Genomic DNA, 60948 nt, shown 5'->3' with positions numbered 1-60948 from the left:
CGAGGCGCAAATGTGGCCAGGACCGGCGCTGCCCACAGGTTAATAACTTGTGCACAATAGATAATAACTTGTTCCCACAAGATTATAAAATAAATATGTCTATTTATCTAGATAAATGATTTTGGTTTACACATTTCTCCACATAGTCACCAATTAAGAAGAGTTTTTTTTATTTTATTTAATATAAACTTTATTTATACTCATCAGGGCATAAACATGAGAACATGCCACAGGGGAAGACAAACACGAGACAAAAGACATAATATAATTATATAAATAAACAAAACACAATAAATTAAAAAATAGACATCAGATGTAAGAAGGAAATGGGCGAGAAAATGTATAGAAAAGGATCTGTTAACTACTCCAACAGCCTTTTTGTTTAAAGAGGAGAAAATGATTTAATTATGTTTAACACTGTTTATGAAAACAGACAATGATGGTTTGCTTCTAATAAAATTTGACTCATGGATGTAATATTTAGTTGTGTCTGTGTAACCAAAGATAACATTTTTGGGGATGTACAGGAAATAATGTTCATAATTTGCTGCAATCACAACATCTTCAATATGAAGGTCATAGAAGGAGCAGTTCGCTTCGACTTCAGGAGAAAGAGAAAGCTCAGGATGGAACATTTTGGGTCATGATACATAATGAGGGAGAGAAATATTTTAAAAAAGAACATTTTATCATGAAAATATTTGCCTTCTTTACAGGTCACGATTATTTTACATACATTTACAGCATGTCTCGTAGATTTTTTTTTTTACAACAAAGCAACATGATGCCCTTTTTAAAATTTGGTAAAACGTTATGCTACAGTAAAAATTATTGTGATAGAGTGCACAATCTGGTGTTATTTACAGTGCAGATATACTCAAAGTTAATTAAGTTTTTACAGTGCAATTTTGTGTTTCCACCCTGCAAACAAGCAACTGCTTACTCACTCTTGTGCTTTTACTTTTAATACTGTTTTTCAAAGTGCTTTTAAATAGTTTTTGGTCCTCTTCATGTATGGCCTCCTTGCTGGTGTTATTTTTGGTCTTCTTGAAACCAAGTGTTCCTGATTTTTGTCATCACATATTTCCCATTTATGTTTTTGACTGCCGCACGTCTGTCCACTCCATTTTGGTGTTTAGCAGCGCCTGAGTCTTCTTCTCATCCACCTGCACATAATCCACTTTGTGGTCATCGGACAGGAAGGGCTTCTGCTAAACATAGAGAGGGAGGGATGAGGAGAAGAAAGCAACATCTAAAATTAACAATCATGTTGCACTGAATGTATTTAAAAGATTTGTGGTCCTTAGTGTAGAAATCACTGGGTTCAGTAACAGTAAAGTTTTGCATCAACTCTTTAAGATATCACAACATATAACAAGTCTTTTTATATCGGCACATGTTTTTTACTCCTGGAGTGAGCACTGATTTGGTCATTTGAATAGGAATAATAAGGGTCAGTAGGTAGTGATTGTACTGATATACTGCTGAGTGTGGGCTGGCTGAACTGAGGGCTGAAGTAAAAAAAAATTCCTTGATTTGACTTGTTTCCCAGAATACTATTGCAACATCCAAAGCTTCTTTAGATTCCACAGCTGTAAAACAGTGCAGTCTGAATTTTGATCTGAAGACTGTGTCATTTATCCATTTGACCAAAACATACCTTCTGCACAGGAGACTGTGATGCCGAATTGAAATCCAGTGACAAATAATCAAGATTTGATCTCCTCGCCCAGGTTTGAACCGCTCCATCGAGGGTGAGACAGACCTGCCTTGACTCCTGCCAGAGAAAGAAATAGATTCTGAGTGATTACTGTTTCAAGTTGAAATGATACTTACTTTCTGCACTATTAATAAATAACTGATAAAATAAGAAGGTGGTTTTAAGCTCTTCATTTCCATAGGAAGCCACTCTGTTTAGAGTGCAGCACACTTGATGCCTGTCAGCATTTATTTCTAGAGCAGCTGACCGGTAGATGACTAATATGCTTTTCTTCAAACTGTATTCCAGGAAAAACAATTAATAAAATGCGATGTTTCCTGGAACAGCTCTCGACAACATCACACCCTGGAAGGTCCCCACTGGGATTACAATTTGCTGAGCAGAATATTTTTGAAAGGCGCCGTCACACCCACATTCTTAGTGGTGTGGCGATAAGAACACATTTTTACACTCACATATGACCACTTCATAAAACAAAAAACTAGTAGACTGACCGAAAATGTTTTGGCTACGTACAGTTGAGATTAAAGTCACAAGTAAGTTAAGAATTTCTGTCCACATGATGGAAATTGCACAGTGGATTTGTCCAAACACTGCAATATAATCACAATCACAATATGATCACACATGAATTTACATTGTGTGTGTGTCCCATTAGAGCTATTTCCACTGATCAGTTATTATCAGTAATGTCTTGATCTTTAACTAAAGAGAGAGGAAATTAAATCTCAGTTCTCTTTATGTCATCAAATCCTAGTTGATGAATTGATGTTTCAGTTTTCTGAAAAACTGAAAGTGAACTGATGTCACTCTAAATCTATAAAAAAAATAAAAAATGCACAGCCAACACAGACTTTCAGTCTCTGACAGAGAGAAAAGCAACAGCATTATTAAAAAAACGCATGTGTTTTCACCACGGCGAATAGAAAGTGTACCATTGGTGTGCAGTTTGTGTCTTCGTTTCTTGAATTGCCTCCGTTCTCAAGTATTCTTTCAGGTAAACAGTTCAGTGGAAAGCTGCAAAAACACAATAAAAACAACAAAAAAAAGGATTATTAATAGGAGATTAACAACCAACTTTTAAAAATAGAAACAAGCTGAGGATGTTTAATTTTCTAACCATGGTGAACAGTGTAATGACACCAGAACACATGACAGTGGATAGATTACATATTTTAAAGTTCACTTGACATCTAAATCTAAGTTGTTGATATTGTTTTGATGCTGTTGATGTTTTTTTGACATCATTAATGTTTGTAAAAAGATTAACATTTTGATTTGAACAAAATAAAATGACATCTATATGTCTATAGGTCTAAAATAAGGATTTGGCCCCATACGTGTTGATTTTATCACCATGTTTAGGTACTGTAGATAAAGATGTAATGCAAAGACAGTGACTTCTCTTTCTCTCTCACCATAATTCAGTCATTGCTCTGCTCAAAGGTAGATGAGTGGGACATTCTGTGATTGTAGAGAGGCCTCTCAAGTCAAGAGGTGGTGGTCGAGCTGTGAAAGGTCAAAGTTATCGAGCGGGGTCAGACACAGTAAAGGTCACTGTTCATCTGATATCTGCATGAATCATGCACTGACATTTACAAATATGTATCAGCAAACGATGCAAATGATCAACTACTGTAAGCCTGTATGTGATAATGTACAAAGACGGACATCGTGAGGATCTCCTGTCACATAGTTGATTGGTTGATTAGAAATAAAAGCTCAGTGATGTCTCTCACCTCTCCTCAAGCGAGGCTTTAGATGCCGGTGAATTGGTGGCGGCGCAAAATTTCCAGGTTGACATACTAGTTGACTGAGAGTCGGTGAGGACTCAGCATTGCTGCTTGAATTGAGGAAACTGAATGTTCTCGGGCTCATGGGGAGGTAACCATCACATTCAGTGGCGGTAACAGAAGGAGAAGGGGAAGCCATGGGGACATATGACTCATCCTCGTAGCTTTGAACCCGTATGGTGCTTAGACAAGGCTGTTAAAAGACAAAGCATCATGAGATCAGACAAGTGCACCCTTTAGTCATTTAGCTGGAACATTGGTTGAAGTCAGTGCATGTAGAACTTTCAGATCATTCTGATCACTACACTACCACATGGGTTACTAAAGAAGATTGATACCTCTCATATATTTACATTAAATATAAAGCTACAGCAAACAGCCGGTTAGCTTAGCTTAGCACAAAGACTGGGGGAAGCAGCTAGACTTGCTTTGTTCTATCTAATCTGCCTTACCAGCACCTCTAGAGTTCACTAACTAACATGTTGTATCTCGTTTTCATCTTGAAAAGTTGTGGGGGGTTATGTGCCAGACTATTTCTTGACCTATTTCCTGCCCTGAAGTCTAATCTTAACCATTTTCACCATGAGATTGGCAGAAAAGCAGTGAAAACCTCAAGTATGTTGACTAAGCGAACCATCTCAGTTTTAGAAACAGATTGGATACACTGTGTCCAGTCTTTGTGCTAAGTTAAGATAACCAAGCTATAGTTTCATATTTACGTATCCAACCTCCTCATCTAACTCTTGAGAAAAAAGTGAATAGGTTTTTACAGAAATGTCAAACTATTCCTTGAACGTGAGTCTTTATTTTTATTATATTTATCTTTAACATTGATGATTCTCTTACCAAATTCAGACTCTGCCTCCTCCTCATCAATCGATTATCAGCATCTCCTAAAAAAAGATATATTATATTATATATTATTGTAAAAAGGCATTTAGTTATGTTCTCGATCATTACAATGTCAACATTGATCTGTATGCTGCACCATCATAAGAGCACCAGGTTTATGGTTAACTTTGGGCCCCCTTTCTCTTTGTTTTATGCATACTGTGAGTTTTCCTATTGACAACATACCTATTATGAAATGGTCCAGGCTTGACAAAGATGTCCTCCGGGGAAATAGTGCAGCGTGGTCAAACTGGAAGACATTTGTGGCACAGTGGCGTAGTGGAGAGGAAGACGATGTCGGTAAAGCCATGGAGGTGCACGGAGCGCTGAAAGGAGGGTTAGTCAACCTCCCATGGGGGAAAAGAGATGGGCTTGGGCTCGCATGAGAGATGGAGGATGCAGAGGAATCGGTGTAAAGGGGGGGTGAGGGGATAATATCCTTGGCAGCATCGTCTGATGATTTCTGCTCCAAAGAGATCTCAGAGTTTGAAAAGCTGTTATGTCTACGAATATGGCAAACAGAAACGAAGACATTCAGTTAGTTAAACGTGAAGTATTGGCATCATTTCATCTTGTGTCAGGGTTTTTTTTCCAGATTGTACATACCTACTTACACTCCCCGTCTCACACTGTGAGAGAAAAAGGTAGTCCAGTGAATGACTGGAATCCAGTTGGCTTGATACAGATGCTCGGTCAGAGCTGTCAGGAGATGGCTGAAGGGAGGTGGGGGTGTGGGGAAAGCCTTCTTCTGAGCTCTCTGTTGAGAACAAGCAGATAGGACAAATCACATGGCATTTCAGAAATGTTGCAAGCAGCATGGAGATATATGAAAACTTCCATCATTGACTCAAAAGGCTAACTAAAGCGTGCAAACAGGTTCCTCCTGGCCTGTACTTCTATTTACAACTAACAGAGCCACTGAATTTAAAAAAAGGGAAGGGTATTTTTTTTTTTTTTTTACAGGCACATTGAAAGTAGACACATGTGAGCCCTGTTCCCTCTTTTGTTTATATATTCTTCAATCTTTTAGTCAGACTGGCCCTTGTTCAGAAATTTGTCTCATTCCATTTCACTCAAGGCCACAGAGTCGAGGCTTTCCCTGCAGAACCATGTGGGGGAAAAATATCCAAAAGTCTTTGCATCCTCCCATGAAACATTTGCTACCCTTAAAAGATGTCTGTCGGCGCAGAACAACCTTTTAAATTCCTTTGCAAAAGTTATGAGGTACCGTTGCAAAGAACTCTTTAGGGATCCAGGCAGGATGTCTAAAGAAAATGTCAGAAAATACTTAACTGAAGCTATGTAACTTTATTCTGAAAGTCTAAACAAACACTAACCAATCTGTATGTGGAAATTTTATATATATATATATACTTTGCATTATAATTGGTTTCCTGTGTGTTTTTCTGAGGGTACAATGTCATTTACTGTAACATGCTGGGCAGCATATCAGCAAATTTATGCCGTTGCTCTATCTCCTTCACACAGACGACAGTATTCCAACAGACATGTCTCCTCAGAGGCAGCGGTCACAGGCAGTAAAAGCAGGACTGATATATATATATATTTTTTTTTTTTTAAACACTAAAAAGATAACATTTCATTCTGTGTAGCACCAAAGCACATTCGCACAAGTGATACTAAGAACTCTAATTATTTATCTGGTAATTTGAATGTGACCTCAGCTTCCCAGCTCCCTGTTGATCTGCTGTTATCTCCTTTAACACAGCTGCAACGTTGGAAGCGACAACAACATTTTGAACTGTTGGAAACGTCTTCTGCACATGGACTACAGTCTGATTTATGATCAAATATGAGGCCTGTGTCTTTTGTCTCGAAGAGTTGTGTGGAGAACTGTAGGTTAAACACATTTACAGGTTGTTGTTGTTGTTGTTGAAGACCAGATATGATTTGAATCAGGTGGTTGTAACCACAATGGTAGGATAAGAAAAAGTGTGGGTTTGGCTCAGTTATAAAAAAAATATTCATGTGCCTAAAACCTTTTTTTTCCCCTTTATTTCAGCAGATTCAAGTGTTTTTGATGTTTAACACTCCAACCATCAGCATGGATCAGTCAGAGAGAGAGCGCAATTTACTTTAAAATTTCCCCTCAGGTGTTTTCCACACTACAAGACTTCATTGAAAATGATTCTTAACACTGGTGCACACAGGTGTAACAATCTGAAGTTTGAGGACTTTAAGATGTTCGTTTTGACCTCATTCTGAAGTTTGATTTTCAGTTCGCCACTTCCTGCATGGGGGCTGAGTGACACCAATTTCTTCTGGATCAGCAATGAACAGGTTACCTTCTGTTTTCACCGCATTTGTTTTTATGATTCTCAGAGAGACATGTGTATTTTAAAGTCTTGCTTTAACACGACTGCATTTCAAACTGAACAGGTTTCAATCTTTCTGTGTGTTTACCTGCATCCTCCAGGCTCCCAAACTGACAAATCTGACTGATACTGCTGATCCAGCTGTTCATCTCTTCCTCAGTTTTGGCCACCAGGTAAAAAACACGAGACGACGTCTTCACCACAAAGAGGTGCTTCCCGTGGAAGTCTCGCTTTATCCTGAGTTGCCCGTTCAGCATTTCGACCTCACACTCCTTCAGGTCGATGATGCGGATTGGCTTTTTGGAGTTCTTGCTCTGATAGTACTCCAGCACATCTGGATTACCGCTCATGCGACCTCGCCGAAGAACAAACCATCGTTTCCTCCACGCCTGCAGGAGAAAGTAACAGTTACTTTTAAGTTACTTATTCACAGTACTGCACAAGTAACGTCTCCCTTTTCTTCCCCTCCAGCACCATTTCATTAGTCATCACCAGTCATGGGAATTAAATCACATCTCCTGCTCACAACAGCTAACTTAGCAACGTTTTGCTTTTGATATGGTCAGTAAGCGGAACCTGTACTCAAATTTCCCAGAAGTAGAGAGAAGAGGAAGTTCACTGTATTTAGAAGAAAATGTCTAACAGAACGTAAGAGGTATTTATACAGTATTTGGTCACTGCTTTTTACTGAAAACTTAATACTGAAACTGTATTTATAACGCCAAAAGGCAATATCTGGGCCCTCACTACGGAGTCAACCCAGTCACGTAGGTGTCATATTTCATATGTTAAATATAGTAATGATTTAAAATACTGAACAAGAACCAAACACGAAAGATGTTGGTATCGTGTTCACACTTGGTTTTGTGGCTTTGTGTGCACTGTCATAGTGAAGCCTCTTCTGACGTTTCTGTGGTATGAAAACATTTTTTTGCATGTGGGTAGTGTCCTTCTGCTCAAGTTAAGTTTTTTTCTTTTCAAGTAGTTTGTATGTTTATACCAGGAAATGGTTAGACACACCACACTGACTGCCAATAACACATTTAGGAGGAAACTGCAACTAGACAGATGGCAATTTGATCCTATAGATCTCTTGAATATGGAGAGCTACATTAAAATAAGTTGCTTTGTATATCACTGTGCATCTAATCGAAGTAGATTAATGTAGAAAATAAAGTTTGACAGCTTTCAGTAAAGTGGACATTTAATCTAATCGTGCAAGCTTCAGATTAAATGTTATGTTTCTACACATGGACAACATGCATGCTTAAAATAAGAATACATCCAACTAGAGAATCACAAAAAAAAAACGTGGTTTAAAACCTCTGCAAAATGCTGCTAATTTGACCTTGAGTCTCGTCAAGTGTCCCACACTATCGCAGAACCAGGATCCTGAAACCGAAGCAGCTAAATGAGACCCGGCCGTTGTTAATCTTATCCTCTACACCTGTGTTATTCCTGCTGTGACATGTCAATGTTGTGCAACGCTGAAGCATGAGTTAATACAAAGCATTTTATCAATTTCTCTTCATTTCTTTTTCATTTTCTTGTGTAACCTTGGGGAGTGGATTTATATTTTTATGTAATTCTATTAAAAATCAGTGGCTTTTATAATAAAATATATAACAGTCACATGTCGGACATTTAACTAAATGTAGCATTTATCATGGCAGAAAGTGGAAATGCAATGTTGACAGAAACTAAGACAAATGATCTGGTCTGAACTGTTACTGTAAGTTATTTCGAGCCAAATTCAGCAACTAAACAAACACCTGCACTGCACATTTCATAACACCACACACAGAGTGACACATTCGAACAAGATAGTCTTAATTTCCATAATGGTTTGTGTGTCTGTACTTTCACATTTGAATAATAAGCCAGATAGCGTGCCTGCCCTTCAAAAAAAAAACACATCTATTTACTTAGTTTTTTTGCATCAACAGCATTTGCATAGTGGGCTAAAATAAGTTTCTATTTCCCGCCCAGAACCCCATCAACTCACATGCACACCTCCACCCACTCTTTCCCTGCACTGATATTGACAAATCTCCCTCCTCCTCCTCCTCGTCCTCCTCGTCCTCCTCCATTCGTACAGAGGAAGTGCAAACAGCCATCATGAAGCTGGACTATTTCTGCTTGCCACTTAGGTCTGAAGTGTCTGACTGCCTCTGACATTACTTCCCATGTTTCACAATACACACAAACACACAGAGACAGAGCAGCAGAAGCAGAGTGGTCAGCCCGACGTTATCACATGACCCTAACAACTACAAAACAGTGAAGGCTGTATGCTTAATCCACTTAATCCACTGTTGTTACAACTATGAAGTGCGCCCACACGCCTAAAGCAGTAAAGTGAGGGGTTATTATAGAAATGATGAAGACTGAATGACAGATCTGTTTAACAGAACCACACAGTATGTTTCTAAATCATCATTACACATCATAACACACGCATACACACACATACACAAGCCTCAGCAGCACAACCTGGCATTCCTACTGCTGCCAGAGGACATAAACAAGCCGTCCGGTGTGTACTCCTACTCACAAATCTCTTTAGTTTCTTCTCCGGAGGGGATTTAATGAGCCAGCCGGTGCAGACCACATCCCCAGCACTCATCTTGACTGCAGAGTGTGTCGTCCTCACGGCTGCTGCTGCGGCTGCTGCTGCTGCTGCTGTGAAACTGAGAGCAGTGTGAAGCATATCCTGTGTTCTGGTATTCAGCCGAGCCACTCCAAAAGGAGGAAGTCAAGAAATTGATCACAGTGACAGAAAGAGAGAGAGCGAGAGAGAGAGAGAGAGGAGGGGAGAATTATGTGTTTGTTTTCTCAAATGCTTTAGACAAGTGGATGGAGCAGTTTGCCTGAGGGTTTTTTTTTAGAAGAGAACAAATACTACACATTATCAGCAGGTTTGCATTGCTGACATAACAGCAGCTGAGTCACATGTGGTTATATTGAAGTTCATGTTATGTTATGTTGTTTGTTGGTCAAACGTGGTTTCTGAACAGAAGTGTTTTTCAGAGACGTCTGATGCTTGAACCACTGATGCAGATATAATATTAATAATAATAGGAAAAATACTACAACTTCTCTGACCTGGCTTTTCTTGCCAAAAGTTAATCATGTAAATGATGACCAGGTTTTCAGAGTCTTACTTTAAATCCAAAGCAAACACATACATACATTTAAACTCTTTGGAGACTGTGTGCTGTTTTATGCTGCAAATATTTTTATGCATTCCATGAACTTTTCACATTTAAGCCCTTATGTAACTTCTTAGTCACAAGCAGCTTCTACAACAGTCACGCCTCTTAAGATGATCTATAACCATGAGATTAAATTTTTTGCGCCAATCCCTGCACTGCCATATTTGTGATCTTTTTTTTTTTTTTTTCAGCTTACGAGTATCGATAAACAGGCTCCTACATGGTCAGGGTGTCTGGATCAGGATGCATCTGTAAGATATTCTATCATAAATCACCCTGTTCTGCTCAGGGGATCAATATATGGATGATCCAGGTTAAAAATAAAGAGCTGATTTCATTATATCAAATCATTGTTTATATTTTCTGCTGTTTTTTTTCTGATTAAGTTTTGTGTATTTGTGTCCAGGCTCATCCAAGAACAGGCACTGCAGACTACAAATATAGCATGCAATCCATTTAAATAGAATAAACATAAAATACAATTGATAGTCGTAAAAGTATTGATATAGTTGTGGTAGTGCAATAATAAGGCAATTTTGTTTGTAGCTGTGGGAGGGCGTTGTTTATCTTGATTATCAGTCCCTCGATCAAACACAACAACACGCAGGCTTGTTCGTCATAAAATTATCTTTAATCCTGCAAGAGAAGTTGAGTTTAACTTCTCCTGCCAGTAACAAACACGTACACACATGCAATCATCCACATCTCATAATCACGGTTTTGGATTTCCTCTCTGAGAGGAACTACCTCATCGTCTAACTGAAAAAAAGATTTCCTATCATGAATAATTAACTGTCGATGGATAAACACTGCAGGAGACAACCCTATGGACTTTCAAATTTGGCATTCTGATTGCAGTCAATAAATAATAAACAGACTCTCATCTGTTTTGCTTCTTCTTTTTTATAGGTGGAGAAACCACCAGAGGGCGACACAAGTATCTAGTTTATGATGTTATCTGTTATCACTAGGCAAATTTCATATTCAGAAACCATGACTCAGTGAAAACCAAATAAAGATTTGTATAATTCACGACACACCCGCATGCACGAGCCTACATTTACATAACATTACAGTGCATTATATTAATAATGTCTTCATTTAGTTTTAATGCATGTTGTAAATAATTTGAAATATTTTGTTTTGGTTCTAGTTTCACCTCGTGTGTTCTTGGATCTATATATCCGTGCATTATTAATATTATTATGTCGTCATGTGTTTTGTATGTCATACTTTATTTACACAATCTTCTCACCTCTGTTATTATGGACGATTCTTCTGTTGCCTTTCATGTTATTTTATTCTTGTCACAACAACTGGGAAACTTTTCACTTTGTGTTAAGTAAACTGTTGAGGGCAGCAGTGGCCTCATTTAAATCCGTACAAATCTCAAGAACAAGAACCGGTGTTACGGTTCAACGAGCGACCCTGTTGACTGGCGACGGACAACTGAATCTCGTGGTTACGACAGTTGTTAAAAACAGGAAGATACGTATCTGTCATCGCTTCACTTCAATTTGTTTATTTATTTATTTTTATTAGCATTACATATGAACAAAGACGTATTTGTTTGATTCCTGTCTTGTTTGACAGCTACGTATTCTCTTCGTAACTACGACAACCACGCACCCGCGTTCGGTCGCCAGTTAACACGGTCGCTCGTTAAACCGAAACACCCAGGCTTAACGGCAGTTACCAAAGAGTCTTGAAGGAAAGAGTTTAAACACAGCTGCGACGTCGTGAAACAGCATTAACACGGCTTAAATCTAAAATAAAGGTTACATTTAAATACGTATATTTGGATATCAAAATGCTGTAACAGAAATAACAACACAACAACAACGTTTTAGTCGTTTAAAACGTCACAGAACTGACATTAAGCGCTGATTTAACGGCCGCCATCTTGGCTCCAAAGCCGTTTTACAGTTTCCTGCCGGCGGCCAATCTCCCGCCTTCAAAGAGTCTCTAAAATGTACCCATGATCCTCCTGAAACGTATGACCTGTCTCTGGCCTTGGCGTGTGTCTCAGTGCTGCCCGCTGTCTGCTAGCTGTCAGTAGGTTGACTTGGTTTGTAACTAGTTAACTAGCGAGTCTTCCTGTCCGACAAGTCGGCTAGTTAACCGGGTTGGGAAACCGTTAACGGCGGAGCTGAGCCACAATGCTGAAATGTAGGACCGTGTGGAAAAAGCTTGCGCCTCTCGCCAGAGCTTCATCCACTGTGTGCCGGCAGAATGTGAGGAGGACAGGTGAGTCAAGAGTTACGGTAACTTGCTGCAAAGCTTTGTTAGCCGGCCTCAGTTCAAGCACGCATGTGAGAAAGCGTGGTAATGCATGTAGACATGTTGTCAGGGATGACAGGATAACTTCAGCCGGCTCGGTTTGAGTGTGCTGACCTTCGTTTGGCTGCTAACTGTGCTAACCAGCAGATGGTAATAATAAGTTAAACGCATGTTTCACTTTATTAGGTTGCAGCTGTCGCCTGCAGCATGCCACAATAAAAGCCAGTGAATAAAAATCACTATTACAAGTGTTGCACCACATCTGACCATGTTTGCATAGGCCTCTTTCCTCATCATGTTTTTTATTTAAAGTCTCTTGTGACCCTGAAAAGGATGAAACACAGGTACAATAGAGTCCTCCTGCATAATAGGCTGCTTCACTGTATAATGATGATAAAAGGAGAGAAAGTTAGTCATCATAATGAGGACTCAAACCTCTAAACACAACTCCAATGGTGTGTGTCTGTGCTCTTTATTAATTAACCTAATTATAACAAGCTGAAGCATTCATGTACACCAAAGTGTGCCAGATCCTTCATTTTGTTGACATGTGGAGATGTAGTATCACCTTTTACGTGTCAGCGTGTTAAATCTAATCATTGTCAGCATCTACTCCGAACAGTCAACAATCACTTTGTTTCACATTGTAATCAACCTGTGTCACAGTCGCAGTTTATGGCTTGGTACATGCTGTTATTGTTTTTATTTAGGTCCGGCGTGTAACATTCAGGAGCATCTTTTGGCAGGAAAATGTTTTTTTTTTTGTTCATACACAAGCACCTGAGAATAATAATAGTTTTTCTTAGAAGCCTTTTATATCTACAGATGCAGCAGGTCCTCATCCACAGAGTCTGTCATGTTTCTACAGTAGCAGCAGACAAACAAAATACTGTTTTTTAAACCGTTCTGTGCAGTCGCCATAGTTCAGCTGTTTGCAATCTGCCACTAAATCCTATACACTGGATCTTTAACGTGCCTTTACACTTGCTATAAACTACAGAAACAATGGTGGAGCATAGTCGTGTCATGCTCAAATATAAAAGTGAGGTATTATTGACTAAACAGGAAATATATCATTTAATTGAGCATCATTAAGACTGAAGATGGCTGCACCTAAGTAAGCACAAAAGATTTGAGTGCATCTCCAACCATTATGTGTTTTACTCCACCATTCAGATGGAAAAAAAAAACTGTCTTTTTGCAGTCATACTTTGTGAGCACTGTCAATGTTAGTGGACTGTAACTGATGCAGCTTTGACTTTTTTTGTCACGTGTCAAATTGTTTTCAGCGTTAACCAATGGCAGAATACCATCAAGTGCACCCGCGGCTCACATGTCCACCGGGCCGGCGGGGGGAATCGGACCAAACCAGATCTACGCCCTTGTGTTTGGAACAGCCTGCCTCGGTGGAGGGATATATGTGAGTGAGCTTCATCTGTCTGTGACGTGCAGGGCGCGCATTGACAATCAACAAGTGAGCTGTGTTTGCAGATGTTCATATACTGGCAGAATCAGTTCTTCTCTTTTTGTTCTTACAGGCGTACCGAATGATCAAAGGAGACAAACAAAGATATCAGGAACGTATTGATGAAATTGAATCCAGAAAACATAAAGACAAAAAAGAATCAGACACAACCATCCAATCAGAGCCTCCCGGTGAGTCATTTTGTAGTGAAACTGTTGTGTTTTAAAGATATTCCTATCAGAGCCATACATGTGATGCTTTTTTCAGTTATGATCATTTAAAATTGAGCTGTTTCATATTATTTCTTCCAGCTGTGGAGGCTCCTGTGACAGAGGGTGAGTGATTCCTCTCTTGTTTTTGAGTAGATCAAACTCCACCTCTGTTAATATCTAAATAGGTAATAAAATGTAACCATGATGTTTTTATAACAACGAACAAAGACGCCGTGCACAAGGAGAGTCTGTGTGATATTTGCAGGTTCACTCTTTTGACTGAAATAGTTTCATGTCTACAAAATTAAAGGTTATTTGGTGAAAGAGTAGGTTTCAGCTGACTCTGCAGCGCACCATTTAACTTCCTCTTTATTTTCATGTAAACAACACATCGTGTTAAATCAGCAGTAGGTCCACACAAAAACACACATCCTAACACGAAAGAAATGTTGAATTTCATAGGTAATGTTCTAATAATCCTGCTTTATATCTCTCTCAGCCGTCCCTGAGCCAGAACCTCAAGCAGCGCCTTCAGCGGAGGAGACAAGCCCCCCGGCCCCTGATGCTGAAGTAGCGGCCCCCAGTGAAACAACAGAAACGCCCCCAGGTTGTGTGCTTACTTTATTTATACCCCTGCATGCACATGTGACACGTGCCTCCTGTATAAACTGCATGTCTGAACCAAGCGTAAGAGAAAAGGGTGACACCAGCTGGCAGAGTCACGTCAGTGCAACCTGCTTTTCACTCCTCTTCAAAATAATTGTTCGACATTATTAAAATAAAAATACATTATGGTGAAGACATGTTTCATACAGGAGGCTGTATTGTCTCTATCCAGAGATGCCTTGTATATAGTGATGCATGTGTCCCGCTCGGTGTGTTCTGTTGGGTTTAATTTTGTTTGTTTGTGTCCTCTAACCTGATAAATTAACCCTTTTTATAGATTCAGTAAAACTTTGGAGACTCACACACACTCACCTCCACTCTGAACTGTAAACATTTCTGTTCTTGTGGGACAGAGTTTTTGGTATTTTCTACAAATATGTTTGCTCCTTTTTGTCATATTTGTGATATAAAATGGGTCCTGTCGAACATCGTCTCAAAATGTGGTAATAAACTGTAATGTGTGTAATATTGTTCATAACTGGAAGCTACCCTTCGAAGTGGATCATTTGTAACCTCCAGACTTTAATCATGCAGAGTCCCAGCTCTTTAATAACATCTTTCAAACATAACTGTTATATTGTCTGGTATTTTAAGTCAACACAGTATGTACGTCTCTCCAGACGTTCACCAAGAGTTGGGCAGCTTCCAGATGTTATTGTATCGGTGTGCATGCTCTGCAGAATGTTCCCAGGGTAAAGCTGAAGACATGCATGGATCCTGACGGTCTTCACCTTCACTAACCTTGTAAAGAATCTTAACCCATACTTTGGATTGCCCTCAACAGCAGATGAGCCAGTGGTAGAGACGCCTCCGGAAGAGGCAGCAGAACCACCTGCTGCAGCTGTAGTTGAGGAGGGTAAGATATGAGAGGAAAGAATCTAAATTTAGTCATTTTATTAGAAATATCAGACTTCGAGGTGCCGTTTACACCTCTGCTTTTCCATCTGACCTCAATCTGTGGAGTCGATCCGTCCTACAGCTCAGTTAAAGATAGATTTCACATATTAGCTGCACATTAGAGGGCAACATGTAACTTTGCAACTATACTGCCAGAACCATCAGCCCCTTCTGAGCCACCGTCTTCAGCCGAGCTTACAGAACCACCTCCAGCCGAGCTTACAGAACCACCTCCAGCCGAGCTTACAGAACCACCTCCAGCTGAGCTTACTGAGCTGCCTCCAGTTGAGCTAACCGAGCCGCCTTCCTCTGAGCTTACCGAGCCGCCCCTGGCTGAGCTAACCGAGCCGCCCTCAGCTGATCTTACCGAGCCGCCCTCAGCTGATCTTACCGAGCCGCCCCCTGCACCTGTTGTGGAGAGTGGTAAGCGCCCAGTCAGACCTGTGCATGGAACCAGTGATGTACACTTTCTCCACATCGGACGGTTTATTTTGTCTTTTAACTGGTGAATGCTCCGGTTATACTAACAGAACTTGCAGCAGCAGCAGAAACACCCGCAGCAGAGCCGCCTCAGCCTGAAGTTGTGGCACCGAGTGGTAAGACCATCGTCCAGCTTCGGTTGGAGCGGGGGAAGCGGGCACGACACGAGTCACGACACAGATACTTCTTTCCCACTCCGATAACGTTAATGTTAATTTCCAACACCTTTTTTTTCTCCTATTTGTTTTAACATTCTTTCTCATTACAGCTTTTCTCCCTGCTTGTGACATTGTTTCTGGGTTCTTGATAATGATAATAGTTAATCTCCCCCACACGAAACATCTTATTCTTTTTCCATTTACTCAGGTGTATTTGTGTAAGTCACGGGTGCTGATGAGCATCCAGGATCATGCACTGACTATCTCCCTCTCCTGCTTTTGCTTTTTGCATTTCCCTCTTTTGCTCTTTCTCTCTCTCTCTCTCTCTTTCATCCTCACTCTCTGCTGTCGCGCTCTCATGCAAACTCCAGGTGTCGACTCCGAACCCGCCTCCTCCAAGATCCCCTCACACACCCCCTACCTCCTCATCGGTGGAGGTACCGCCTCTTTCGCTGCTGCCCGGTCTATTCGAGCCAGAGATCCTGGTGCCAGGGTGAGTCTGTGTTTTTTTTACCTCGTGCACTGCTTCTGTCATGTGATAATGCTTTTGTTAATGTCTTTTGAAACATTTTTTTTATTGACCAGGTATTGATAGTGACTGATGAGCCAGACCTTCCATACATGAGACCACCTCTTTCTAAGGAGCTGTGGTTCTCCGACGACCCCAGTGTGACGGAAACGCTGCGTTTCAAACAGTGGAATGGAAAAGAAAGAAGGTGAGTTTTAAGTTTCTCGTGTTGTGTTTTTGCTTTATTCAACTTCATTGTCTTGAATGCCCTTTTACAGTATTCAGAAGAAGACATCATTTATTAATCCCTCTAAGGGAAAATCAGCTTTTCACAACGAAACATTTATTCCTTTAAACATTTATTTCTTCCCAAGGAAAGTCGTGTTCAGCAGTGTTTTTAGACTTTGTAGTGTCATAATACCAGCTACATTTGATACTGTATGACTCCGCATTACATTTGGCTGCTTTAATACCTTTTCTATTTCTTTGGCAGCATTTACTTTCAGCCTGCATCATTCTACATTACTGCAGACGAATTGAATAGTGCAGAAAACGGGGGAGTGGCTGTTCTCACTGGCAAAAAGGTTTGGTTTTTCTGACTTCATAATTATACAAACTTCTCTTCTTAATATTTCCCATTTAGAGCAACGATTGTTTGTGTTTTTGAACCGTTCTTTTCCTCTTCACTTACTATCTTGGTGCCACATTTTAGCTCGTAACTAATCTCAGATGTATGCTTGAAATATGCACTTAAACGTGACTGAGACTCATAATTGAAGCAAAATATTACAGAAAATGTAGATTTGAAAATTGTACTACTGAGATTCCTCCACATACCACTAGAAGGAGGATGCATGCCAACAGTGCAGTACATGATAGTAGTTGGATAAAGGATTTAAACAAGAAGCGAGAATGTGAATTTACAACTAATACTTGATTTAAACCCGTCTAGGTGGTTCACATGGATGTGAGAGGAAACAAAGTAAAACTGGACGATGATACTGAGATTTCATACGACAAATGTTTGATCGCTACAGGTAAGCTGCTTTTTTTTAAAATGCATCTATTACCACACAAGGCTCGAACGTGGTGGAAGCTAATCAGAGCTGCTCTCTTCAGGCGGAGTCCCAAGAAATCTGCAGGTCATTGAGAGAGCAGGAGATGAGGTGATGGCGAAGACGACTTTGTTCCGCAAGGTCAGTGTTTAGCCACAAGAGGGCGATAACTGATATATTAAGAACTATTGCAGTCCCATCATAGGCGCACAGACAGGTTAACACACTCGTCTAAGGTCACTTCAATATGTTTAGAGCGACTCTATACATATAACTACCAAACAAAAAGGTAAATCTCATTAAGTGTATTCTCTTCCACAGATCGACGACTTCAAATCATTGGATAAGGTCTCCAGAAACATCCAGTCCATCACAATCATCGGGGGCGGCTTCCTGGGCAGCGAGCTTGCCTGCGCTCTCGGCAGGAGATGTAAGACGACTGACGTTTCAACAGAATGAATTAATCAGATCTGTTGTCGGATCGCTCATCCTCTTTTTCCTCTTCTCCTCAGCTAATGAGTCTGGCCTGGAGGTGATACAGATGTACCCTGAGAAGGGCAACATGGGGAAAGTGTTGCCTGAGTATCTGAGCAACTGGACAACAGAAAAAGTCAAGAAAGGTTAATGTCCATTTTGTATTTAAGCATGTCTGATTTGCCATGTCATCTTTTATTAAATATTCCCTCTTTGGTTTTCCAGAGGGCGTAAAAATCATCTCAGAGGCTTTGGTGAAATCCGTGACCTGCAAAGACGACAAGTTAGAAATCCAACTGAAGGATGGCCGACTGGTAGGTCCAGGAATTTTCCGTGTAATTCAATATATGACTTATTAGTTACTGATTATCTTGTGCTCCACCTTTTTGTAGGTGAAAACCGATCACATTGTTGCAGCTGTTGGCCTGGAGCCCAATGTTGACCTTGCCAAGTCAGCAGGTCTGGAGGTGGACTCTGACTTCGGTGGCTTTCGGGTCAATGCAGAGCTGCAAGCTAGATCCAATATTTGGGTGGTAAGTTAATGTTTAGAAGGTAGCTTAAGTACTCCAATGACAAAACATCAATTCAACAGTTATTCTGCTCCAAATCAGTCAACTGAAAGATCATCTGTCCACCAGTATGGTAACAGTTATTGTCTCTGCTACAGTACATGTACTGTGTCTATCTGTGTAACACATAATAAAACAGCTGTTCCTTCTTTTCTAGTGACTTAAAATAAATAAATAAAAGCTGCATACATACAAAACATGATATCACAGGACTGGACCATAACACATAAAATGGCATAACATGCAAAGAAAAGAAAAAGGAGGCAAAGCACTTACATTATTATTATTATTATTATTATTATTATTATTAATACAGTCAAATTAAATAATACTTTTTGTATACATGGATCCGATTCATCCTCATTGTCTCATATTCAGTTGTTTTCCACTTAAATCCAGATTAACCCCCCAGATAATCCGATGGTTTCTTCCATTTTTACAGAGAAAGATGAGTCCTTCCATCGATAGTATCGCGTTTAGTGTCCTTCTTTTTATTCTAGAGTTACAACCTCACAGATCTGAGATGTCATCTCCGTCCCACCTTACAATTCTGGCTTTGGGAGTCAGGGACGTTTCCAAGCAGACATAAAAGTTTGTTTGCTGACACCTGGCGTATTATGTTGTAGCTCTTTGTAGCTATTGCAGATGGAAACTCTGATAGGCAACTGCAGGATCTCATTGCACACATTCACATTGTTTCCTTATCCTTCTTTTCCTTTTGTAGTCGAAAGGTGAAAGTCATTTTCACCATAATACGGATAAAGTTGATTATGCTAATCAGAAGGCCAATGGTGGGAGGTTTCCTCTGGAGAATTTTGTAATTGTTTTTTTTTTAACCTGCAGCCAAAAAGATCTTTGGAAGGAATATTCCTAATATTTTCACAGACATTGATACATCAGATCAAATTGTGCACTTCTTTTCTGAAAGGCTTAACATGAGGGCACGACCAGAAAAGTGTGAGCATGGTCTGTCAAAACGGATCCACGCTCCCATAAGATTTGGATTTTTGGTCGGGGTGTGATAAAGAAACATGTCAGATTTCCATTCAAGTCTTAAGTTCAACTTAAAATTTCAGAATACAAGAAAATTTGTGAGACTCATCTTTGTTTTTCCAAATGTTAAAAACAAGACAACTCTTTTCATCATCTTCTTTTAATGTGTTGACACTAAAATGCACTAATGCAGCCGTAATATACCTCCTTGTAATCTGTGTGCATTTAGGCGGGAGATGCTGCGTGCTTCTACGACATCAGACTTGGCCGCAGACGGGTGGAGCACCACGATCACGCCGTTGTGAGTGGAAGACTAGCAGGAGAGAACATGACGGGAGCCAACAAACCGTACTGGCATCAGTCTATGTTCTGGTGGGTATTGTAGTACTTCCAGTTTCCTGCTCGTGGCGCCATCTTGAGGTTTTCATGGGTCACAAATTCAAACCGTTTTGCAAACGACTGTCGTGGCTGCGGGCGAAGAAACCAGACTTAAATTAAGGGAAATATTTGGTCTGAATCAGATGAATTGAGCGGTCACCGGGGCAGCATGTACGATTCTGCAAATGACTCAGATTTAATCCTTTTCTAAGTCAGATGAACATGCATGATTGCTTTGAAGTCTTGAATACCATTAGGTTTTAAAATATTTAAAACTCCTTTAGAGGACATTAGGATTGGAGTTTCCAGCAGAGAGCGAGACATCATAAATTTACTAACTCTGTTAAAAACATTACCGATATGATCACAAGGGGACTCGATCAGACATTCGGGGAGTTGCCAAAGTGAGCTACAGTGTGGACTGTGGCTCGCACTACACAGAGGATTCCTGTGACTACATGCTTTTAGCAGCTGGGGAAATACGACACACTGCTGACAACGTGGGTTCACTGCAGCACAAGGAAAAACAAAAACAGGACCACTAGTCAAACTATCATGACTTGTAGAGCAGATGTAGTCGGATGATATGTTGATATTCGTATGATTAACAGTGTGACGTGTCAGCATAATCAGGCACAGCAAAGGTGAACTAACGGGTAATTTAAAGGTCTGAAATAGTCCAACTGCATTTAAAACATACATATGTGAACTACAGTGGTGGAAAGAGTGCTCAAGGAGAAGTACTGTTACATTAATTAACTACAGGTAAAATGACTGGTCTAAGTACAAAGTATTCTCTAAAAAACTACGATTATTAGTTACATTTAACCGCCAACATTTAACGTAGTCAATCAAAACGGGAGATCTGTGTAGATGATAAAAGGTATGAAGGGTAAAGGCTGCTTTCTAAACAAATATACAGAGAGAGCAAAAATTCTCTGTTGAAAGCGGGAATTAGTATAAATTTCTCTTAATGCGCTGCAAACAATCTGCTCATCTGTTCTTTTGTTCTTGGTTTACATTGGCCTGTGGCGCTCAGGGGAAAAAAAAAAGAACAGACGGCGAAACCAGATCATCAGCCGGCTCTGTCTGGACAGTCCAGTGTGTTAACAGGGGCACTAAAAGAAAGCGGGCAGTGCTTTGAGTCCACCGCCTGTGTGTCCGTGGTGGCTACAAATGTGCAGATTAAAGTTTGGATATAATTTAAATTGTAGGTCCACTCAGTAGCAAATTGTGATTTTTAGATTTTTAGAATGTTGGCACAGTCGCACCGAAAAAAAATGCCGACAGAGGAAGCCGAGCTCCGGATGCTTCTGAACGATGTCAAATTAAGTGTACAGGCTCTCTGGTCTGAAAGACCGCAGCGGGTAATTTGTCAAGGTCAGTTTGCTGTGACATTACCTCAGGTCATCAGCCAGCTTGAAACTCATCAGGTGTCGGTGGGGGGTTGTCACTGAAGTTCACAGCTAAATTTTTAAGTGCCCTCTCTGTTTGTTTTCTCTATATGAGTGTCTAGAATAGGACACAGTGTTTTCACAGGTTTAAAGTTTATGTTCTTCACATTTTGTGGTGTACTATAGAACTATTTTCAACAGAAAGACTTTTGTTTTTGTTTTGTTTTTTTCTCCGACAGGAGTGACCTGGGACCAGACGTCGGGTACGAGGCGATTGGGATTGTTGACAGCAGCCTACCAACAGTCGGAGTGTTTGCCAAAGCCACTGCCAAGGATACACCTAAAGCTGCTACAGAGAAGTCCGGTAGGAGCATCACTTGTATATTAAACCAGCAAAAACAAAGTGAATTTAAGAACCAGATTTAAATGTTAAATGTGTCACAGGAACTGGGATCCGGTCAGAGAGTGAAACAGAGGAAACAGCCACAAGCCCAGTGGCCTCTTCATTGCCTCCTCCCGCTGTGGTGCAGCACAAAGACGATTATGGAAAAGGAGTCATCTTCTACCTGAGGGACAAGGTGGTGGTGGGCATCATCCTGTGGAACGTGTTTAACAGGATGCCCATCGCAAGGAAGGTACGCACCGCCGTCACCGTGTCAGAAAAAACACTTTATGCCAAGAGTCAAATGGAGATTCGGTTGTTGTAAAACGTTTAAATCTTTTATTTGTAGATCATCAAGGATGGAGAGGAGCACGCAGATCTGAATGAAGTGGCCAAGCTGTTCAACATCCACGAGGATTAAGACGGAGGGGAGTTACGCTTCGTGATAAGACTGAATTTTGACATCGTCACACTCTGATCACTGATCATACATGCAAAACGGGAGAATTTATGTAAATGTTGTCACGTCGCCGAAATATTTTCGTATTTGGAATTTCTATCCGCTGCAGCATTTTTTTTTTTTTTTTTTTTTTTTTTAAATATTTAGGAAAAAATTATGGTCAACCACTATCCACCAAACTTTACACTCATGTTTCTTTTCTTTTTTTAAAGTCTTGATCAAGATGTGATTGTCTGTCTGCTTTTCCCCACCAGGCTGAAAATGTTGGGCATGGATTATTGTTTTGTTTTTTTCTGTGTGTGATCAGAGCAGCTTGTCGCAAGAGAAGCTGCAATAAAAGCTATTTTTAAATTGGAGTCATCCTATTATTTTCAGTTTGGATAACAACACCCACGACAGATGAGTTGACCTGCATTCGGAGCCGGGATGGTCGTTAAAATCTGTGTGGTTGAACTCATCTGTCCTGGAGCATTTTTCTCAATGTGTACTTGCTTGGTAAATTCACTCAGTCATACGTGTTGGAACTGTCCTGATGTGAAAGGTTAGTTTAAATGGGAACAAACAGGCGTGCACAAAGATCACCTGATAGGTACATCTTGTGCGGACGTACGATCTAATTAATTAGAGCCTCCATCAAAAACATTAAAATGAAGCTTGGCCTACTTATCTTGTCCGGAGGTAAAACATGTGAAAGCATGCAGATATGTTGGTTTTCCTGCTTGTTATTAAGATTGCACTCATGTTTTATGTTCTCACACATTTCATATCCAGTTTGACACTGAGGGCTTCGGAGCGAAGTGTGAAGCAAACACGTGCTGCCTTAACGCTTTCTTTGACATTAATTTTACATGAGTAAATGGCTGAACTGCCTCCTACTCTGTATGGAGGAATAAACATGAGTTGCTTTCCATATTTATGTTTGAGTTTGGCCATTTGAAGATGAAATAATTAGACCAGAAATTTCTCTTCACTGAAGATAAACAACCTCTGGATGTGTACTGACACTCAAAGAGATGTTGCACTTGATTTAATTGGAGCTTGATGCCTTCATTCTATTTCCCCTTTGCTGTGATTCACATATTATGTTCTTCTAATTGTAGATAATCCAGCGTTGATTTAAATAATCAGATCTGTAGACACATTTACACTTTAGGAAGCTGTAAACTGTTCTGCTTTGTTATTTTTGTCACGATTTATCACCACAATATGAAAAAAACATAATATTTATTGGCTTCTTTTAAGTATGTGGATTTGGGTTAATAATCACACAATTTTTGTTTTAATAAACACATATTTCTGCTAATCTGAAGCTGTCATGATAAGCAAACGCCGGCTGCTCTGCTATGAGGGGGGTTAGAAAAAAAACACACACACTCCTGTCTCTTTAAATATTCTTGCGGTAATTCCTTCAACATGCATATGGCCATAAAAAAAAGCTTGAAGTCAGCCACACAAACACGGGACAGCAGCAGGAGGGGGGGAAAAAAAAGAAAACTTCCCCAGGATTTTGAATTATACAGCAGCAGCTGCAGCTTTCTGTATTTTACACCTGAAGAGAGGGAGGGATGCTTAACTGAGTCCAGAAGACAGAAGCTGTTTGGAAGAGCAACAACAAGTTTTCAGCATCTCTGCTTTTCATTTTTTTTCCCTCCATCGGTCTTACATTTATTATTTCTACAAGTATGATATTACACATCTTGTGTATGTTGTGGGCTTCACCTGTAATTTTTCTGCAAAGCAGGTAAGAGACTTTTAATTTGAAGGATACTTTCAGCTTATTTCTAGGAGGAATCTGTAAAGTGATGTTTGTTTGGTAGTTTATGTGCTGTGTTTAACATGATTTGACAGTAACAGCACATAATTATTGACAATAAGACATTCAATGATGCTTCTTTGACCAGTAATCAACGTTCACTCTCTTAAGAGTGAGAAGAATCATGCATTAAAAATGTTTTGCAATCTATAATTAAAAGACAACAGTTCCACTAAGGAAAAATGTTCATAAATGTAAGATGCAGGATAAAGTGAGAAAGATTGTTTGGTACAAATTAGAGGGAGAATTTGAGGTATTAAATATTAAATATCATCCCAGACTTGGTTGTCTCATCACCTGGCAGGTCCGTGCTCTGTAAGGAGATAAAGTTACCCAGCAGGACAATCAAGCCCCACTCTCCATCTGACTTTCTGGACAAACTGATGGGACGCACATCTGGCTATGACGCTCGCATCAGACCAAACTTTAAAGGTAAAATGCACGCGTTTGGAGTGCAGTGGGAGGACAGGTGTGATCATTCTGCGTGACAATCTGTGCGGCGAAGAAGCACAAGTCATTCACAGATGGGTTAGACGTGAGAGATGCTGCAGGCTGTGATGTTTTTGTCATGTGTTGTTACTGTTTTTATTTTTTTTATGCTGACCCACAGCCTTAGGTTATAATATATATATATTTTTTTTTTACACAGACTTCTTTTTCTTGTCAGAAATTTGCAGCTACCCTCGGATGTTACCCCACAGGCCTATTTCGAGCCAATCTTGATCTCTTGTTGTGAGTGAAGGCAGCAGATCTGACATACTTCCCCTTCGCTCTCTGGGGTTGTGTGTCATATATATTTCATACTTGCTCCACATCCTTGTCGGTGCATGCTGGGTAAATCCCGGCTGATTATCTATATATACACTAATGTAACTTAAGGAGAATCAATAAATTATTGCCTCTAAGGAAATGGTTCGCTGAAATATTTAAAGTTTCTGTGGTTGACGGGTGAACTACACTGATGGGGCTGTACTGGAAATGAGTTTTATGTTTGTTATTTTGAATATGTCTGTTTATCAGGACACATTATAAAGAAAACAAGCAGATGTTATTGTACAGTAAAGCTCTGCCTCCAATACTTAAGAAACCAGTGTGACTGTGATGATCTGCTTCCATCAGGTCCTCCTGTGAACGTCACCTGTAACATCTTCATCAACAGCTTCGGATCCATCACTGAAACAACCATGGTGAGAGTTTATTTAGATAAATGAAACAAAAACACTAGATTAACATTTGAACATCTGCTTAAATTTTGTTTTTTTCTTTTTTTCTTTTTGCATGAAAACAAAGATTTCAAATGTAACAACAGGTGGAAATTCTTCTACGTTTTCATGATATGGACCTTAGGGAAGTCAAAGTTTTACACTTTATTCAACGACTGTACTCTACTGTAACTCATCTGTATCACTGTAGAGTTGTTGAACTCTCATACAACTGCTGCTTGCACTAATTTTCTGGATTACTGTGCAGGATGTTTAGGAGCAAGAAAAAAAAGGGTTTTAAACAGCAACCCACGAGAGTAAAGACTTTCTCACTGCATTTACTGCACAACAATGTCACTGAAAAACAATCCAGGTGTCGGTTCCATAGTCATTTTATTTGTTTCGCAATATTGTGTCTGCGTTACATGTCATTATATGCAGAGGATGCCAAGTGCTCGCTCATGGTGGGAATCATTGAGTCTCTGTAAATAATGTTATAAAGAGTACAGTATAGACCTTTTCTATATAAAAAGTGTTATGATATAACTTCTGTTATGATTTGGTGCTATATAAATAGAACTGAAATGAAATGAATAACTGCCACCACTCACTTAACTATCGTATTTCAACAGTGGTGGATTGTTTAATACCACAGTGTGGAAATAATCTATCACAGGTAATGCAATGTCATGCAAAGTTAGCATCAAAATGTAAAAGTAGTCATGCAAAACGAACCATTTAAGAACATTAATATATTATATTATTGGAGTCTAATCACTGATGCATTCATGTGTGCATCACTTTAATGTTACAGCTGGTAAAGATGCTCATGCCATCTCATACAATGGTTTTAATTTTTATTACTTCCTACATTGTAGATTAACACTGAGGACATCAAAACTATGAGATAACACATATGGAACTTTCTCTAAACAACACAGTAAATATTAGTGATAAACAGAGAGTGCAGACTGGTCAGCTGGTTTAACTTGCTGGCAGTGGAGAGATTTCAGTCTCTGTTATTTGGACCGCAGAGTTGGTAAATGCTCGTTTATCAGCTGCATCACTCTCTATGGTGTTTATCCATGTGAAGCATTTCTGGCTCTTCTCCCTCCATTCAGAGAGGCCATTTGGAGCAAGTTTCACGATGCCTAAACATACTGTCATTAGATTATCACTAATTAATGACTGTAAACACCATCTTGTAAGTTCATTACATAATGTCAGCTTTGATTTTCTTGTATCTCTGTCTCTGTCAAATAAGGGACTATCGTTTATTTATGAGGCCCCTCGTGGAAAGCGTTTGGGGACCGTCTTGTTTTTTTAAATTTATTTATTCAAGTTTAGAGTTAGAAGGACTCATGAATTTTCTAAAATACCTTCAGGGACGGCCATCAAATTTTAATTGATGATATTGTGAGTGAAGTTTTCTGTCATTCAGGTTATGAGCACTCAACTTTGTTTATGCTTTTTTCCCCACCGCTTGACTGCTCACACAGAGTTTGTGCCGGCACAGTGCTATTCCTGTTTACTTGGCCCTCTCACATGGTTTATTTAAATGACACCATAATTAGATATGCATATGCAAATCTATGGCATGAATTCTACGATTGCAGTATGTTGTTTCTATACCTATAATTAGTTACATTTCTTATTTTCAAGGACTACCGGCTCAACGTATTTCTGCGACAGCAGTGGAATGACCCCAGACTGGCATATAAGGAGTATCCAGATGACTCTCTGGACCTGGACCCCTCCATGTTGGACTCCATTTGGAAACCCGATCTGTTCTTTGCAAATGAAAAAGGAGCAAACTTTCACGAGGTTACGACAGACAACAAACTGCTTCGCATATTCCAGAATGGAAATGTCCTCTACAGCATCAGGTGACTGAAATCTGACATCATTTATGTTTGAATCAAACATTACAGATCCAGCTCCACGGTTTGTCAAATATATGGTCCAGCAACATGTTTGTTTCACTCCAGTTCAGTTCAGTTGTCATCGTATTGTGCAGCACCCACTGTGAGCAAGTTCATGTTAAACAGTAACTGCAGGCTAATGCAGAATCAGGTCAGTAGCGTGGCACTAAAGCAGTGGTGAACTGTAGCGTAAGGGTATGAAGATTTATTAGAATATAAGAAAAGAGGAGGCAAGCTTGTATTAGCAGTTCTTTTAAACATGAAGTGAATCATCGGTTGCCTCTTTGCTTACTGAACTAGATTACCGCTTAGCAACTTTCACATAATGGCTGACCTCAGTAGTGGATGATGCTGAATTAGGATCATTTTTTCTGAATATATTTCTCATTTGTGTGAGAGACTTTGTCCTTGCTGGAATAAAAGAGGAGAATGGTGCTTAAAACGAGCAGTGAAAGACTTCATGACTTGAAAAGAGCAACAGCAACAACAGAAACTCAATCTATGAGACACCAGAAGGATAATCCAACACTATTTGTTTGTGGCTGAGGATGCACTCTCCTATTTTTACTGATTGTGGTGCAGTGCTGACCTCCATAAAGGCACCACAGTGGAGTAGACAGACGGACAGGAGGTCAGAGAGGTCAGGGCTGCTCGATGTGACCTTTAATGTAGGGTGAGTGTGCAAAAAGGGTTTGAGTGACACAAGCAGGAGAGCACTGGTGCTGTGGGATCAGCGCTGTTCTGGGTATCCAGCTCGGATGGAGTGGTGAGGGTGTCACCTTTTTTTGTTTTACACACCTTTCCTGTACCATTACAGTGTTGCTGTCCTTGTTTTCCAGGCTGACACTCACACTTTCCTGTCCCATGGATCTGAAAAACTTCCCCATGGACAGCCAGACATGCACGATGCAACTTGAAAGCTGTGAGTTGGTCTTTCAAGGCTTGAAAACACATCATCATACAAACTTTGTTACTGTACGCCTCCTCTTTGTCTCTGTTCTAGTTGGATACACCATGAATGATCTTATTTTTGAGTGGCTGGATGTGGGAGCGGTGCAGGTGGCTGACGATCTGACGCTCCCTCAGTTTGTACTGAAAGAGGAGCAAGGCCTCGGCTACTGCACCAAACACTACAACACAGGTACATGACATACGACGGCCTGCCAGCCAACATCCTCCATACATCCTGTCAATCGACTGCTAATAAGACTGTCAGTTTGTACCTGTATCTCCTCCTCTGGTTAGGTAAATTCACCTGTATTGAGGTCAAATTCTACCTGGAGCGCCAAATGGGATACTACCTGATCCAGATGTACATACCGAGCCTGCTCACCGTCATCCTGTCCTGGGTGTCATTCTGGATCAACATGGACGCGGCTCCGGCCAGAGTGGGATTGGGAATCACTACGGTGCTCACCATGACGACGCAGAGCTCTGGCTCAAGGGCCTCCCTGCCGAAGGTCAGATAGCTCGGTTTGTTTTTGTTTATTATAAATTCAACCCCAAATTTTATTGATTATATATTGAGCCCTGATAATTTGGAGGACCCCCTAGAGGTTGTGAAGATCCAGGCCCTAGACAATGAAATAAGACTGCTGACTGTAAATGGTTGAAAATGCAGTAGAGGAAGAAGTACATTGATTATTTTACTTAAATAAAAGCCTTAAGACTTTAAGAGCTTGCATGTTCCATGTCTGCATGGGTTCTCCGGCTTCCTCCCACAGTCCAAAAACACGAGGTTAACAGGTTAATTGGTAAAATGGTGACTCTGTGATGAGCTGGCACCTTGTCCAGGGTCTACCATGCCTCGCCCATTGTCATCTGGGATCGGATCCAGCCCCCTGCGACCCTGATGAAGATAAGCGTACTGCCCACGTGTTAATATATAATACTGACAGGGACTATTATGCATGATGAGCATCTTACCTGTGATTCTTTAAGTGCATTTGTCGCTCTAACATCCATTTCATGCCACTGTCATGAACACTGATGATAACTGCCTGACTTCATTGATTTTATTTAATTCACAGGTGTCCTATGTGAAAGCCATCGACATCTGGATGGCGGTGTGTCTTCTCTTCGTGTTTGCTGCACTGCTGGAGTATGCGGCCGTTAATTTTGTTTCACGCCAGCACAAGGAGTTCTTCAGACTGAGGAGGAAGCTCAAAGAGCAACAGCGGCAGAGAGCTGTGAGTGCAACACCACCCCCTCGACCCCCCTTGGGCTGTTGTCACCTGCTATTCCCTGCGCCCATCTATGCACAAGCTGCACGACACAGCTGCATGTTGCACTCCGGATGAGGAAATACAGACATCATTGACCTGTGATTAATTCAAGCCATCACCTTATTCCACTGTTGGCTGTATGTTCGTATTATTGCCTCACTTTGAATCTCACGAAAAGAAGAAAAATAGGCCAAAACCACCTTTAAATATAAAATAAAATCCTAAAATAAGCAGCGTGACAGCTGCTGCAGGACTCAATAATACCTTGTAATATTTATAACGCAAGACACAAAACATCTGCTTGAAGTCCTCATTTGTTGGGATTATGCAATGCCTCTGAAATCTTCAAGCTGTCTCGTTTCACGTTGTCAGACTTGTGTTCACTTTGTAAGAAACAGATGATCGCTAGTGAACGTACAACATTTACAACCCCAGCAGCTGAGAGAGAGGAGCTGTGCCGTGACTGCAAACTGTTTGATGATTAAATAAATGTGTTTTTTCCTCATAAACAGGCAAGTGGTGACAGTAAGGTGAAAGGAAACAACATGTCAGGAAACAATGCTCCAGATGGAAACGTAGCCCAGCAGTGTACTGTCTGTGCCAGGGTACGTACTGTGGCCTCAAAAAGAAGAAGTAAATTAGTTTAAACTGTGTGATTCTCAGAGCAGATTGTTATTCTGTGCTGTATGTTCTCTTTTCTTCCAGGAGGAGGAGCTGGCACAGCAAGGTTTACTCTTCCAAAGTTTTGGACTTGCACTGTCAACAGAAAGTGCACCGGAAATGGATGCAACCCCAGTCTTTGCAGATTTACCTCCTGGTTTAGGTTTCTACGACATACGCAGGCGTTTTGTGGATCGGGCAAAAAGGATTGACACCATCTCCCGAGCTGTTTTCCCCATGAGTTTCCTCATGTTTAACGTCCTCTACTGGCTCACCTACAAAGTTCTACGACATGAAGACCTTCTAGCCACACTGTGACGACACCAACCACTGGGGACCGTAAAAAAGACACTGAATACCTTTAATTCTGCTGCCTTCACTGAAACATTTACAGGCTGAGAGTCCTCAGCTAAGCCATGCAAGATGCGTTGTGACTGCATGTCCAGTGACATTGGGAGTCCATCGGTTTTCTTTTACATTTTTAATACTTCCAGAGAAGTTCACTGATGCTTTATGCATTACACGTCAGTATACATGTATGTGTACATTCAGCATTTATATCAGTATCAACTCTGCAGCTTCTGTGGCTTCACATATATTGTACTGCACATTGCATTTTTATTTTGCACTAATTTTTCTGGTGCCAACAGGTTTCATATCACAGAGAAAAAAGTCACAACAAGCAGGAACGCTGAAACAGTAGCAGCTCTGCTACCTACGTGTCACCTACAGCTTTACAGACATGGAAAAGTTTCTTTGTAGGCTGCAGAACTTTAGGATCTAATGCTATTTATTTATCTAACGTAATATTTATCTGTTCAATTACACTTTGAGACTGTTTTCTAAATGTGTTTCAAACTTAAATTAATGCCTAACGAGGTGAAGGAAACAAGATTTTTAGATATCACTGTATATTTATGTGGCATGGGACACAGCATAGCCAAATATAGTATATCTTTTCTTTCTTTTCTTTTCTCTTTTTTATATCTTTTTTTATTATTTTTTAAAATTATTTTTTCCTCAATAATCTCACTCATTAGTTAAAATCTTTAGAGATTTATATGATCAATATTCAGTCCTTCAACAAGAATAGCATGTAAATAAAAAGTACAAATATGTTATTTTAAAATGCTAACAAACTGTGGCGAGCAAATGCTTTCTATTCACATCAAAATGAATCAAGATAAAATCTTAAAATCCGTGTAAGTGTTATTAACCACCCAGCCAAATTTTGAATGATTAAAAATATATTGACAGCAACTTTTTTCCAACATATTTAATGTGTTTTGAAAGAAATCTCAGAATTGCCTTTACACAGACTTTAAATATATTCAATTAAAAGGTTTTATTCAGTTATCAGAACATATTTCTTTCCCTGAGGTCTGCACAGTGGTCATGTATTGATGTTTAACTAAGTTACAGACTGACAATATGTATCCCTGAAAGTCTTTGTAAATCAATATAGAATAAATTTGAAATACTGAATCACAGTTTTTTATGTATGATGTGTTCATTTTGATCATCTGAGAAAATATATTTTTATAAATGTAGTATTGGTGTGCCAGGATCTTAAGGGATTACTTTTAATCAGCAATGATGTTTTTTTAAGTTTAAGTTATTATATTAAACAATGGTTTTCGCTACATAACCAACACTGAACTAGTTTTACTAGATGTGTCTTTCCTCTAATATTTTTCTCAGTCAAGCTTATTCTCAATCCTCGCTCAACCTTCATGTTGTAAATGTGCTCAATGCCACTGCGATAACTGGTTCTTCTTGAAATGATCCCATGGCTCGCTCAGCGCCTCACACTGTGTGAGTTTTTGAACATATTGCTAGATTACCATTCCTGTGTGCACACGCCTGGAGACTCTCCTCGTCCCTCTTTCGAAACCTCGTCTCATTTTAAAAATAAATCTTGCCATAAAATGAAGCTGTCACATTAATATTTTACTTAAAAAGATAGCTGTCGCATGCACGCACAGTGGGAGGAGCAGGGCTGAATACATCAGCACTGTGAGTCAGTGTGAAATGCAGATGAGCTCTTTTGAACTGTTAGAGTTTGTAGACATCAATGCACAAATCTAAAAAAAGACTGTGAGATTTGTGTAGTTGTTAAAGGGAATGTCATTTCATGTTGAAAAATGCAAAATATATCTTTATCTTTATCATTTTTCTACATTAAAGGTCCCATATTTTACACTGTTACTGTGTTTTATTGGAGGTTTTGTCCATAAGAAGATATATTTGTAGTTCCAAGTACCAAAAACCATCTAAATATACAACCCTATTTCCCCCAAAAAATGCATGCCATGTAAAATGGAAAAAGATACGACAAAGGAGATGCCAAGAATGTGAAAACATTGAACTGTAAAGATTACGGTAAAGTCTACTCATCTCACAGACACTGACCCTGTCTGGCTTCTTTTTTTTTAAACGTGTTGCTGGCATCAAATTCAATATGGGCATATCATTTTCCAAAATCAATAACATTTCTCAGTTTCAACATCTGATAACTTGACTTTGTGCTATTTTCAGTTAAATATGAGGTTTGAATGTTTTGCACATAATCACATTTTGTTTCTATTTCCTGGGGTTGTAGTTTTAAATCTCCTCTTATTCTTCTTTCTGGAGCTCTATAGCAAGAACATTAACATTAACATTAACAAGCCTCTTTTTAATATGACTAGCTGTTTTCTGAATGATGTACAGCCAAGCAGGTAACAGATTGCAGCCTACCTGGCTGGGTGCTCCTGGGTGTGTCTGCTGGGGTCATGCCCGAGGTCAGTGACTGTATAGTTGTGACATCACAATCTTACGGAAGTCCTCATGATTTGTTTAATCTTGTCTTCAATAATCACACATCTATGAATCTTTGAATCTAACCTGAATTTATCCCAAAGACAGGGACATAAACTCATTCATACAACACATTTGTTTTGACAGTGAAATAATAAATGTATACAATATTTAAGACTTTGTATCTCGAGCCACAAGAGGGTGCTGTTCACTCTTTGATTTCCCATGTGAGCATGATACACTGTGCCATACTTCCCCACATGGACTCATAGACAAGATTATACAGTATGAGGATCACTTTCTGTTTATTAACTGGCAAACAAACTACCAATTTCTACAAATGATTAGTTAGTTGCACAATATTTAAATGTGTAATGTCTGTATTTAATAATAATTGCTCTTATATTTGTACGTTTTTGTGTGAGGTTTTGAATTGCCCCAGGCTCTAAACTATGGTTATCACTCCAGTTGTTCTAATCTATCCATTTAGTATGCATTTACTCTTTGTTTGACTTTTCACAGACAATGTAATTAAGCCACATCCACACATTAAATTAGAGGGTGGTTTCACTCACTTAGTAGGGTCAGAGGACAAAAACACATAATGCAGAGCCTGGTCCTTGATAGACATCTTAATTGTGGGGCAGCATTTTGTTTAAATGATGCTGAAAGGATAATGACTAATGACTTTGTCTGGACACTGCTTCATCCAAACACTTCACTGAGGATAAATAAAGTAATCTTAAATAAGCACTTTTTTATCATATATGGACCCCATGTCTTGATTATTGAGGACCTAAAATATCTCATATATTCTGGAAGGTGCTTCCTAGACCAAGGAACGATGGCTGAATGCCAAAGGAGAGGTTTTGCTGTCTGTACTACTATTATTATTATTTTTTGTTATGTCATTATTATTATTGTCATTACTATTACTGTCATATGATATCGCACAATGCTTGTGAACTGGGGCGTTGCTGTGCTAAGTAATTTTGGAGGGACTGTATGAGAGTGGGGGATAAATGTACAATTTATGTATATGTGAATTAGACATGACACATAATTAATAATAAAGATATGTACCAAAAATATATGTCTCATGTTTTTTTGGGTGTAGAAAGCTGAAGGGGAGTTTAGAAGTTTTAAACTATTTCTTCTCACCTACATGTTACATTATCTCCTCATTCTCTGCATTACATTAACACACAGTCTTTACCTTTTATTCTTTGGTTCACTACGTTTTGTTAAATATCTTGTACGTTTAATATATTCTGCATACTCTGAACTCTTGCACATTTTCTGGCAAAGTCTTGCACATTCCTACACAAACTGTACTGCTTCTTTTTTATTTTTTATCTCTCTCTCTTTTTTACTTAATGTTTGTTATGCACCAAAAAGAAGTAGCTGGCAATAAACTTGATTCTGATCCTGATTGTGTAAGTTGGTATTTGTGATGAGATCTAAAATAGGAGAGCAAAAATAAAAACGGGGCTTAAAGTTTAAGTATGCAAATACTGCTAAACATTACTGATTTCTGCACATACATAATTATATGTATTAATTTTTGCTCCTTCTGGCAAAAAACAATAGCTATATATTTTTTTTCATTCGATGAAGAAAAAAAAAGAAAACAGGTCAAACCTGTACACACACAAACTCAGTTAAGTTCTCTTAATCTCTACATATTAAATCTTAGATGTTGAAAAAGTAGTAGGAAGAAGTATAGACTTACTTATGCCTACCCCTCCTTCTCTATCTGTCTCCTGTACATCTATATACATATACACAGATTCACATATTCAATCAATCAGTTATTTGTATAGCACTTTTCATACAAATAGAATGTAACACAAAGTTCTCCACCCCTCCCCACCTAATTATAAACAAAAGCACAACACAAACTGGGTAAGTGCCATGTCATCATTACCTTGCAGTGAGGAAACACTGGAGGCAGGGTAAAAACTAATAAATAATAAATAAAAAAAAGAAAAAGAAAAACATTAAAATGTTTAAAACAAATTAAAACGTGTAAATACTTAAATAAAAGTAAAGTGTAATAAAATATATGGATAGCCAAAAATAAAGGTTAAGAAATATAAACAGACAGACAACTAACCGAATAAATAAATAAATAAAAGTAGTGTAACAGATTGTTGTGGAAATAGTTATCTATTGTCTCTTTAATGTATAATGTTGTATAAATAGTGCTACATATAATGTATAATCTAAACAGAAAAATGTATGAATACAGTTCAAGTAAAAGCCAGATTTAAAAAATCTTGAGTTTGCTCTTATATATATATATAAGAGCAATGTGCATATATATGTGCAGACATGTATAACTCTGTGTTCAACAAGTATGAGTCATTGTGTCTGCAAACCAGAACTAAACTTTTTAAATGCATTAGGGATGTTTGAGGGCAGCTGTGTTTAAATTTGCAATAAGTTTTCCATTTTTGGGAGTTGGGGGTGGGTTTGGTCTCCTCGGGACCCCTCCACCACCTTCTCCACCTCCAAAGTGTCCACACTGGCTGGAGACGTGGCAGCGCCTCCGGTCATATGATTTCAGTTCATGCCTCTGAACCCCACCCCGTCGTGCTTCCCCCCTCTCTTTGGAATTTTTTTTTTTTTTTTTTTTTTTAAATATATATATGACTTGTGCGTTATTTTAGTGTGGAGTCACACTTCTGCAAAACATCTTAAAAAAAAAAAAAAAAAAAAAAAAAAGTCGTGCAAAAATATTGTCGCTGCACAACCTCTCAAATACTATCCAGGGGATTTTAGCGGCGCTGACCACCCCAAACAGAGCCATTTTTAGACGTTTACTGCTGACGTTTACAGAGGCTTCAAATAGCTTCCGTTTTACTCTGGTAGTGATTGGACTGTTTCTGTGAGCTAACACACATATTGGGGGGGTTGAACAAGTCCCGACACTCTACACTACTTCAATGGAGGAACAGCCCAAAGATCGGGCACAAGACAGGCAATACCACCACCAACACCAACACCACCACCACCACCGAGGAGGAGAGGACAGAAACTCTACTACAACTTGTCTAAAAAATGATCAGAGCCACTTCCACCAGCGCCAGCATCAGGAAACGCAGACGAAGAAAACAGGTTGGGCCATCCGAGAGAGAGAGAGAGAAAGAAAGAAAGAAAGAAAGAAAGAAAGAGAGGGGGATAAAAATAAATAAATAAAAAAAAGTGGAGCTAACGGTCGCTAGCCTTACTCAGCTAATGTCAACGAGCCGCTTAGCATCGAGCTAACTAACGTTAACTCCATCCGTGATAGAGAGAGGGAGGTGGAGGAAGTTAGCCTGCTGGAGCTAATGAATTCAAACTGCTGTGTGCTTGTTTTAATCAAGCTGCTGTGTGGCTGATTCGATTTAAAGGCCGATAGTTTTTTTTAGGGGTTGTGTGTGTGTGTGTGTGTATATAAAATAAAACGCGCTGACGTTGCGTGACAGTTGGTTTGACATATCGGGGATTGACCTTGTAGCGCCGGCTTCAACAGCCGTTTTTCTTCAGCAAATGTGGCTAAATAATACAAGAAAAAACCCCCCCCCCCCCTTATCCCTCTTCAATATTAACGCATTTATTATTACTACTACGTGTGCCGTTTTCAAAAACAAGCGAGCTAAAGCAGCTTTATGTCCGTGTCGGCATGTGTTGTGTCCAGTTTTAGCGGAAAACGAGCCGGCTCCACTGGAATGTTCTAAACTGCCGTTTCCTGTCGGCCATGTTAGACTATCACTGCGAGCTAATGCTACAGTTGCTTCATTTTACTGAGCTTGACACGTCGTCGTCGTCGTCGTCGTCTTTTCCCGACTTTGGTCGCCTGTTTTTTAGGCGGACTATCTCATGGTTAAACCATGTACTTGGGCGTGTTAGTGCCCGAACCAGACTAGGCTGGCTAAGTTGACATTAGCTTCGTTAGCTGCTTGACAGGCCCTGTTGCATGTTGTCCAGTCCAACGTGAAGCCACACTGCTTTGATTTTTTTTAAAAAGAAATCTGATTTTATTTGCCCAAAGTCACAAAGTGCATTTGCCTCAGAGGGCTTTACTTTACAATCTGTACAGGGAGTGACACCCTCTGTCCTTTTAGACCCTCGGTTCAAGTGAGGAAAACCCACAAAAAACCTTTTTAACAGGTTTAAAAAAAGGTGGAAGAGCCACAGAGGAGGGATCTTTCTATGTGCAATAGATGTCACATGTACAAAACAAATCAACACAGACATATTGTACAATTACAATGAATGATAAAACGATTACAGTAGAGATGCACATTGGCAGCAAATCATCAACTAACTATAAACTGTAAATGGAGATACGGTAGCAATAATGACAGTGGTAATATGTGTAGTGGACGTCATGCAGCAGCCACGATCCACGAGAACCTGCCGGACGAGAGAGAGCACAGAAACTCCGGGGGAAGAAGTTTAGTTAGTAACATGCATTAATGAGACATGTATGTTTACAGATGGAGAGAGAGAGAGATATATGGTTCGCTGTTAACCCTCATGTTTTGCATGCAGCTTTTATGAATATATGTATAGCTGTGTGCAGGAGCTTGTGCACCGAGCAGCTCCATTTAACGTGAAGCCAGCCCCCACCCCACCCTCTCCCACGTTGACACAGCAGTTCCCAGGCTTCTGTGCATAGACCTATTTGTGGTTCACTGCCAGTCCAAATGTATTTCATAAATGCTGCTTTGACACCCTGCAACAACTGGCCTCTGATGTCAGATCAGATATTCAGAAAGGAATTGAATCAGCTGCAGTTGACAGTTGTTTACTATGAAATAGGACCGATAATTTGTTAAATACAGCGAGCAACCAAGCTCATCTTTGAGTGATACATGTTAATATAAACATAAATCTGCCATGCCATGGATATGCCATGTCCTAAACGTTGCTGGACGACAATATTAGCTCTCATCGGATAGATTGCTGTGATAATTTATCAGAAACTATCATGGATTATTGTGAATTTCATGGTGCATAATTATGGCTTGCATAGGAAACACCATTTTAAACCCATGTGGCTAGCAGACACATACTTTTTATGATAAATGTTTAATGAAATTTAGATAATTGAAATAATTTTGAATGAGATTTTGTGACTTTAGGCTGCAATGTTTCTTATCTTATCATAGCAAATATTTAATATATAGCATACATTTAATTTTCTGGCAGTTTTCTTCCTGGTATAAGAGAATGGTTTTAAGTGTTGTGTCATTTCATTATAAACTGATTTTGTTTCCCTTTTCAGGCAATAAAAAAGTAAACATCAGTGAGGAAGACGGGGAGAAGAGTCCACATCTGTCTGATACTGTTGGTATGTCGCATCCCCCCAACAGCAATGGTAACAGACACACGAGTAACACAAATGTGAAGCAGAAGTCAACACAAAAGCTGTACACGACTGTTCCAAAAGCGAGCAGCAAAGGACTGGACTATAAGAAGAATATGGACCTTAAAAATGACAAAGAAAAGGCCCTGGATTTGAATCATCATGAGGCCCAACCTCTGGATAAGAAAGACTCTGTGTTGTTTCAAAATGGCGTTGTAAACTGTGGCTTAATTACAAATGGCTATTCGAGCAAGGACAATGATGGCAGCGGCTCCGAAGGTGGATATACTACTCCGAAAAAACGCAAGGCCAGATGTAACAACACCAAGAACACTGATAATGTGATTAGAGAAAAGGAGAAAGACATGCAGCAGGGCAACACTACACAGGAGCATGGGGCTTTTAATGTCGAGGCGGCTGAGAAGGGAGTGACTTCCAGACTTGACGGCTTTCGAGCCGCCCATAAAGCAGAAGCTCAGTCAGCAACAAGACGGGCCGTTGCGTCAGATGCTTCGGCGAGCGAATCTCAGAGGAAAAACTCTGATGGCAAAACAGTTGGCACCTTTGGTAAAAAGACTGAGGAGAGGCACAAAGCCAAGCTTTCCTCACCTTCAAAAGAGGACTCGTGGACTTTGTTCAAGCCACCTCCAGTATTTCCTGTGGACAATAGCAGTGCTAAAATTGTTCCCAAGATCAGTTATGCAAGTAAAGTAAAAGAAAACCTCAACAAAGTAGCTCAAGGTGGAGGAGAAGCACTGCCTCCTCCTGTTAGACTGTCACAGGTCCCTATGTCTGCTATGAAAACTATCACCTCAGCTAGCTTTACTAATGGTCCTGTTTCTGGAAATGGAAACGGCTGCCCAGTGGGTACCTTCTTTGCTCCTGCTGCTAGTAGTATTCCACCAGCCCCATCTATCCCAAGTGGCGATAATGTAGCATCTCCTTTGGAAAGTAACTGTAGCTCTACAACTAGTCCCGTAGATGGAGAAGCATATGAGCTTAGAAAGTGTACTCTTTTAATTTACCCTTTAAATATGCAACCTGTGCTCCCTAGTGCTCGCCACCTTGACCCGCCGGCTGCTCATACAAATCAGAAAGCCTTGGGAGATATCTTCCAGAATCAGTGGGGGCTTTCCTTCATCAATGAGCCCAACTTGGGGCCAGAAGGAGGATGTGGCCAGGTGCCTGCAGAGGACAAGACTACTGTGGTCACACCTCAAAGCGAGTGTCAGGCTGTCGCAGCCAAGGCTGCCCAGCCGTGCTTTGATGTTAGCCCATCATTCTTAGAGCCTGGCACTTTGGCTCCAGAGCCCGAGAAAAGGACTTGTGCCCCTTGCAGTGTGTCTAATGCTTGTTCTCCTGCTTGTGCGACGAGCGAGGAGGAGAACAAGCTGCAGCCATGTGGCCAGGAAAAGACGAAAGCTGAGGGCAAGGGTGCAGGTTCTGCTGCGTCAGCCCCCAGTAAAGACAACGGTGCTAAGCCTGCACAGGGCCAGCTAACCACTTTGTTGTTTGGCTCATCTAAAGAACAGGCCCACTCTAAAGACATTGGCAGAAGGTGTAGCTGGGGGTCCTTTGACATTAAAGCTGCTGTCACTTATCACACTAAAGGTAACTTTGACTATTAATCAGATAAATGTGTGTAACCATTCAAGTTGTAATCCTTAAGGTTTAGGTTGTGCTTTTGTCAGAAAAACAGTTTAATCTGTTGACAGAAACTCTCGTCTTTTATAACTGCATCACGGTAAAAACCACTTCGCCTTTCGGCAGTTGAGTACCTTTATTGTGAAGCATTAAATTTAATTAACCCTATTTCCCCCTGGGGATCAATAAAGTATTTCTGATTTATTAGCAAATGTTCAGTTTGCATTAGCAGTAACTTAATGCAGCGCTGGTTCGACTGTGAACAGTGATGCTTATATTGATGAGATAGCTGTGATGCTGGATTACACACTGTGTCGTTTCCTCGTGTGTGTGGGGAAGGCAATTTCTGACTCCACCATTAACGATGAAAACTAATATATAGAGGGGTAATTACAGAATGTAAATACATTGAATGGGCACTGTAGGAAAAAATGCAGTAGTATTTAAAATGGGGTTTTGTTTATGGAAATCTTAAGGATTACAATTTGAGTAAACCTGTCTGAAAATATTCTTCGTGACTGATTAATGCAGATGCTGAAATAATGTGTTTTTCCTTCAACAGAAATGGAATTCATTTTCAACTTGCAAAAACAAGGTAAACTAAACTTCACTTTTTCCTCTGGTTTTTAGAAATATTTAGACAGTTCAGAATTAGCTGTAGAAACGTAACAAGACATCAGCATTTTGCTTAAATTACTGCAGTGTTTGTGACATTTCAAGCTGTCAGAATACTTTTTTCCCCCTTTTAAAAACTGCACTGCCGATGCAGCTCTTGTGGCACATTGTTAACTAGGGCTGTAGCGATACACTAATCTCAAGACACAGAAAGTTGTCATTCAATAGAAATAATATTTATGAAGTTATTCTGTCACTGTGCTCTGTGTGCTCCCTGCACTCTGTTCTTTGTATGGGACTTAATGTATCGATACTTGTGGCTGAAAAATCAATACTTTCTGGGGAAATAAAATAACGATATATATCGCAGGATCGATAAAATTGCTCAGCCTTATTGTTAACATCACAGAGGATTCAGTTATGGTTTAGTTATGAGGTAGGGTCCATTCAAATCTGGCGTTGTGGCGAAAATGTTTCCATTTATTTGAGGCAGGGGTGTTCGCAAAAAAAAAAAATGCAGCGACCAGTGGCGAAAAAGTTGCGCCAGATCCAACTATTGATAAAACGCAGCCTGACGTTACACTACAACCACCAATAGCATGATCAAAGACTGATCAAACCTCCACAGTCATCCTGAAATGTCTCTGAAACTGAGACTGTCCAGGTGGATTCATGTATTTCATGTACCCAGCTTTTAAATCTGGGTGTGGCTCACGATTCATGGTGCAAAATAGTGACACAAAGACGTTTAATTTGGTTTATGTCTGATAGTTTGAGACACTGGTCGAGACATACAGTGAATGAGAGTAAGGGAGCGTCAGCATTGAGAAAGCTGGTTAATCAGTGAACAAAGTTATTTCCTGATTGTTTCACAGTGTTACGTTCAGCACAAATACACTAGACACAAGCCCAGCCGCCCTTTCACCCTCACGCACCACAGCACCTGATTCTGTCTGAATGTACCCATATATTTACTGACACTACACCCTCCATATGAGTAAGATGCCCGGGTAACCGATGACAGTCATGTAATCATTTCTTTTTTTATATGGTTACACTCATGCACACGTGGATCCATTTACTGACATTGAGTTCATAAATACCGGTAACCTGCTGAGAAAGATCCTGAAGCTAGTTTAGCTCACTTCTCAGTATAACTCACTGTAAGGATACACACAGATCCATTGTTGTACAAGTTGAGCTGTGCGGCAGCATATGCACAAAGGCCCATTAATTCCTTCAACATGCCTCTCAAGGACAGTATATCACGGACTCCCATCACATAACAGTTAATCCTTGAAAGACAAAAGGTCGTGTTTGTTTTATCACTAAACAGCAGAAGCATAAGCAACCCAAAGTAATCGCCAACGGAGACGCTGTTAAAATAACCGAGTGTGACATACTGCTGGTGTATGGTCCTCTGGTACTGCAGTCAATGCCAGCTGGCGAGTGAAATATAGCAATTATTCCAAACAGTCTGTTGACATCAACACAAGCATGAGCGCAGTGATGTTTGAGGATATGTTAGCTTAATATCCAATCACTAAGTCGAGTGAAATACACAGTTACTGCTTTGGGTTTGTAGCTTTTCAATACCAAAACTGATAGTTCAGTCTCTACTGATACCGAAATGATGCTTTAGATACTTGAGTTACAGAAATCCAAACTAATTCTGTGTTTTTATATTTAAGAAAATAAGCCAAAGTTCTGAAATGTTTGTAGAGTATCAAGCCAAGAAGTCTTAAAATGTCTTTTAAATCAGGATTATCTGTTTGCTTGCATCTTATCAGTCTGACGTGTTGATTAATCTAACCCTTGGCCTCCTTCTCCCTCTCCTGTAGATCCAAAAAGAGTAGTGGTTTATGATGAGACCAAGGACGGACCTGATCAGTGAGGTAGATGGTCTACAGTACTTACCTTCTTCACTTCTGGGTGCTGCAGTTCTCTACCTTGGAAATCATAAATCCCATTGGACTGATAAAGTGACAACTGTGAAAACATTGATAGTATAGCATGACAGATTTTCCTTGGAGTCTCGGGTGGAATAACAACAGACTTCTTTGGGGGCGTCAGACAAACGCGCGCGCGCATACACACACACACACACACACACACACACACACACACACACACATACTCTGGAGGGACGTAAGAGGAGTCGATCGGTGCCTCTCCAACATGATAACTGGACACTTGCAACTTTGGAGCTGTGGTTAGTCGTTTGTCTCACGGCTCTTTAGGATGATGTTTGGGAGTTCAACAAAAGGAAGGTGTTATGGATTGCACCTCCCTAAGCCTTTATCCTGTTGAACTGCGGCATCCGTCAGTCTGACTATGGGATGCCTCAGTCGTTTTTTTTTTTTCTTCACGCGTTCAAATGAGTTCATTGTAGATATGTTAGACATTATACATACACATCTGTGTGCAAGCTTGAATTAATCGTGCAAGAAAGGAGAACACACTTTGCAAAGAATGCCTTGAAGTTTCGGACTAAAGATCTTTTTTTTTTTTTTTGGAGTCCTGTTAAACTGTAAGTTGAGCAGAAGCTCGGCAGGTGAGGTGCCCATCCAGGAAGGGAGAACCTTGTCTTAAATCCTTTATAGGGGAAATCAGAGCCTGGAAATTAAATGCTTGCTTTTTATTTTGTTGTCTTTTTGTTTTATTATTTTTGCTTTATTTTTATTTTGTCTGACCTAACATGAGTGTTATCCGCACTGCAGTGTGAACGCCCCTCCCTTCCCCTTCAGAGCACAGGTACAGAAGTGCCCCATTTGAAGGAAATCTGCGCCCCTTCATTTTATTGTTCATTACAGGTGTGCTAAAGATTTTAAAAATCAGGTCTCCGTGAAAGGCAAAACCTTTTAAACCTAAAGCTTTTCATACATTTCATGCAGATCGTTATGAGGTCAGTGCAGTCTCTTCTGAAACTCAGATTCATATACGCTCTAAGATATGGTAACTGAGTGACTAACTGTTAAGCAAAGAGACATTTGTACCGATAGGTATCCTGCGTTTTGTGCTATTTGTTCGGCAGCAAGACTCAGGATGTCCATGCAGATTATTTTGCCTGCGTTTCTGTGTTTTTAAAAAAAGAAGAAAAACGAGAGAACTGTTCTATTTCCTGTCGTCAAAGGAACACGTGTTGCATTTTTACGGCTTAGATTTTTTGTTGTTTTCTGACTCGGCATCGGGTCTTTTTTACTTTTCTGTCTTATGGCATTGTACTTCCTGCATGTTTACTGGTGGAAATGAACGAGGCAGAGGTCACTGTTCATCGCCACACAAAGATAACAGTAACAACAACAAACAACAATCGCAATACTAATCTAGGCCCCCTCCCGCCGCCACATCCCCCCCAAACGACTAGCCACTTTTGTCAAACTGTGTTGAAATGTGAAGATGAGTTGTACTATTATGTTTTACTGTGGATAACATTTTACATTTTTGCGAAACCAGTGTGCAATAACACCGTGTGATCCATACAATGTGTGAAATGGGTTATATGGAGCTACAAAATCATCACCCCAAGATGCTGGTGTGTGGCCTGCAGTTCATTTGTTTGTTCAAAAAAAGAAAAAAGAAAAAAAGGTGCATGTTCAGGTTTGTTGCACAAATTCTTGAAGTGTTTTTCTTTATTTTTATTTTATTTTTTTTGCAAGAGCTCATGTTGAAAGTTTTAATTAAATCTAGGGAGCCCAATTTTTTAGTTTTTTTTGTTTGTTTGTTTTGTTTTGTTCTAACTGCTAACTGGCCAGCTGTGACATCACTTTCATCACCTTCTCCAAATCAGGATTGGTTTATTCAACATAACAACAAAAAGGAACCATCCAGGTTTCTTTTCCTCTAGAAGATATGATTTGGTTAATGTGTGGATTAATAGCACTTTATGTAAACTAATTGCTTTTATCTTTTAATTACTAGAGAGATCTATATGTACTGACAAGAAATACTCCTTGAAAGAATGGCTCTGGGCTGTTACTTTTCAGAATAAAAAAAAATAAAAAATAAGTTGATAAATACAGAATTATTAAATGTAACTCAGGTAGTGTTGATAAAGCCATGACTATGTTAAATTTTTCTTTTCTTTTTTTTTTTTTGCCATATGGCCCCCTGTCATGTAATTGGAAATGTTGAATTGGAGTCCTATTATATAGAGTCTTATATGATGATGTGACAAAACACCAAATAATTACATGTGAGGAAATAACTGTCACGGTATGCGAGGAGGTGCGGTCATCGATCATTTCGGGCTCTAAAGTTTCATGTCCCCCTTTTTAGATATATTAAAAAAAAAAAGAAGCACATTGCTCCATGCGTTTTCTATCTATACTAGACTGTAATCTTCTTCTTGATGGTTGATTTTTCTCCCTTGTGTGTTCATAGTGAAGCACCTCTTGATTTATTATCGCTGAACAGTCAGTGATGTTTCCAAGGGGGGTTGCTACGAGCTTTCTTTTCCCCAGTACACTTCTTTCCGCCGCGTCCTGATTAGGCAACGCCGTTCTCTCCTGTGCAGAGAGAGGGGAAGTCGTAGCTGCAGCCGGTTGTCTTCACATTCAACTTCCATGTCTAATCTCAGTCAGCTCTCTGGTATTTAAAAAAAAAAAAAAAAAAAAAAAAAAGCTTTTGTTTTTGGCTTCCATTGTACAGCGTGTGATGGATGAGTGTATTATCATGCGCTTAGCCTCCTGAATAAGAACAATTGTGCCGACGAGGACGCCGGGGGGTACTCACGGAGATATTGCCCATTAGCATTTAGGCTTTTATGTCTTTCTGTGCTCGTGGCAATTGACATTTAATCTGTCAAAGTTACGCAAAACTCACAATTTAATTTCTTCCAATCGCTCCATAATCCATAGACGAAGTCACATATTCAGGTTCCTGTATGGTAAATGCCAAATTGTTCAGGCTTGAAAGCATTATCAGTGGACAGTGATGCATCTATAGGCTTCTAAATGTAAAACAGGGTGATCAAAATGAGTAGTATGTGATGTTACTGTAGTCTTATGACCTTTTTTAAAAATCTTCTTTTTGTCTTGTTTGTGTGAGGATGGTCCTGTACAGGGAAATCAAGAGAATCTCCCATCCTCCTACCCCAAGGCTCGTCTTTTTCAAGCACTTAATACAGCAAAAAGGCTATGTTGAATATGCATTTATAAAGATAGAACTATTATTTAGCACTGTAGCCTGCAAACCAAAAACTGGTTCTTGAAGCTGAGTAGATGGTTAATCAGTGATTATTTTTATTTCTTTGGTTAAGAGGAGGTTTGAGTGGTTTGACTGTTGGGACAGAAACGCCTGATCATGTGGAGTTTATATCTCCACCGCCCCCCCTCAGGATGTGCAATCACCTCAAGGATGCTGATGCAGGCTTCCAGGTTGTGACTGATGAGTTTGGCCTCGTTGTTTTATTTTGTAGGTGTGTTCATAGAGAGTTCTTCCTATTATATGCAAGTTTCCTCGTATATTTCAAAAAGAAATCCCTCCCCCCCCGCCCCGCTCCCTTTTTCCTTGTTGTTTCATGTTCAGGTGCCTGTGTGAGGGGGGGGGGATAAATCTACTTTTACAGCGATTTTGATTGTTTAAAATCTGCTTGCAGCGTATATCCGTGCCATTTTTTTTTTTTTGTTTGTTTTATTGTATCATTTGCGATGCTGTTTAAGTTTTCTTACAGCTAATCCTAATTTCTTCTTTTTAAAGTGACATGGACCCGGCTGAAACATTTAGTCATTTTCTGTGTTTTTTGTTTTTGTAGTTTCCTTTTTTTTTTTGAAAATGTCATGGCTTGTGTTCAGAATTGTGTGACCTAAAGCCAAAATAGGTTTGAATGGGAACGGACGACAACCGCTTGCTGGTTTATTATTACTACTCATGGCAGTCCATTGTAAAGTTTAATGTCTGAAGTAGCACATAATTGATTTGAACTGATTTAACAAAAAACAAAAAAAATTGGTGTTTTAACGTGTTTAAAAAAAGAAAAAAAAACATTTTTATTTTTGAGTTATAACCTAAGTTATCCATAGATGCACAAGTAGGATGAAACTAAAAGGAATAAATGATACATAAAATCAGTATGTTTTCATTTTTTTTTACGAGTTTTAGATGATTTAGTCACTAATTAAGGCTGATGTACACCTATTTCCTCCCCTAATAGCACCAACGTTAATATATTTGAAGTCTTTTCCAGCAGATTTTATACTTTAATTCATTTCAAATAGTTGTGATGGAGTGATGAGCGTTGATATCCACTGCATCCCAGAGTTCCTCTTAATATATTTTTGTTATTTGTAGTGATGTTGATCATGTTTGTGAGGGGCGAGTGAGGTATTAACGTGCGGTTCAACAACTCTGAATCTGCTTTTTTTTTTTCGCCAAAGGTACACTACTCAGAGATTCAGCTACTGAATGGCAAAACGCACAGACCGGAGACGTTGTTGTTGTTGATGATGATGTCGATGTCATAACCAGCTTCCTGACATCGTGCTGGGTTTGGAGTTTTTTTTCTTTACTAGTGAAGAGAAGTCACTACTGTAGCAGCTGAATGTCACTTTGAGCGTGTTATTACACAGTGTGAAAGAGGAGGAGGAGGTTACAAAAAAAAAAAGATAAAACAAATACCGAAAGTGCTGCTTCTTCATCCAGTAATCAATCGTCTGTAATGGGAAATGCTGGACTTGGTGTTTGTGCTCAACTTAAAAACTGTCCCTCCTTTTTTAAACTGTCATTGCCTCTTGTGGAAATATTTTAATTTAGGGGGCTTTTTTTTCTTTTCTGTTTTTATTCAGTGACACATCAGGGGTACACTGTTTTTTTTCTTTCTTTTGTTTCCACACATGGGGAGTGAAGGGCAACATGTGTCTTTACAGGATTCAGTCACGAAAAGAGGTGATATGTTGTGCCGAGTCATCTTGTTTTTGTTATGTTTCTCTGTGTCATCTCAAATGGCTGTTGTACTTGTTGATGCATTATTTTATTTTTTTCTTGGTCTGCTCCTCCTCTTTTTTTTTTCTTTTTTTTTTGTTTATCACCTTTTTTTTTCTCTCGTTCCCCCTCCACCTCACCACCTCCTCCTCTATAAATTTGAGGCAATAGCAGTTCTTTTTCGTCTTAGAGGTCGACATTTTAAGTTTTTAAGTGAGCAGTCTGATTATTTAAAAAAAATATTTTGTTGTTTTGAATTTAACAGAAGTGTCACATTATGTTTTTTTGTTTGTTTTTAAAGCATGATAATAACCCTCAAATTCCAAACAATGTAATAGAGTCAATAAAAAAAAAAACCCTCCAGTGTTCACAATTTTAGTTTCCATTAAAATGTCAAATTTTCATGAAGAATTCTGCGTGTGGTGTTCTGTGTGTGATATCTGTGCTGCCAACAAACTGACTGAAGTTTGTTTATTACAAATTATCTTCATCATGTGCATGACTACAAATGTGACTGTGACTTTTCACAACAACTCCTCAAACATCAGGTAATAAAACTGAACCCACCTCCAGACCTGATACTGTGATTTAGCAGTGGTTGAATGTAACTAGATTAGATTCAAATATATCGTCATTGCACAAACGTACTTAGACAACGAAATGCAGAGTAGTAAAGTGCAGAGTATGTGCAAATGAACAGGATATATGAATATAGTGCAGGTATATGAATATGCTATGGGATATATACAGTATAGTGTTAGAATATATACAGTATAAGCATACACATGCATACATATACAGCTTGGCAATAGCAGAAATTGCAGGTAAAAAGTAATTACCGGTACTTGTATTATGGTCAGTACGAACAGTGCTGCACAATCTACTTGAGTTTAACTTTTTTGCCACGTTACACTTCTACTCTATATTTCAGCGTGAAATATTGCACTTGTTTACATTTAAGAGTTGTAATACTTTTAATGCGGTAGTGTGTTCACTGTTTAAATCATGATCACTTGTTTCCTGTAGAAATCTCCCTCATATCAAGTCATTTTAGTCTTTGATGGAGCCCTAACTCTTCTCAAAACATGAAAATCCACCAGAACAGTAAGGGGAATATTCCATCCTTGGATGCAAATTTAAAAAGTTTAATTTTTCATACTTCTTCTGCAGTGATGTTCCTTTTATACTTATTTAAAGATCCATTCGATGCTTTAAAAAGGCTTCATTTGACTTCAAAACGGCTTGAAAGTGCAGCCAGAATCGTCTTAATTAGTTTGTTAGAAACTGTCAAACAGTTTATAAAGAATTTAAAATGAGCTGCTGGCTCCAATAGTAGTAATCTACTTACATATTAATAAATCATTTAATGTAATTTAATGAAATGGGTGAATCTTATGATTCTTTCACTGAAAATATTTTCTTAATTTGACTTAAATCAGACTTCTTTTAATCCAGGACTGTTACTTGTAACTTGGCCTAAATAGATTTTAATATAAATTAAAGTGTACTATTATATAATGTACTATTATATAATAGATTTATAAATAACTGAGTATATACCAGTTGCCAGTAAGTCTGTAGTTTTTAGTTGCCCCGTTCAGCCTGGATATTTATGATCAGCGCCGGTCCTGGCCACATTTGCGCCTCGGGCGTTCGTGCGCCCCTCACGGAGCCTGCGCCCTGGGCGGCTGCCCACATTGGCCATAGCTAAGACCGGCTCTGTTTATGATAAAGGATAAATATCTGGAGTATGAACACAGCAGCTTGTGTTGCACAATGATTTGTTTCAGTGCCTTAATGTTGTTTTTGTTTGTCTTGAAATGTGATTTCAAGAGACAAAAATGTCCCAAATATGAAGCACGCTGACAAATGATACCAATAGTCTCATGGAGGAAAATGTTTCAGTGGTTTGTCAAACTCTCAGGGATACAATCAAACAGATATTACACAAAGTTTAATGTAACAAATCTTTTCGGTGACTAGTACCCACAACAAGAACAACAACAGCTAAACGTGCAGACATCTGTGTCTCTGTTTGAAAGCGTATGTCAGGAAACATCCCTGCTCAGTGATGGATGTGTTCACACTCACTTGAGCTGCTCGGCACTGGTGGAAGCCATGTGGTCATAATGAGCTCAGCTTGATCTGAAGGCCTTTGGGATCTTCTGGCCCATCAGTGAAGCAGCAGAGGTGCTGATTGTTGTTCAAAGTCGCCCCCTTGTGGATGAACGGTTGGTACACATTCACTGAGGCACTGCAAACCTAAAGAGATGCTTTCATCACTGTTTTTTCTGTAGTATTCATAAATAGACTGTCGAAATATTTCATTTTAACTTTGACCTGTAGCAGGCAGATGTTATGAATACATTTATAATATCTAAATCTGACTAGTTTGATATGTTTTATTGCTAGATTATCTTAATTTAGTTAATATTCCTTAAATAAATACATTTAACACTTGCTTTCTGAAGCTGATGTCGATACACACCAAACAACAAACGCTTGCTGTCACATAAAGCACTGAAAAGCTTTTTATCCACCCCACTTCAAATATATATATATATGTTGTTTTTCCACCTGTGTAAATGGTAGAGTTGTGTGATTGCTGGGATGACTCTGGGAGCTGTTGACACTGCAGGTGGCGTATTTTCACCACAAACACACACATAACACACTTCTTTTTTTTTCTTCCTTGTGTCCATGGAATTGAACCGGTGTTTACCGCCAACCCCTCAATTTTACCTTTCTTGATTACTCTGTACTTCATGGAGGCCACATGGGGCTTGATGGTTAGTGCTGGGTGCTCAGAGAGATTGTCCAATGTGCTGGAAGGTCACTAAAAGGTTTGATCTTTGTTGCAACAGCTCATCTCTGGCTGAGGTGTTTCTGAAGGGGGCGCCGAAATTCTTCAGTCCAGGACCGCTGTAAAAGGATGGAGCGTGGGGTGACCTCATTTCGGCAAAGAAAAACAAATCAATGTCCTTACAGAGGTGGAGATAGACTAACCCCAACTGTCATTAAAATACACAAAATCCAGCAGATCTATTGAATGTGTCTGCTGCTGCAAGACGTGGATTAGACATAAACAATACACAAAAATACCTGATCAGGCCTGGACTTCCACTCCGTCACCAGTATGAAAAGTTACATTGATTCAAACTGTATTGTAATTTAATTTACAGTAACTTTGACGAGCAGTAAAAACAACATCCTGTGAAGCTCGATTCATCACAAACAATATTTATGTTGCAAGGAGGTCTGTAAATGAATCTCCATCTCTGACATACTTCCATTACTGAGACATTCAGCTGACTACTGGTGGTAGTCATCAGTCCAAGTCATTTCCTGTAGCCGTTTATCCTTATCAGGGTCACAGGCTGATCCCAGCTGATGTGGTATATCCAGGACAGTCACCTGTTCATCACAGGGCTAACACATAGTGACAAACAAAAATTCATGCTCACATTCACACCTTAAAGTCACGTGTTCAAGGTCAAGGGTGTAAGATTTTAACAGAATGCTCATGTTGAACCACCATTTTTCAACAGTAGCCCAGTGCAGACAAACCAAACAATGATCTAGTTCTGGACTTTTGCTTGTTTTTCTGACATGTCTGGAAGGAGAAGGTGAGGGAGTTTTCATTTGGTTGCAATCTGCAACTTCACCTCAAGGTGGTACTAAATCCTACACACTAAACCTTTAACCTGCAGGTCTTTGGACTGTGGTAGAAAGTCAGATTACTCACGCAGACGCAAAAATATGCAAACTCCACAAAGAAAGGCCGGACCGGGAACTTTCTTACTGTGAGGAAACTGTGCCGCTCAGTAGTCACATCATTTACTTCAATAAAAGTACTAATACCACAATGTAAAAATACATTACAACCAGAAATGCAGCGATTTAATTTGAATTTAATTCCAGTTTAAAAACGTCACAGTTTACATAAAAGGCTCAGATACACTGAACGTTTCTGTCACTTACAATCAACAAAGTAGCGATGAGTTAAGAGTTGATCTTCCAGTGCAATGTAAACCAATAAAAGAGAAAAAAGGTGTAATCCCCTCAAGAGCATTTCACCAACCTAGGAGATGTTCTCAATGTCATTCATCCACTTTTTATTGAACTACAAAAAAGTTGATTGTATACATCCGTGGTGTTGTGTTGTGAAATAAATGAACACATTATAACTTTGAAACTCACACCGAACAGACTATAATCATACCACCAAAATACAAGCATTCAAAACCTTACTGTACTTAAGTATACACATATTAGTAACAGTATTTAGTTAAATCAAAAGTATTTTCAAAAATGACCCCTCTAGTGTTAAATTACACAACATCATTATATTGCATCAGCAGTAACAGTAGCAGTAGTAGTTTAGTCCAGTGGTTCCCAAAGTCAGGGTCGGTGCCCCTTCACTGGGTCACAAGATAAATCTGGGGTGTTGTAAGATGATAATGGGAAAGGCGAGAAGAAAAAAACAGTTCTGTTACATGAGTTTGTACTCATTTTTCTTTCCTCTAATCTTTAATAATTTCACCTCTTGAACCTCAAACTGTTATTTAAATGAAACCATGACAAGGAGCCACAACTACCCTTACAGAAAAACCACATGATTTTCACACGTCGACACACACACATTGAAAAGCAATTACCACATGTGGAAGTCACGGCACATGGGAATCGACATGGGCTTCACACCTTATACAATGTAAATGTTCCGAAAACCATGTTCCCATGTGCAAAGTATGTTTAACATATGCAAATCACATGTGATTTTGTACATGTGAAATTCATGTGGATTTTTAGTATGTGTAGACACTGTATGTATAAGTTGGGATACACTGGTTTAAGCTTAAACATTGCATTATAGTTTATCAGTTTATTATGATTTATATATAAAATATCAATCTGAGAATGAACCAGTAACTATAGCAATAAAAGTAAATAGAGTATAAGTAATATTTCATGGCAAAACCTTTATTTTATATGTAATATGGTATTTCCATGTCAATTATATGGCAAAACAGCATTTCTTTTGATGGAATATGTTTTTATTTATACAGTATAATAAGGAATGAAACTCCAACCTGAACGTGAAACAGTACTAATATCCTTTCACCACAATATTAAATTCATTTACTGTATTCATTATAGCAACCACAGCTGCCAGTTTAGTTTTTTTTACCGTAAAAACTGTGATAAAGTAACATCAAAATGGAAATACTCACTTAACATACAAGTACCTCAAAATTGTATTGTATTGTATGTCAGTACAGTAGTAACTTCCATGACAAAAAAAATAATATTTGCCCAATAATTGATTAAAGTCAGGTTAAAAAATGGTAGATTTGATTGTATTAACACAACATTAACATCTAAACTCTGTCGCTTCTGTTTTGGCTGCAGGATGAAGGATTTAATACAGAAAACACATTTGCTTGAATGAGGCTCTTTAAAATGAATCTGCTCCATGGCACAAAATGTCAGATGTGACACTAAATGGCCAGTTTCTCTGAAGCCTTGTGTAATTGCGCGTCTATTAATCAGGCTTCACATTTGTGCGACATTGCTCAGTAATCTGTAATCTTCTTCCTCCATTTGCTTTTGGTTTGGTTTTGTAAAATCACAACTGTCAGACACGTGATATATGACATTTCTCAGTTGTGCAGGTCAAGAAGTGTTTTATGGAACAGTTTTTCTATTGAAAGCCCTCACACGTTTTTGATGAGTCCTTACATGCTGTTCATTCTTGACAGGGACAGAAACCAGGAGCAGTGTATCATCCGAGTGCATCTCCTGCTTTCTGGGATGAATATATCAACTGTGAGCAGACAGTCCCTGACATTTAGTGATCTGCGATGATCACCATAAACCTTACATCATCAAATGTCAGACTCAAGTACTTGCCAGAGTTTGCAGCTGATCTGATGTACATCATGGTTCAAAGAACATAAATACTGCAGGCCCACTCCCAATGTTCACCATGAGCCTTAAAACACTGAACCCTCGCAGACTTTAATTAACATCAGCCGAGTGAGGGAAGGTCCAAGGGCTCAAAAGGCTTTAGCAGACTGTGAAATCACATTGTACCAGGGGCAGATTAAAGTAAAGTACATAGCTCATATTTCTGTGTTTACAGCTCATTTTATACACATTTATATTTTAAAAACTTTTTTCTAAATAATGTTTCCAGCCTGTCCACCACGATGTTGAGAGCTATGTTATGTTAAATAAACCGCTGAGGTTATTTGCATGGACCAAGCGGCAACCTCTGTGACTGTGAAGTGAAGCCAATGCAGAAGTGCCAAAAACTGCAGTTCCTCAAACAGCCACTTGAGGCTGGCTACAGAAAAAGTCAGTCTTCATAAGCCCCCATGTTAAAATGTCCAACTTTACAGGAGCAATAAACATGTTTACAGCCTGGTACAAATTAATTTCCCTGTTCATGACAACTGTACTGAGGGTGAATTTTTATATAACTCACCTGTTCAAATTATATTAAGGCTTAAAGTTATGCATAATTAACAGCATGGTCGCTTTGATTGGCAGGTAGGCACCGTTACAAGTGGATTGTTTGAACAACCGGGCTTTATTCAGCCCGCCTCAGCTCCACCCATGCTGTACGTCTTTGCCCATTTTTGGATTAGCCAGGAGGTGGCAGAAGCAGGACAAAAAGGCAGCCACACTCTGTGCTTCACAAAGGCTCTTTTAAAACCTGACCAATCATGGATACTGTGTCCATATTTTATACTGTCTATGGCAAGGATGAGCTACATGCTAGCAGGGATTTGGCTTAGGAACCGGAAGGGGGGCTGGTTCAAGTCCAGTATGGACCAGTGTATAGAAGGTGGACTGGTAGCTGGAGAGATGCCCTTGAGCAAGGTACCAAACCACCAACTGCTCCCAGGGTGCCATCAATGAAAGCATTGGAAAGCATTAGAGAGAGAGAGAGAGAGAGAGAGAGAGAGAGAGAGAGAGAGAGAGAGAGTAGGACATAGGGAGCATTTCATCCATTTCTGTGAAGAAAGACCTAAACACAACAGTCTTCACTCTCTGCTAAACAGCCTCATCCGGCATTAGAAAAGTATGCAGTTAAAACAAGCAATGGGCTCAGAGAACAATGAGAAGAAAACACTGAATTTGTCCCAAAAAAAAAGAAGCCTATTAATATCAGATTGTAGGGAATGAAAAAGTACGTCAAACGAATAAGAAAGAATTATATACAAGTTCATAAGAAATCACCCCTGATGCAATATTCACAGGAACTAATCTGTTAAAAATGCATCCAAATTGCTCGTTTGACACAAACATATTGCGTTCACTGTTTGGGATAATTGTACAATTTATCAGTTGTTAAGCTGTTCTGTTATGTAATATGAAATATAATATATTACGCAATGATAGAAAAAGAGTCCCTTAGGAAAAAAGGTTGGGAACCGTTTCTCTAGAAAGCACTTGGTCATGTTTTATAAACTGGAAGAGCATCCAAGAGGGGACTAACCAGGGATGTCAATAATTTTGAGAATATTAATGTGTAAGTGAAATTTGGACAACATGATGGCGCTGCATGAAAGGTCAGGGGATCACCACAGTCATGAGTATTTGTCTTGCAGTGACCTCGACCATCTGTAGCAGATTTCACGGCAGTTCATCTCATTGTTGTTCAGACATTTCACTCTGAACCACAAGTTCAGTTCAAGTCACACTAAAGTCAGATGGATTCATCCTCTGGGGACCATGAAAGCTGCACAGGAGTGTTGTGGAGTCCTGATACATACGCTTTGATTATGCACCGGACCGTCATCATCCATCACTGCGGCTGTCCATATATTCAGCATGTCCCTGCTTCTAGTATGTCAAGTCGCAAACACCACTTACTTACACTCTATGCATGTAATCCCACATGACCGATCATTCACTTCCTGCTTACATGCACTCCTCCGTGGCCACTCTTCAGGATACCTGTTTATGAGTGAGGGGAAGAGTTGTAAAAGACTGGAAATCCATATATACAGGCAGATACTGTGACACAGGTCACATCACCTCTTCGGCTGTTGCACTAAGGAGAACCAGATTTATTGAATTATTGAAATCAGACATGACGCAGACCAACTGTACTGAAAGTACCACAGCATAAAATATCGAAAACCATACAATACATGATGAGACAATGTGGCTGGTGGTGCATTCACACGATCTCACCAGCAGAGCCTCCAGTGACGCCTTGTGAAGACTGTGGCATGTGCAGCTGGCCCGCTGATGATTTCTTTTTTTTTGGTCATCAGTAATATTCTCTGCTGCATATTGTTTGCTGCTAGGTGGAATTAAGCTTTGTGTTGGTGCTGTTGGGCTGCTGTGGAGGAGGAGGATGGAGGAGGGATGGAGAGATGGAGGAAGGGGGGGCATTTTTTTGTGTGATATGGGCCATTGACTGTTTTTCCATAGCTCAGGAACAATAATGAGATTTTTTTTTCTTTTTTTCAGAATATCAGTGCCGCCATTCAGCGCACTGATTGTGTTTATGAAATTGTGCATACATCTCTCAATGCTGGAGCAGGGGAAGGAAAGCTATTTTCAAAACATTAGCAAATTGTTTTCTGTTATTGTGCAGAGATTGATAAGAGTATGTGTTGTCTAAACGCACACACACACTCAGTGGGGGGAAAAAACGCTTTAAAAAAAGCAAAGTATGGCTTGGAATTGCCTATTGCTCTTCCCATCCACAAAAAAACTACTTAAAAAAACATAAACTACATCACCTTTCTTTCATACTGCCATTAAGCTGTAACTACTGTTTATTCAATTGTTTCGTAGCACAGGTCTAGGTGTATTTCTGCTGCAGTTTATGCAGCTGCTGTCTATTATTTATGACTTAATTCATAGGTATATAACACACATTTAATGTATTTTATCTGTTATTATCAGATTTTCCTGATGAGATATAAAAATGACCTTGAGTTTGACCTTGCCTTTGAAATCTCTGGTGTATTTCTCAACAGATATCGTGTCAAATTACTCCAAATTTCACACGAATCGTCTTTTATCTGATAACGTATGACCGCGTTAACCGGCAGACATGCTTTTTGTTCCTGGTAGGTTACAGCTCCAGAGGCAGCACGGTAATGTTTGCATCATAACAACAACATAAGTAGCCTCATCTTTTGATCACAGCTGGATTACGCTGTGCTGTGATGTGGCTCTTTACCTGATATCGGACGGTGTCTCGCTTGATATTCTGGGGGCCCTTCACATGAAGAAAAATGTTTTAATTGTTTGAATTGAACATATTTTCTTTTTCAAGCAAGAATAATTTTGTTTTTTATAACAGCATACGGACAAAGTTTTTGTTTTAACATGATAAGTTGGTTTGAAACTTGAAAATTCGGCTCGGGTCAAAACAGGATGTTGTAGTTTATACTGGCTAAGATTGAAAATGTTTCATAGGACCCTTTTTCACAGCAGCCATTTTGACATGAAATAGTAGGGTAAACACAGGTTACATGATCAATTATACTAATTAAGGCTCCATTCCATTCAGGTCAAACAGGGTCAGGGTGCTGCTATGGTGCATGTCGGTTCACTGGAAAGGCTACGCTACCATAAATGGAACGGCACATTAATTAGCATCATTGGAAACACCTGTGCTGACCCTACTATGTATATATATATGTATATATTATATTATATATATAATATATATATATAGATATATATATATATATATATATATATATATATATATATATATATATATGTATGTGTGTGTGTGTGTGTGTGTGTGTATATATGTGTTGTGGTTTCTCAAATAACATTGCAAATAATACTGTCTGCAGAGTTATTTTTGGACTTTTTTGGCAGCCTGTTTTGGGGCAGAGCCACTGGCCATCAAATGAGCTGGTGACATGCTGCCTGGTAACAAAAGTGGTGTTTTTGGTATAATATCAGGAAACATAAATGTAAAAAAATATTATAAAAATGTAAGAAATTATCGCATTCAGACATGTTTATACCTTTTTGTGATAACCACCTTCAGTTTATAGATGATATGGATGATAAATACGAATATAAGTGACACAATTACATAGTGTAGTCCCTGCTGCTGCAATATAACTCACCACATTTTAACTTTAAAACAAACTTTGGCTCCACAGATGAATAACAACATCATCCCTTTCCTTTGGCTAATTAATTAACTGCACTTACTGGTGGAGGTCTGCGCCATTTAAATAAGAAGGTTAATGTTGAAAAGTAATCAGCACGAGGATGTTGTGTAACACTGGGAAACATTTTGACATAAGATGTCAGACTGTGTTAGTGACACACACTCTAGCTGTTCTACTGAACAATATTAAATTTAGCAGGCCTCTTGACCTGTTGCCAGTAAACAGTCCAACACCTACCTACATACACATTCATCACTCATTAATTTAATTGCTGTCATAATAGTTCTCCGTTGCACAGGGAGGACATGGACTGAAATCTCACTCTGTACTGGAGGTATATTTTTTCCAAACAACACACTACAGGCTTTAAAAGCTGAAGATTTGCAGCACCAAGCCAAGGATTCATTAATGCATTGGTAATGATCCCATCGACTCCCCAACCCATTTTGCATTTACTTGATATTTTTGCTCTGTCCTCCAGAAATAATTGACACTTTCGCCTGCTTCTACAGTGCAGTCTGTTGCTCACTAGTTTGCTCTAAGGCAGCTATTGATTCTGGAGCATCAGATCCATGAAGACAATAATGATGAACAATGAACAGACAGCTGCATCCTCTGTGATCTGGGCCAAAACTGATGGCCTTTGTAAGCATGTAATGCCTCATCTGGTGGATAATATGAGAGAAAAAGAGGGACACAATATGTGAATTTTCTGAGTCAGTTAGCGCGTGGCCTCCTCTGCTTTTTATGCTGTCGGCTACATACAGTCGAAATACTGAGGCGATAATTACTTGGATTTTAAATAAGAGTGCGAGTGCATGTGTCTTTTCTGAAAGAGTAAGAGCCTGCAAAGGTTTTAAAATTCCATTTCCATTCTGTTAAACTTGTATGTGATAAAATCAACCAAATATTATATAAATTGGGAAAACAACATGTCAACGGTCACCACATGGAACTTTTAGTTGCTAATTTTTAGACTCCAGCGTAATTTATATCTGGGCAATAATGAAACATATCAGACTAATAGGATTACATTGATCTCATTCTTTGGAGTTGTAAAACTCAAAGTAATCGCATTATAAAATAAAGTAATTCAAAATTATGTAGGCATTTAAAACCTAATTTTAATTTATTAATGTCATCTACAGCTAATGAATTGACTCTACAATCTATAAACAATCAATCTTAATTTCCTGGTTTTGTTTTCTTTTAGACTTTTAGATCCATCGGATTATGTTCCTGATTATAATTTAGGATTATCTCAAAGTGTTTATTTAGATTGACAGACTCAGTGAAAAGGTCACACGGGCTCTGGAACCATTTCTGAAACATAAAGTGAAGATAGAGGAAACTCCCACGCGACATGCTTCCATTTGTTTTTTTTTATCTCCACCTTCTCAAAAAACAAAACAACCCAGGGACCAGTTCCACATATGAAGCTGTCTGCGTTCTTGGCTGCAGACTATTTGCCATTCCCAGAAGGTCATTTGGTTAATGCACATTTGAGTTTTCATGGACTCTTAACTAGTTTTTAATCAGCAATTATTAGTGAATTGGAAGGCTGTGCAGGCGCATGACTCTCTGCCGGCGGGAGAGTGCCCATCAATGTCACGTCAATTTCCATGCCAAAGGCTACATTAGGCCTGCAGTCTGGGAGGAAACAGCCACCTGAGTGCCTCATCTCCCCATCCACAGCAGTCTTCCCATCAACTATTGACTCTATTACACAGCTCTGTCAAAAAAATTTTCCGCTTCAAAAGAGGAGCAACCATTACATGGCTGTGCAGGGAGATAATTTAGTGATGCACATAAAATTAAGTGCATATCCATTGAACATTGCTCATTATTACACTTGAATTCCTACAATGCCAGGCTTGTGTGAGGATCCTGGATGCTTCCCAACCTTTCATTCCATTCCCCTTTTTTCAAGGTATAAACTTGATTATTTAGGCTGATGTATTATATAAATAGCTGTCATTTTCATCTACATCTAACCTACCTGTAATTGGCAATTAAACATGCAGGCATCTCAGACTAGCTCTTAATTACTGTTAATAAATGCTGAGGGCCCTGAGGTGTCCTCGCAGGCTGAGGATGGGGGTTGTGAGTGTCCTGCTGCCCCACCATCACTTCATGAATATGCATGGCAGCCAGGTATTCTTCAGCTTCTCTCCCCCTTGCTTTTTCAGGCTGACGCACACGGATGTGGCAGCAGAGGAAGCGCCTCTTGAACCACCACGTCTTCATTACATCTCCACGGTGGGGCCGGAGCCGTTGTTACCGTGCTGCATCCTCACAGTGGCATTTTCTGCACACGGCGGCTTGTTTGTGTTTGCCAGGAGCTGTCACATTCAGCCTGTTAGCACTAGCCCATGGGAAATATACACAGAGCCGCTGGTATGAGGTGAGGCCATCAAACGAGCTGGTGACATGCTGCCTGACGCGCTCGTATTTGGTGAAATGTATGTATTTGTGTGTCGCTGGATGTATGCTGCCAGTCAAAAGTGGGTGGACAGTGTTTATGGTTAAATATCAAGTCATAAAAATGTAAAAAATGATGTGGTTTAAAGTGCAGTCAGACATGTTTATGACGTTGATATCTTTTTGTGGTAACTCCTCCTCAGTTTATAGGTGATATAGATGATAAAGATGAATATAGGTGATACAGTTTCATAGTGTAGGCCCTGCTACTCAAATATAACTCACAATATTTTAACTTTAAAACAAACTTTGGCTGCACAGATTAATAACATCATCCCCTTCTCTGCTGTGAGCTGACATTTAGCTCCCATAATGACTGCTGATTGTCTTGCAGTGTTCCACCAAAGACCTGAATCCTTGTATTTAAGGGCCGATAAGTGTCGAGCTGTCTGATCGTAATGGCACTTTTAATTAGCACTTAATTAAAAACAGGTGGACTGGAAAGGTCAACCAGTTAGGCCTGCAAGATAAAAAAAAAAATACAGACGAGAGTGAGCATCAACTGTTTGATGAATTTTTCTGCTAGTGATCAGGATCTGGACCAAACTGGTGCAGATCACAATTTAACCAAAAAACCATCTGCATCCAAACACATTCGACTGGCTGCAGATGTTTGTATGTTATGCATGCACATACCTTATAACCAGGCTCCACACTGGTCTGTCAGTGTTCAAAAGCAAGCTTCTGTAAAAGTGAGACAATAGTCCAGACTGCCAATCGGATCATCATCGCACCCATTACACAAACACAGAACACAAACATGGCTGCTGAGAGATCTAAACGTCTCGTGCCTCGGCTCTGAAAAACAGAGCCGG

At 39.4% G+C, this 60948-nt stretch overlaps 4 protein-coding genes across 7 annotated transcripts; 3 read left to right on the top strand and 1 right to left on the bottom strand.

Annotated features, from left to right (window-relative positions):
- Positions 1 to 381: 381 nt before the first annotated feature.
- On the bottom strand, positions 382 to 9486 carry gab3 (GRB2 associated binding protein 3). 2 transcript variants are annotated; one of them, XM_010750017.3, is made up of 10 exons: positions 9295 to 9486; positions 6829 to 7129; positions 5011 to 5161; positions 4591 to 4907; positions 4360 to 4406; positions 3460 to 3706; positions 3139 to 3229; positions 2656 to 2737; positions 1661 to 1777; positions 382 to 1211 (listed from the first exon to the last, which is right to left on the bottom strand). In XM_010750017.3, the coding sequence occupies exons 1-10, from the start codon at positions 9448 to 9450 to the stop codon at positions 1092 to 1094; spliced, it is 1629 nt and encodes a 542-aa protein (XP_010748319.2). In that variant the 5' UTR covers positions 9451 to 9486; the 3' UTR covers positions 382 to 1091. The 2 variants fall into 2 exon arrangements, with proteins under 2 accessions (XP_010748319.2, XP_010748327.2); XM_010750025.3 differs by having other exon boundaries at positions 382 to 1208.
- Positions 9487 to 11920: 2434 nt separating this feature from the next.
- aifm1 (apoptosis inducing factor mitochondrion associated 1) lies at positions 11921 to 22682 on the top strand. Of its 2 annotated transcripts, XM_019268894.2 has the most exons (21): positions 11921 to 12202; positions 13525 to 13655; positions 13774 to 13891; positions 14012 to 14035; positions 14412 to 14519; positions 15363 to 15434; positions 15632 to 15898; positions 16006 to 16071; positions 16485 to 16606; positions 16699 to 16829; positions 17115 to 17205; positions 17574 to 17658; positions 17741 to 17817; positions 17998 to 18106; positions 18189 to 18296; positions 18376 to 18464; positions 18543 to 18683; positions 19942 to 20084; positions 21724 to 21848; positions 21929 to 22119; positions 22216 to 22682. In XM_019268894.2, exons 1-21 carry the CDS (start codon positions 12115 to 12117, stop codon positions 22285 to 22287), a joined length of 2358 nt encoding a protein of 785 aa, XP_019124439.1. In that variant the 5' UTR covers positions 11921 to 12114; the 3' UTR covers positions 22288 to 22682. The 2 variants fall into 2 exon arrangements, with proteins under 2 accessions (XP_019124439.1, XP_019124448.1); XM_019268903.2 differs by lacking the exons at positions 15363 to 15434; positions 15632 to 15898; positions 16006 to 16071 and having other exon boundaries at positions 11926 to 12202.
- A 1334-nt stretch (positions 22683 to 24016) lies between these two features.
- Positions 24017 to 30800, top strand: glra4b (glycine receptor, alpha 4b). Its single transcript, XM_027273705.1, has 10 exons — positions 24017 to 24067; positions 24444 to 24571; positions 25259 to 25326; positions 27004 to 27227; positions 28103 to 28185; positions 28267 to 28404; positions 28509 to 28723; positions 29294 to 29452; positions 30001 to 30093; positions 30194 to 30800. The coding sequence occupies exons 1-10, from the start codon at positions 24030 to 24032 to the stop codon at positions 30464 to 30466; spliced, it is 1419 nt and encodes a 472-aa protein (XP_027129506.1). The 5' UTR covers positions 24017 to 24029; the 3' UTR covers positions 30467 to 30800.
- Positions 30801 to 35662: 4862 nt separating this feature from the next.
- On the top strand, positions 35663 to 47894 carry nufip2 (nuclear FMR1 interacting protein 2). 2 transcript variants are annotated; one of them, XM_027273411.1, is made up of 5 exons: positions 35663 to 36067; positions 38223 to 39914; positions 40510 to 40542; positions 42404 to 42457; positions 46940 to 47894. In XM_027273411.1, the coding sequence occupies exons 1-4, from the start codon at positions 35896 to 35898 to the stop codon at positions 42454 to 42456; spliced, it is 1950 nt and encodes a 649-aa protein (XP_027129212.1). In that variant the 5' UTR covers positions 35663 to 35895; the 3' UTR covers position 42457; positions 46940 to 47894. The 2 variants fall into 2 exon arrangements, with proteins under 2 accessions (XP_027129212.1, XP_027129211.1); XM_027273410.1 differs by having other exon boundaries at positions 42404 to 47894.
- The last annotated feature ends 13054 nt before the right edge of the window (positions 47895 to 60948 follow it).

This window comes from Larimichthys crocea, chromosome XXII (genome assembly GCF_000972845.2).
Source record: "Larimichthys crocea isolate SSNF chromosome XXII, L_crocea_2.0, whole genome shotgun sequence".
Taxonomy (NCBI): domain Eukaryota; kingdom Metazoa; phylum Chordata; class Actinopteri; family Sciaenidae; genus Larimichthys; species Larimichthys crocea.
The sequence above is the reverse complement of the archived record's forward strand: the minus strand, read 5'-3'. Positions and strand labels throughout refer to the sequence as shown.

What these genes read in the sequence shown, in the direction of transcription:
- glra4b (XM_027273705.1), top strand. Translation starts at nt 24,030, where the DNA reads ATGTTGTGGGCTTCACCTGTAATTTTTCTGCAAAGCAG. An exon ending in CATCAGACCAAACTTTAAAG is followed by an intron (nt 24,572 to 25,258) that starts GTAAAATGCACG and finishes TGCTTCCATCAG; the next exon opens with GTCCTCCTGTGAACGTCACC. An exon ending in CACCAAACACTACAACACAG is followed by an intron (nt 28,405 to 28,508) that starts GTACATGACATA and finishes TCCTCTGGTTAG; the next exon opens with GTAAATTCACCTGTATTGAG.
- gab3 (XM_010750017.3), bottom strand. Translation starts at nt 9,450, where the DNA reads ATGCTTCACACTGCTCTCAGTTTCACAGCAGCAGCAGCAGCAGCCGCA. An exon ending in GAGACGGGGAGTGTAAGTAG is followed by an intron (nt 4,908 to 5,010) that starts GTATGTACAATC and finishes CCATATTCGTAG; the next exon opens with ACATAACAGCTTTTCAAACT. An exon ending in AGAGCAATGACTGAATTATG is followed by an intron (nt 2,738 to 3,138) that starts GTGAGAGAGAAA and finishes GTGTTTTTGCAG; the next exon opens with CTTTCCACTGAACTGTTTAC.
- nufip2 (XM_027273411.1), top strand. Translation starts at nt 35,896, where the DNA reads ATGGAGGAACAGCCCAAAGATCGGGCACAAGACAGGCAATACCACCAC. An exon ending in AACGCAGACGAAGAAAACAG is followed by an intron (nt 36,068 to 38,222) that starts GTTGGGCCATCC and finishes TTCCCTTTTCAG; the next exon opens with GCAATAAAAAAGTAAACATC. An exon ending in TTTCAACTTGCAAAAACAAG is followed by an intron (nt 40,543 to 42,403) that starts GTAAACTAAACT and finishes CCTCTCCTGTAG; the next exon opens with ATCCAAAAAGAGTAGTGGTT.
- aifm1 (XM_019268894.2), top strand. Translation starts at nt 12,115, where the DNA reads ATGCTGAAATGTAGGACCGTGTGGAAAAAGCTTGCGCCTCTCGCCAGA. An exon ending in CATCCAATCAGAGCCTCCCG is followed by an intron (nt 13,892 to 14,011) that starts GTGAGTCATTTT and finishes TATTTCTTCCAG; the next exon opens with CTGTGGAGGCTCCTGTGACA. An exon ending in AACTGAAGGATGGCCGACTG is followed by an intron (nt 18,465 to 18,542) that starts GTAGGTCCAGGA and finishes ACCTTTTTGTAG; the next exon opens with GTGAAAACCGATCACATTGT.